Consider the following 60,948-nt stretch of genomic DNA (forward strand, 5'->3'; position numbering starts at 1 on the left):
TTTACATTTCTGCCATGAGTGCTCAGGGGTTCTAGTTTCCCTACATCCTTGCCAGCACTTGTTCATTGCTTTATTTTTTTTTTCAGTACTATCCGTCCTTATGGATGTGGGGTGATATCTTGGGTTTTGCTGATAGCTCAGTTGGTTAAGAATCCGCCTGCAAAGCAGGATAACCCAGTTCGACTCCTGGGTCAGGAAGATCCGCTGGACAAAGGATAGGCTACCCACTCCAGTATTTTTGGCCTTCCCTTGTGCCTCAGCTGGTAAATAATCCGCCTGCATCGGGAGACCGGGGTTCAATCCCTGGGTTGGGAAGATCCCCTGGAGAAATAAAGGCTACTCAGTCCAGTATTCTGACCTGGAGAATTCCCTGGACTGTGTTAGCCCAAGAGGTCACAAAGAGTCAGACGCGACTGAGCAGCTTTCCCTTTCCCTGACAAGCAGTGACGCTGAGCATCCTTTCACAGGCTTATTGGGTGTTTGTCCACCTTTAGAGAAATGCAAGCCCTTTCCCATTCTTTCTTAATTTTTTTATTTTTAATTTTTTCATCTTTTAAATTATTAAAGTATAATAATACATTTACAGGAGACTTTGAAAATACAGAACAAAGTTACATATAGTTCCACTGTATATTACAATTTTTTAAGTAGATAAACTATGATTTTCAGTCAGAGTTTCAATATCAAACTCTCAAAAATTAATAGAATAAATAGACAGAAAAGTAGAGGGATATAATACAGCTGACAAGCACTATGAACCAGTTCAACACAATTAAGACTTATACAATTTTCACACAACAGCAGGGTACAAATTCTATTCAAGTTCCCATAGACTATAAACCTTTGTCCATTTTTCAATCTGGCTATTTTTTTGTTGTTGAGTTTTAGGAGTTCTCTATGTAGTCTAGATACTAATCTTTCATCAGATACATGATTTGCAAATATGTTCTTCCATTCTGGGGTTTCCTTTTTACTCTGTGGATAGTGTGATTTGATGCACAAAATTCTAAAAAATGTTCATGAGGTTCCAATTTTTCTACTTTTCCTTCTGTTACCTGATAGCCGAGAAATCACTTTTAGGTCCAACATTGTGAAGCTTTTTGTCCTGTATTTTCTTCTAAAGGTTGTATTGTTTCAGATCTTACGTTTAGGTCCTTCCTTCATTTTGAGTTGATCTTTGCATATGGTGTGAGGTGAGGTCCAGCTTCATCCTCTCCCACGTGGATACTCGGTTTTTCCTGGCACCGCTTGTTGGAAAGACTGTCCTCTCTCCCATGGATGGTGCTGGCACCCTTGTCAAAAGTGGTTTGAACATGTGTTCGAGCTCTCTGTCCTGTTTCTGGGCTCTCTGTTCTATTCCATTGTTGTATGTGTCTCTCTTTAATGCACATGCTTATTTTTAAAAACAGAAGCATGATCATACTGTATACACTTTTCACAGCCGGCTTTTAACACACTTAGCAGCGTGTTGTTTCAGTGCAGAGCCTCAAGCCGTGCTGCGTGGCGCCGCCGCATCGTGGCCCATGTCCATCCGTGATTCATGTAAATCACCTGTCGTTGGACTTTCAGGAAGATCCGCTGGAGGAGGAAATGGCACCCACTCCAGTATTCTTGCCTAGAGAATTCCATGGACAGAGGAGGCTGGCGGGCTACAGTCCACAGGGTCACAAAGAGTCAGATACAACTCAGCGACTGGGCACAGACATTCAGGAGGCTTCCGTTGAGGTTTCTCTGGTGTGTTACGGGCAATGTTGTCATAATCATCCCTAATTGTGTTCTATTTAAAGTGCCTGGCACCGGCTAAGTTCTGTGAAAGTATTTGTTAAATAAAATCTGTACAAGCACCATTATCATTTCCTCAGGATGCATTCTTCGAAGTCCCATTTCCCAGTTAAAGCACGTGTGGTCTGCCTCCCACCTGGATGGACGCTGCCCTGAGCTGGGCCTGAGCAGACCCCACAGAGTGGGCGATCCTGTGTCCAGACCCCGTGTGCCCCTCAGCAGGCGTGGGGTCTGGATCTTGGCCCCCAGGGCCGCCCTCCTCTCTCCACGCCCACCTTGGATCATGGCCCCAGCACTTGCCAGCGGGGTGACCTGGGCAAATTACCTGAGTTCTTGGTGCCTTGGTTTCCCACCTGGACTCCAGAGTGGCTGCAGGGTCTTTCCTGCAGGGCAGGGTGTGAGGCCCCCGGCAGCCCAGTCCTGTCTCCTTGATCAGTCAGAGCAGCTGGACTCCGAGTGCCCTGAAGCTCGGACAGCCCTGAGGCCCTGCCTGTCCTAGAGCACCACCTTGCTTCCGTCGGGTTCCTGACGGAACGCAGCCAGGCTGAGAGAGGGCAAGCCCGCGTGCTCATCCGTTGCACGGGTGGACCTGGCTGCATTGGACTCATCTGTGTTTTCATTCTGCAGAGCTTAACGGATCCTAATCCCTCCTATCACCTCACCATGAGCACCCTCAAGCTGGAAGTTCATTCATATAGTGTTGTTATTGTTTGGTTGCTAAGTTGTGTCCAACTCTCGTGACCCCACGGACTGCAGTCTTCCAGGCTCCTCTGTCTGTGGGATTTCCCCGGCAAGAATACTGGAGTGGGTGCCATTTCCTTCTCCATTCATGTTACTGACCTTCCAGCTGCATGGAATCTAGGGGGGTTTCTCTAAAGGTAAGGGGGCGGGCGCTGTCCCGGAGCGCTGGACGCGGAGGGGAGCACTGTGGCAGGAGCTGTCCAGTGTCACCGTCTGTTCCCGGGAGGATGTGGCCAGACCTGCCGAGTCTAGGGTTCCGGCTGCGTGAACACAGAGAAGCCGCCGGCGGGGAGGCCAGGCAGCGCTTGCCCACCGCCTCCTCCCCGCAGCCTCTGAATGGAGCGCCGTTTGCCTGTAGCACCTCCGAGCTGCTCCGGAGAGCTCGCGATCCTGCTTGGAAACGACAGGAGCTGGTCCCTCCCCCTGGATGTAGTCAGCGTGGTAAATTCCATCTGAAAAGAGGAGCCGCGTTTTGCTGAGTCACAGAACCCGGGGAGCTGATTGCACAGGCGGCAGAGAGCGTCCCGGGGTCAGAGGAAGGCGGAGGAGAGGCCGCAGACCGGAGGGGCTCGGGTGTAAGTGCTTCGCTTTGAGCCCTGCGGGGGCTTTGCGTGTTCAGGTGGGGCTGAGGGCTTTCTGCACGGGTTTCCCGTGTGGGCTGGCTCCTGTGTTCAGCGTGCACACGGATGTAGCTGGAAAGTTCCCGGGGTTGGGGAGGGGGGGGCGGCGGCAGGGGCCAGATAGTCGTCTTACGTGTGCAAAGGGCATCACAGAGGACGAGGGCCCCACCCGCCCTCTGCTCCTGCGGCATCTGGGGGAGGGCTGGGCCTGGGGAGCAGGCTGGCGGATCCCTGCTCGAAGCCGAAGCCGGAGCCGGTCTCCGGGCAGCCATGGGGGTGGGGGTGGGGTGGGGGGCTGTGCGTCTCCATGCTGGGTGTGGCGAGCACCCGGCTCCCTCCTCCTGGGGGTGGGGTGGTCTGAGGCGGGGCTCCTGGGCCAGGTTTTGTTTTTTGTTTTTGTTTTTGTTTTTTTAATAACAGGCATGTTTATGGCTCCCTCCTTGCCATCTGTCTGCCCTGTGGAGGGATGGGGTCTTCTCTTTAAAACTTAATCAAGAATCACAGTCTATCCATCGACATCCTTTCTCCTGCAAGGGACTCAACGTGTTTGGGGCCGACAGCAGCTTATTACCTGATTTCCAGCACTTTTCCTAGAAAGAAGCGGGTGTTGTTGAGCGTGCCTCGGTCTCCCCAGTGCAGAGAACGTCAGCAGTTGAGTGGAGCTGGTCGGGCTCAGTGGAAAGACCGTCACAGGCCAAACATAAATGATTCTGACACGTGTTGGATTGTGAGTGGGCTCGCTGTGAAGCTGTGTACTTGGACAGCAGCTGCAGACACTGCTGCCTTTGACTCTGCCGTTGGTGCAAAGCCCAGGTCTGAGCTGCAGTTTTGAGGATGCTCGTGGTGGCTCTGGGCCTTTGCCCGGCTGTTCTCAGTGCTCCCCGAGTTCCGGCGGGGAGTAGCACAGCAGAGAGTAAAGCCAGCCACAGTGAGACTTCAGTTCATCTTGACGGCACCACCGACCCGGGGTCAGCCTCTGAGCTGCCCTGGGGTTTCAGAAAGTCGGTAACATCTGCCTGGTAGAGGTCAAGGGCCACGTGGGCCGGCGCAGGCGTGTCCGAGCCGTCCATCCTCGGCTCTGGGAGTACTTGAGGGCTCGCTTATGAAATCCAAATGCCGCACACATCAGACTGGGTCCTGTTCCCATGCAGACAGTGCTGGGCAGACCCACCACCTGGAGACCTTGCCTGACAACATGGGACCATCGGCCGTGGCCCTGTGGCTGGGGAGCTGGTTGGGGGCAGGAGGGAGGGGATAGGATGAGCTCTGCATCAGCCCCATACCAGGGACCTGTGCCCTGAGACAAGCAGAGAGCCCACACATGCCCTCGCTGCTGATCGGACTGTGGGCTTCCATTCAGGGCAGTCCCACCCCTTGTGGGTTTTCACTGCTCTTTAGACTTCCCAGGTGATGCTGGTGGTAAAGGAGCCACCTGCCAATGCAGGAGACATTAGAGACTCGGGTTCAGTTCCTGGGTCCGGAAGATCCCCTGGAGGAGGGCATGGCAACCCACTCCAGTGTTCCTGCCTGGAGAATCCCATGGACTGAGGAGCCTGGTGGGCTACAGTCCCTGGGGTCGCGAGGAGTCAGACACAACTGAGTGACTGAGCACACAGCACTGTTCATTAGTTTCCAGATGATCAAGCCGGACATAGAGTAGGTGGTGATGTTAATTCTCCACTCAGACCCCAAAGTGGCCCTCTCCAGTAAGGGACTGAAAAGCCCGGACTCAGGTCACAGCGACGGGATGCCGCTGCTTAGAGGATGTCACCCTGTCTTCCTCCCTGAGCCTGGCGGGCGCGGTTCCTGGCTCAGAGGCACTGGCTGTGGTCCCCAGCCCATGACGAGCTGTGCTCCAGAGCCGGGGCCCAGGGCTGCCCTGCACCGCCCTCCCAAGGCCTGGGGTGCTGGGCTGGCGCTTGCTGTCCCTTTGACACCTCAGGAGGAGGCCACCTCTGGTGGTGCAGCTAACAGGTGGGGAGAGGGCCGTGGGGACCCACACCAGGGGCAGCAAGCAGGGGGTCGAGGACGGGGTCGAAGGCAGCCTGGCCTCAGAGTGGAGCCAGGCCCACGCCTGGGGAGGGAAGGCATTCCACGCTGGGGACTCTGTCCCAGGCAGCCTGGAGGCTGGACTCGGCTGGAAGGTCCTGAAGGCTCGAGGCCAAGCGACCCTGTGGGTCCCAGGGACCCCGTGCTCCGCGGCTGGCGGCTCTGACATTGGAGCTGTACCCCTGCTCCCTTCTGGGTGAATGCGGCCCCCAGGTCAGGTGTCTCTGCCCTCTGCCAGGACTCTGCCGGCAGGTGCTGGGCTGGCCCAGTGTGGCTTTGGCTTCAAAGAGCTGCCTGGGTCTTCCTGCATGTGGAGAGCTCTGTGAGAGCCCAGCGGTGGTGGGGCTGAGGGGATGTGGCCTGGGAGGAGTCTGTGCAGCGCCCCAGAAGAATCTCCTGCAGGTGCCCCCACCATCCACTGCTGGAGGTCGCCCGAGCTCCCACGCCCTCTTGGGTTATGGGGTGGCTGGGAACAGGAAGGACCTCAGAACCCATCGTGTCTACCCTGAGGTCCCCCAGACTGACCTTTCTGTGGCTCCTACGTCTTTTGGAGATGGACTGTGTGCAGGAAGGGTTGCACTATTCCTAAAGCACCAAGGGGCGTTTGTCAGGGTCTCGCATGTTTAGTCTGAGGTTCGTCTGAGGGCAGGCCCAGCGTGGCAGCTGATACACACATCTCAGAGTTTTATTAAATAGCAGGCTTGACTGTGTCCTTCTCTGGTCTCAGGGTGGGACAGAGGCAAAACCCAAGGCTGGAAGGACCTTCCGAGGCGTTTAGCAGATGTGGGGCTGGGAAGCGAGGGTGGAGTCTGGGGGCTCTGCCGAGCCCATTGCTGCCGCTTCTCCACGCGGCAAGTGCTCCCTGAGACCCTCACACTCGGGTGTCGGTGGAGTCAGGCCCAGCGGGACTCGGGGGGGGGGGGGCGGTCCCCGCCCGTCTGACCCAGCTGCAAAGCCCAGAGTGGCTGAGCCCTTGTGCATGCCCGCCGGCACCTGCGGGAGGCCCCGGCTCCATCACCCGCCGCTCCGTGGGGGCAGGCATGCAGTGCTGGCCCTCACCTGCGAGTCCCTGAGGAGAGGAGGCCCATGTCGTCTTAAGTACTTATTTGCCATCTGTTCACTCGCTTTGGTGAAAGTGAAAAGTGAAAGTCGCTCAGTCGTGTCTGACTCTTTGTGACACCATGGACAATACAGTCCATGGAATTCTCCAGGCCAGAATACTGGAGTGGGTAGCCTTTCCCATCTCCAGGGGATCTTTCCAACCCAGGGATTGAACCCAGGTCTCCTGCATTGCAGGTGGATTCTTTACCAGCTGAGCCACAAGGGAAGCCCAAGAATACTGGAGTGGGTAGCCTATCCCTTCTCCAGGGGATCTTCCCAACCCAGGAATCCAGCCTGGGTCTCCTGCATTGGAGGTGGATTCTTTACCAACGGAGCTTTCAGGGAAGCACTTTGGTGACAGATGTTTAAAATATTTTGCTAGTTTTTAAATTGGATTAGTTGTCTTCTTCTTCTTAATGAATTTTGAGACATAAAATATATATATATATATATTCTGGAAACAAGACTTTTATCAGATGTGTATTTTGTAAATATGTTCTTCCAGCCTTGGCTTGTCTTCATTTTCTTAACCATACCTTTCAAAGGCAAATTTTACATTTTTATGAAGTCTAATTTTTCAACATTTTGTTATATGATATTTGTGCCTTTTTTTTTTTTTTTTTTGCTAAGAATGTTTTTTTCTAATCCAAGATCCTGGAAATTTTTATCTATTTTCATCTGGAAATTGTATAGTTTTAGTTTCACATTAGTTCCATGATTTATTTCTACTAGATTTCCAAACATGAACTTAGCTGTGGGGTTGTGGTTTTTCTTTTTTTTTTCTTTTCCTTTTTTGTTTGTTTTGGCATATAGATGCATAACTGTTACAGCACCATTTGTTCAAAAGACTGTCTTTTCTCCACTGAATATTCTTGTGCCTTTTGTCAAATATTAATTGGCCAGATACTACAAGGGGCTCTTTTTTGCTTCTGCTTCACTAATCTGTGCGTCTTTGCATCATGCATTACTCATACATTACATCATTTCATATTATATGTGTACATATGTATGTATAGGGGGCCTCCCAGGTGGCTCTAAGGGTAAAGAACCTGCCTGCCAATGCAGCAGACACAGGAGACTCGGGTTCGATCCCTGGGTCAGGAAGGTCCCCTGGAGGAGGGTGTGGTGACCCACTCCAGTGTTCTTGCCTGGAGAGTCCCATGCACAGAGGAGCCTTTCGGGCTACAGCACAAAGCGCTGCAAAGGACAGAAGCAGCACACAACGTACCCACATGTGTGACATCACGTTATACACGCATTACCGCAGCTGTACCCACATGTGTGACATCACCTTATACACGCATTACCGCAGCTTTACCCACATGTGTGACATCACATTATACACGCATTACCGCAGCTTTACCCACATGTGTGACATCACATATTATACACGCATTACCGCAGCTTTACCCACATGTGTGACATCACGTTATACACGCATTACCGCAGCTGTACCCACATGTGTGACATCACATATTATACACGCATTACCGCAGCTGTACCCACATGTGTGACATCACGTTATACACGCATTACCGCAGCTGTACCCACATGTGTGACATCACACATTATACACGCATTACCGCAGCTGTACCCACATGTGTGACATCACGTATTATACACGCATTACCGCAGCTGTACCCACATGTGTGACATCACATTATACACGCATTACCGCAGCTTTACCCACATGTGTGACATCACACATTATACACGCATTACCGCAGCTTTACCCACATGTGTGACATCACGTATTATACACGCATTACCGCAGCTTTACCCACATGTGTGACATCACACATTATACACGCATTACCGCAGCTTTACCCACATGTGTGACATCACACATTATACACGCATTACCGCAGCTTTACCCACATGTGTGACATCACGTATTATACACGCATTACCGCAGCTTTACCCACATGTGTGACATCACGTATTATACACGCATTACCGCAGCTTTACCCACATGTGTGACATCACACATTATACACGCATTACCGCAGCTTTACCCACATGTGTGACATCACGTATTATACACGCATTACCGCAGCTTTACCCACATGTGTGACATCACATATTATACACGCATTACCGCAGCTTTACCCACATGTATGACATCACATATTATACACGCATTACCGCAGCTTTAACCTGGAAGTCCCGGTGATAATTTCCAACTCCAAATCTGTTATTTTCCAAAATTACCCGCTAGATTTTCCCAAACTGCAAATGTAGATCGTTTACTTTTTCCATATCTGTTTTAGAAACAGCGTTTTAGTGTTTACAAACAAAGTCCATTGTAATTTTGAGGTTGCGTTTGACGTCTATTTCAATTTGGGGGAAATTAACATCATAACAATATTAAGTTTTGTGATCCACAAACTAGAGTGTAGCTCTCCATTTAGATCTTTAACTTTCTCTCATGAATGTCTTGGGGCTTTAAGTGTACAAATATTGTAACTATTTCTTCTGATTCCTGAGTTTTCTGTCTGATAGTTGCAACAATGTAGCACCTCTGAATCTAGTTCTGATTGCTGTGTTTGTTGACAATGGATTGTTTTGCTTGCTTTTTTCTGAGTCTCATAATTTCTTGTTGAATGTCAGGCATTGTCTGTGGAAAAACAGTGGAGACTGAGGGAACGTATATGCCAGAAATGGGCACCTGTCTTCGTGGGTTAGTGTGTGGGTTTGAGGGACCCCGGCAGCAGGGAAGTGGGTCAGGGTGCGTTACCCCCCAGCCATGCTGGCCTCGAGCTGCCGTGCAGCATGGTACCCGGGGCCAGGAGGGGTAGTTACTGTGTGTTCCTGCTCCGCCCTTGGTGTCTGACGCTGTGCCTACTGGCATCTTGAAAGAGCCTCTCTCTGAAGCGGGGCTCCTTGCCCAGCCCTGGATTGCTGCTGCTTGTACCTGTGCAGGCTCATTTGGGGGAGGGGGACTCATTCTTCTGGTCCAGGCTTAGGAGTTAAGGCCTGTGTGCCTGGGGGTTCTTCTCAGCCTTCCCGCCCCTTCCCCATCCCCCAGCTCTGCTTGCATCCCTGCAGGATCCCGACCCCCAGGGCCTCCGTCTCCCTCCCCAGGGCCCTCCACTCCTACCCCAGGGCAGGAGGAAGCAGGGGTTTCCTCCCACCCTGTCCCCGAAACCCTGAGGACTAGAGGGCTTGCTGGTCTTCTCCCAGTGCCTGTGAGAAGGGGCTGGAGGTGGGGCATCCATCCTGCCCTTCACCTGCCTCGCATCCGGGTCCAGTGACTCCAGGCTGGTTGCAGGCCCTCATCCAGCCCACAGAGACGAGCTGCAGTTGGAGCTGAGTTCTTCCCCTGAGCTCTGCCCACGGTGAGCCAGCTCAGGTACCCGGGTCCCCTGGGACCGGCTTGTCACCCTTTGGTTCTCTCGGGACCCGACTCTTCCTGGGCCCAAAGAAACATATGATTTGGCAGATTATGTGGCCCTTTGTCATTTTTCAAGACAGGAGGGACATTTTCTCATGACTTTCCACATCTTAAGCGGAGGCAATTTTCTCCTATGTTTTAAAAATCACTCTTCGTTCCTTTTTTGGCCAGTTATGTCTTTTGATAGTTACCTGTTTATCTTGTGAGATCTTAGTGTTACTGTTGAGTTTCACAATCTATTAATATAGTAAAGACACTAGCTTTGTTGTTGAATTTATTGCAAATGATGTTTCCACTTGTTTTTAGCTTCTTAACTGCATCTCACTGGTGATAAAGCGAGGTGAGGATTTTTGTGTGGTGGAATCTATTGATCTTGCCTCCTGTGGGTTCCTTTTATCTCCTTTAAGCCTAAAAAATCCTCTCTCCAGAGACTTCAGAAATGCTCCTTTCTGCATCTCCCCAATAGTTTTAGTGATTTGGTTTTTTGCCTTTAATTCTCTTAATCCATTTAGAATTTCATGTCAGAAAGGCAGTGTTCCACAGGTTTATTTCTCCTTCACGATTGGCCAGTTAATCACCCCGGTGCTTGTGAGTGGTCCTCTCCCCTTGCTGGTGACTATGATGCTTTCTATCCTTAGATGTAACACGGGGCCTCTTTCTGAGCTGTGTGATGTTTTTCACTCGTCTGGCCATTAATGAGGCTGGGTGTTTCCTGCTTAGTAAAACTGTGTAATTTAGACTAAAGAGACTGTTTTCCCATTAGAGAAGTATTTGCCTCATCCCTCCCAGGCCCATTTCAAGCTGGTCCGGGGCAGATCAGTCAGAACCGTCAGCACGCAGTGGCGGGATCCGTCCCTCGCTCCAGGATCCGTGCAACCTCTGCGGGGCCTCGGTGGAGGCAAGCGCAGAACGTGGCCAGGCCTCTGCCCTGGGGCCTGAGCCAGGTGTCGTCCGGCAGGTCCTCCCAGAGCCTCTTCTTCCTTGCAGCCCCTGCTCCCCTCTAGGGCCCAGGCCCTCCCCTCCTGGGCAGCCTGTCCTGGGCTTTCGGAAACTCTGGGTGCCCTTCCTGGGACCGTCCAGGATCAGCACCCAGGGCAGTGTCAGGACAGGAGGCCCTCGGCAGGCCCGGGTGCCGTGATGCCCCCGTGATGCCCACAGGCCCGCTGGTTTGGTTGTGCATCGGGGGGGACGGTGGTCTTCGAGCAGTGACCGCTGCAGCAACTGTGCACACTTAGAAGGCTTTCTGGGGTGGGGGCTGCCCACAGCCCCCTCCTCACCTCCTGGCCCCTGCAAAGCAAGGCAGGCCCCGCCTTCCGCAAGTGGAGAGCTCTGGGGCACCAAACCCAGGGAGGAGAGGAAGTTTAACTAAAGCACTCAGATCGCCAGCCCCTTCAGCTTATTCAGAGATGTATTTCTCATACAATTTTACTTCTTAATAATTTATCAGAATTTGTAATATATTTGTACTATTTGAACCAGTATAGAGCAATAATAATTGCAATGATAACTCAATCTGGAAGACATTTTTATAACCTCAGCGCTGAAGATCACAGTGAAAACTGTAAATTTCCGTTTACATGCATTTTCTTGTCCTGTAAAGATGTGATAGGGTGATCAGTGGAAGCCTTCAATAAAAAAAAAAAAGTATCCTAATGGGGGTGATATATAACCTTAATCTGTGTGGTTGGTAGAATTTCAAAGGGAAGAGGAATAATGTGAAGATTTTACTAAAGAAGTGGTTGTTGGCGTATTTTTGAAACAAATGGCGGTGGGTCTCCAATCACTGTTCTAGTTCAGACGATGTCTGGTGCTACATTTAAAGTTTAGAACCTCTCGTTTGGGATGGACAATTCTGCTGTTAATACCACACACTGTATTTTTTGGTCTCAGACATGGTATTTTAACCTCTATATTATTGATGTGGGTCTTTGGAATTTATTCTCTGTCTCTTCTTGACAGGCTGCTGTTTCCCCTGTGTTGTGGGAATTGTGGCTTTATGAGCTCTGGCTGTGCTTATATCCTGGTCTGCTAACCCCTGCGTGTGCCTCGTGCCTGCATTTCTTTCCACTGCTCGGTGTTCTTTTCCTCTCATTAGGGCGCCCGTTTCCCTACTTCTTTTCAGGTCTGGAAACATTTGATTGAATGCCAGACATTGTGATTTTATATTGTTGGGCTGAATTCTTTGTATTCCTTTAAATGTATTTGAGCACCGTTCTGGGCACCGTTCAAGAACACCATTCTTGAGGTGTTCCTTTGAGCTTCCCGAGTCAGAAACACAGAGTGACTTTCAGGCTGGGCCTGTTTGGCTCAGTCCAGAGGTCGCCCTCTGGAATCTCTCCTGCTGCCTCCAATCACAAGCCCCTGAGGGGACCCCACCAGCCTACGTGGTGCCGCCTGCCGTGGGCGGAGGGGTGGGGTAGGTCTGGAGCCGGCTCTCCTCGGGGGACACGCCCCCTCCAGACCCCGGTTTCCTCATCTGAATAACCGGGGCTTTGGCTGGTGATCCCAAGAGTCTCTCTTGGAAATCTGGTTGTTAGACGTCTCCATTTTTAAACGCTGACTGGCCAGGTGACGGGTTTGGCAGAAGCAAAGCTATGCATAAACTTACTTCTGTTCTTTTCAAAACTCTGGTGCTGACACCTGAGGAAGCTCTGGTTCACTTTGCAAAGGCATAGCTGCTGCAGCCCCTGTGTCTCAGGAGGGGCGTCCTCCCAGGACTGAGTCGGAGAGGCTCACACACCACGCATCTCCCAGAGCCGCTCACTTGAGGGCAGTGCTGGGGACCCTTTGCTCAAATAGGTGGGTGGTGTCTGCCACCATTCATTTATTCATTTAAATCTGGCCACTCAGTACATGGTTTGCAGGATCTTAGTCCTCCAACCAGGGACTGAACCTGGGCCCTTAGCAGTGAAACCAGAGTCCCAACCACTGGACCTGCAGGGAATTCCCTACAATCATTTAGTATGTCTGTCTTTGATCCTGAGACTTGAGCCAGCAAGTTTTAAATCACGCTTATGATTTAAATTCTAACTGAAATAGTAGGTAATACAAGTCTAAGATTTTTTTTTCTTTGATCATAAAGTTGTGGCCTTCTGCCTCCAGAAGACAGAGCAGACATACTTTTCCCTGTTCCTCCAGTTAGTACAATAAAATCTCTGGACACTGGTCTAAAACAAATATAAAGAGACTGAAAGGTGGAGTGAAGAAGGTAGGGCAACTACGGACCTCAAGACCCAGGAAGAAACAGCGGTGAGCTCCCTGGGTTTTCTCCTGGGGTTGGAGTTGAAGAGGCCAGCAAGTCAGATGGATGGACGGGCACAGACAGAAGCAGCCCCAAGAAGAGCCCGCCCCCTCTGGCTGGAGGGTCAGCAGCAGACAGCTCGCTGGGGGCGCACAGATGGCAGACAAGCACAGGACAGTGGCTGCCGGCGGTGGGGAGGGAAATGCAGATTAAAGCCACAGCAAGGCATAAATCGCACCAATGTTTTCCTAGGTCAGTCTCCCAAGGCAGTGGAAATAAAAACAAAAATAAACTAGTGGGACCTTAGCAAATTTACAAGCTTTTGCACTGCAAACGAAACCATAAACAAAGGAAATATTGGCAAACAATGCAACCAACAAAAGCTTAATTTCCAAAATATCAAACAGCTCATACAGCTCAACAAAACAGCAAAAAATAAGCAACCCAACCAAACTATGGGCAGAAGACTTAAATAGACATTTCTCCTAAGACATACAGATGGCCAATAGGCACATGAAAAGATGCTCAGTAGAGAAATGCAAGTCAAAACTACAATGAGCTATCACCTCACACTGATCAGAATGGCCGTCATCAAAAAGTCTACAAACAATAAATGCTAAAGAGAGTGTTGAGCAAAGGCAGCCCTCCTACACTGCCGGGAGATGAAAATTAGTGCAGCCACAATGGACAACGGTGTAAAGATTCATCAGAAAACTAAAAATAGAATTACCATATGATCCAACAATCCCACTCCTGGGCGTACATCTGGACAAAGCTATAATTCAAAAGATATACGCACCCCAGTGTCCATAGCAGGACTATTCACAGTAGTCAAGACGTGGACTCTGCCTAAGTGTCCATCAGCAGATGAATAGATAAAGAAAATGTGGTGCATATATACACTGGAACATTACTCAACCACAAAACAGCAGGAAATCGTGCCATTTGCAGCAAATAGATGGGCTGAGAGATTATCATGGTAAATGAAGTAAATTAGAAAATGACAAAAAGCAATGTGATATCTCTTATATGTGGAATATAAAATATGGCTCAAACGAACATATCTAAGGAACAGAAACAGAGAGAAAAGGAGAGGAGGGACAGACAGGGAGTCTGGGATTAGCAAACGCAAACTATTCCATGTAGGATGGATAAATAACAAAGTCCTACTACAGAGCACAGGGAACTACATTCAATACCCTGTGATAAACCATGATGGAAAAGAATATGAAAAAGAACGCATCTATGTATTTTAAAATATATATATATAAAAAACTGAGTCACTTTGCTTACAGCAGAAATTAACACAACATTGTAAATCAACTATACTTCAGTTTAAAAAGTTAAAAGAAATAAAACCGCAATGAGATACCACGTATCAGAATGGCTAAAATAAAAAAAAGCAGCAACACCAAATGCTGGCAAGGATGCTGAGAAACGGGATCCCTCACACGCTGGTGGTGGGAGGGTCATATGGTGCAGCCTCTCTGGAAAGCAGTTTGCCATTTCTTAAATAACTACACGTTCAACTGTGCCTGACCAGAAATTGCACTTCTAGGCATTTGTGTCAGAGAAATGAAGACCTAGGTTCACACAACAACCTGGACATGAACATTTACAGCAGCGTGATCTGTGATAACCACCCAGTTGTCCTCAGAGGGTGAGTGGATGACGTGTCCATACTGTGAGCACTATACCCACAGCAGTGGACACGAATGAGCATGAACTCTGCGCACACAACCTGGATGGATCTCCAGAACCGCACTGAGTGAGGAATACTGGTTCCAAAAGGTCCTGCTGTATGACTTCATTTCTATAACATTCTTGAAATGACAAGGTTACAGAAATGGAGGGCAGATTTGTGGTTGCCAGGGGCTGAGGCGGGGATGAAGGTAGGGGCGGAGATGGAGTCAGGACAGTCTCTTTGCTGACGTTCTGGAAGCCAGCGTCTTGGTCATGATTCCTAGTGTCTCAAGATGCTTCTCCTGTGGGAACTGCATGGGGGTACACCAGGATCTCCCTGTACCAGCTCACAAGGCTGCGTCTAAATCGACACATGGATCTGCAGCCTACCAGGCTCCTCCGTCCATGGGAGTTTCCAGGCAAGAGTACTGGAGTAGGGTGCCATCGCCTTCTCCAATCTTGAAGTTTATTTGAGAATAAATCACAGCACCTCTAGGAAACTTCAGACTTTAACTCATTCACAGGTGAGTCAGAGCTGCAGCCTGAATCACACACGTCTCCCTTCAACACAGAGGGACTGTGGGGTGGATTCAGTTCTGTAGACTAGGAGTGATGACTCACAGCCAACTTGATGGATCAAAATATGATAGTGTTGAAGTCATGGCAGAGGTCTTGTGGACGAGAACCGCGGGTGTCATGAGAAGCCCTGGTGTCTTCTCCATCAGAGGATCTTCACTGTCTGGTGTGATGGTCACCGTGGGCGGACGTCCCATCCTGGAGAAGTCCCCGCTCTCAGGCTCAGATGGGCTGACTGTCTCACTGGGCCTGCGGTCGCCCACCTGGAGCCCCCATCCGGCTCTTCCTCTCCCATGACCTCTGACCCCACATGGGACATTTGGGGTGAGGGGGGCTCCTTCCCCAGAGCTCCTCCCCTGGAGCTGGATCCCCTCCCTGCTGATGACCAGGAGCAGGGTCTCGGCCCGCCAGGTGGACCCCTGGGCCTTCTTCCTCCTGGAGAGCCTGGATCTGTTTAATAGGCTTTCTTGCATGAGGCTCATGCTTTGGGGGCTTGAGAACAACCTTCTAGAAACCGCTGGGAGGTCGTGTGCCTGGCAAGTGGACAGAGAAAAGGGACCACCCTCCCGCAAGCAGGCCGCACCCGGCTCCTCCTGCTCTCCACTGCCGCTCTCGCCAGAACCCGGAGAGCGAACTGGAAAGTCCCCCTTTCCTTCCCTTCCTGTCAAAGGCTGCCACCCCATTTTCTTCAACTCTACTTCCAATCGGGGTGTGCACAAGATCAGCACATGTGTGACTTCTTTGAGAACGCTGTGGTTAGAAATAGAGGTCACAGCCCAAACCCTCAAGAATTCTAATCTCTCTCCAGAGACTCATTAAAACACCACATGTGTTTCAAAGTGTCAGGTCAGCCTAGCGCACTCAAACGAGCCTGTTCCGCACCTGTTTCATCGGATTTGCAGCGAGAGTCTTGCCGTTACCAGTGAGGGCCTCGCCGCAGGAGTGCACCAGCCCTAACGGGCCGTGTCCAGTAGGACGTGTGTTCCTCTGGGCAGATGCTCCGTGCTGTGAGTTTCCTGAAAGACTGTGCTCCAGAACTAGTGTGTCTGAAGTTGGGAGGAAGAGGTGCCTTGGAACCACCTCCACCCGGGTCTGAGCTCCCCACAGCCTATAGCCCACATGACTGCCCACTGCCGTCACGGCTGGACCTTCCCCCTCCTCTGGGCATTTGTCCGATGGCCTGTACTTAAGGGGTCCCTGTGGGATATGACAGGGAGCGTTCCCCCCCCCCACCATGGCCTTGGGTTTGCACAAAACTGACCAGACCAGAAGCATCAGACGCATCCTTTGCTGGCTGTGGGTCAGCCTCTTAACCCAGAGAGCATCTGGGCAAACATGACCAGCTCTGCAAGGTCGAAGCCCCTTTGTGACCCTGCTCACTCACCCCTTGCTGGGGCGTCACCCTGGTGATACCTGTGTGTTGGCGGCTTCCTTCTACCTGCATGCTGGGGGCAGTGCACCAGCCCGTGGGCTCCACGTGGAGAAAACTGGATGGAGGCCAGCAGGACTGAGGTGGGGCGAGGTGTCCAGACCAGCCTCCAAGGTGACCCAACCGTGGTGCCAACATGCCCTGGGCCGCAAGCTGTGTCTCGCTCTAAACCCTCCGAACACAAAACAACTCACTCAGAGACCCGAGGGGCACTCTTCTGCTTGCTTTATTACCTCCTTGGAGACCCTGAGATGGGAGTGGGCAGACTGCACCATCGACCTGATCATTTAAGGACTTCCGACCAAAGCGGGGCACACACGGTTGGCTGGGGCCTCATGTGGGTGCCGGTCTGGCGCGGGGAGAGTGAGAGGACCCAGCAAGACGCCCACCCTCCTCCTGTCCCTGGGCTTCCTGCGCAGAGGTCACGCTGGCTGCGGAGGGTCTGATTCAACCTCAGGACCAAGGCGCCGGCACAGCGAGGCAAGCTCTCACCACAAACGGCGTGCGGAGGTGCTCAGGTGCGTCCTCATCGGGGGGCTGCCTCCGGGTCGTGCCCCACAGCCCCTTCCCACCAGCACCTCAACCCCCGACCTCCAGCCTCATGAGCAGGCCGCCGGAGGCCTGACTTGAGTCTGTTCTGCATTGAGGTTCAGACTGCGTGGGCGGTGGCTCCAAGTGGAAGGTCGGCTCCGTCCACCTGGCGCGGCCCGATCTGACTCAGCCCTGCTCCCAGGGAACCGGGCCTTCCCCGGAGACCGAGGGCCTGCCGTGCGCTGGGCCCCTAGGTCAGCGGGGCCTCCTGGGAGTTAGTGAGGCCAGCCAGAGGGGGGTCAAGCCAGGGAGGCGCGTGCAGGGCTGCACAGGAGAAGGGGTGGGTGCTGGGAGGGCGGTGCGAGCGTGGCCCCGGTGGTGGGGAGGTGGTGGAGGCGGGAGGCGGGGAGCCCCTGTGCTCGTGAACCACAGGTCACAAGCTGCTGCTGCACCCCCGCCCCTACCCTGACCACTCAGCGCTGGGGCTCTGTGCCCTGCCGTCCCCGCAGGATCCGTGAGGGGCCGTCCGGGATGGGCGGCGTGGGCTTCAGAGGCGGGCCAGAGGGTCTCGGCCACAGGAGACCCTCGGGAAAGCGGAGGGGCCGACCCCGCTGGCTCCAGCCCCCGCGCTGACCCGGGTGACCCCGGGAGTGGTCCCGAGGGCCCTGTCCAGCAGAGCCCCACCCCCACCCGGGATCCTGCTCAGGCCTGAACCCCACTGGCCAAGCTCGGGGCTCTTCAGAGAGTGTGCCACAGCCCTGGGCACCACCCAGGTTGCCGCGCGGGAGCCAGAGCTCCTGGCATCCCCAAGGGGGAGGCTCCGTGGTGCCCGCTGGGACCTCGCGCTCCCAAGGCCTCTGTCTGCCCTCCGCCCACCCCGTCCATCTCCCGGGTAACAGGAAGGACGTGGGAGCGTCACGGCGTCCGGGAGACGAGGTGACCGTGGCAGCTGGCACTTCACCGGGTGTGGGTGTGTGAGCGCCAGGCCGCGGGTGCAGAGGAACACGTGACGTGGGCCAGGGGCCCCGGAGCCCCCAGGCACAAGCAGCCTCCTAGTCACTGGTGTGGGCGCTGTCTGCTGGGATGTGGGCGAGCCGGGGCGGCGCTCCAGCCAAAGGCTCAGCGCACGCGCTCAGTGCAAGTAGGGCGTGGGGAGGGGCGACCCCCACACTGCTCTCTGGGAATCATCCCATCAAGCTCCCCCGGGGGCACAGCCAGGGGTAGGCCGGGCCCTGGAGTCCCTGCCCCGGGGTGGACGTCTGGGACACCCCGCACGCTCCCAGCGGGCTCTGGGGAGAGTTCGTCTGTCCACACTCATTCCCATAAATAGTGACTTCAACACACTTGCTGTTTGTGCCCAAATGCATGCTGGGAAAGGCAGGATCTCGCCTTTAGGGGGCTGCCGGGCCAGGGGCTCGAGGCCTGTTATTTTATCGAATGAAAGCTATCGGTGCCGGGAGGCCAGGGCCTGGGTAGAGGCTGCTCAGCGCCCCAGGGTCCAGGCGGCAGGCAGGGGTACCAGGCAGCCCGATCCATGCTGTCCGTTTGAGCCTGTGGGAGGAAATGCGGGCGGACTGTGGACAAGCCAGCGGATGGGTGGGCCGGGCTGGCTGGGGGGGCGGGGAGCGGGGAGCACCCCTCTGCTGCCGGCCAGTGTGGGCACAGCCCCGGGCCTCTCGCTTATTTCACCCTGCCCTTCCTCTCCTCTCAGATGGTCGGTGAGGCTGCCTCTCTGTCCAGGAAAGGCCTACGGAGTTTCATTTTAAAATAAGTAAAACATAACACGCCTGTTTTCAGAAAACATTGAGGAAATGCTAGCTGGGGTGGACGGCAGCCAGCCAGTTGCACAGGGGCTCGGAATTCCCTGTGATCTGAGGCGGACACACGGCGGCGGGGGTTTCTGGGGCTGGGGAGGGGGTCTGGTCACTGTTGCTTAAAGGCAGCTGCAGAGAACAGACCAGATTTGGCCACAGGGGTCCTAGGGAGGGTGGCCAGGCAGCTGAGGATGCTGCAGGGCAACTGTGGGCCAGGCCCCTGCTCACAGAGGGCTGAGGACTGGGGCCGCCAAGCCCCTCACCCGAAGTTCCAGGAGGCCAGTAGGAACCCATGGTCCTGCAGGGCTCCCAGACCTGGCCTGGAAGAACCTCAGCAGTGCACCGGGCAGGTGTCTAAGCACAGGATGGAGGCCTTGGGGGCACCTTGGGACACTCTTGTGTCTCTGTGCCAGTGAGGAGACAGGCGGGGGGAGGGGGCCAGGCAGCAGGGGAGCAGAACCCGGGACCCCTCTGCCTTTTAATCCAGGCAAAGCTCGTGGACTCTCCCAGTCTCACACTGGGTGCTGGGCACTGGGATACAGGAGGAGTGGGGGCTGCCCCAGGCCTGGGCCAACGGATTCAGGCGTCCAGGTGGGGTGACAGGTGAACAAGCCAGGGTGGAGCCCGGAGCCCAGGTGGTCCAGGGTGTGCACACGCCCACCAAGACTCGGTCTCCTGGGCTGAGGGTGCAACCCCTTCCAAGCTGGTTCATGGGCCCCAGGGGTCCCAGACACCCCTCCGTTCATGTCAGAGAAGCTCGTGTTTCACACCCGCTCCTGCCATCCATCTGCCACACACCCTGTGAGAAGTTGGGCCCTAACTTTGTTTCCCAGAGTCTTATTCCAAAGGGGCAAAGAATAAACATGTACTGAAGAAAGTAGGGAAAACCACTAGACCATTCAGATATGACCTAAATCAAATCCCTTATGATTATCCAGTGGAAGTGAGAAATAGATTTAAGGGCCTAGATCTGATAGACAGAGTGCCTGATGAACTATGGAATGAGGTTCGTGACATTGTACAGGAGACAGGGATCAAGACCATCCCCATGGAAAAGAAAAGCAAAAAAGCAAAATGGCTGGCTGGGGAGGCCTTACAAATAGCTGTGAAAAGAAGAGAAATGAAAAGCAAAGGAGAAAAGGAAAGATATAAACATCTGAATGCAGAGTTCCAAAGAATAGCAAGAAGAGATAAGAAAGCCTTCTTCAGCGATCAATGCAAAGAAATAGAGAAAAACAACAGAATGGGAAAGACTAGGGATCTCTTCAAGAAAATCAGAGATACCAAAGGAACATTTCATGCAAAGATGGGCTCGATAAAGGACAGAAATGGTATGGACCTAACAGAAGCAGAAGATATTAAGAAGAGATGGCAAGAATACACAGAAGAACTGTACAAAAAAAGATCTTCACGACCCAGATAATCATGATGGTGTGATCACTGACCTAGAGCCAGACATCCTGGAAGGTGAAGTCAAGTGGGCCTTAGAAAGCATCACTACAAACAAAGCTAGTGGAGGTGATAGAATTCCAGTTGAGCTATTCCAAATCCTGAAAGATGATGCTGTGAACGTGCTGCACTCAATATGCCAGCACATTTGGAAAACTCAGCAGTGGCCACAGGACTGGAAAAGGTCAGTTTTCATTCCAATCCCAAAGAAAGGCAATGCCAAAGAATGCTCAAACTACCGCACAATTGCACTCATCTCACACACTAGTAAAGTAATGCTCAAAATTCTCCAAGCCAGGCTTCAGCAATATGTGAACCGTGAACTTCCTGATGTTCAAGCTGGTTTTAGAAAAGGCAGAGGAACCAGAGATCAAATTGCCAACATCCACTGGATCATGGAAAAAGCAAGAGAGTTCCAGAAAAGCATCTATTTCTGCTTTATTGACTATGCCAAAGCCTTGGACTGTGTGGATCACACTAAACTGTGGAAAATTCTGAAAGAGATGGGAATACCAGACCACCTGACCTGCCTCTTGAGAAATCTGTATGCAGGTCAGGAAGCAACAGTTAGAACTGGCCATGGAACAACAGTCTGGTTCCAAATAGGAAAAGGAGTTCGTCAAGGCTGTTTATTGTCACCCTGTTTATTTAACTTATATGCAGAGTACATCATGAGAAACGCTGGACTGGAAGAAACACAAGCTGGAATCAAGATTGCTGGGAGAAATATCAATAACCTCAGATATGCAGATGACACCACCCTTATGGCAGAAAGTGAAGAGGAACTAAAAAGCCTCTTGATGAAAGTGAAAGTGGAGAGTGAAAAAGTTGGCTTAAAGCTCAACATTTAGAAAACGAAGATCATGGCATCTGGTCCCATCACTTCATGGGAAATAGATGGGGAAACAGTGGAAACAGTGTCAGACTTTATTTTTCTGGGCTCCAAAATCACTACAGATGGTGACTGCAGCCATGAAATTAAAAGATGCTTACTCCTTGGAAGGAAAGTTATGACCAACCTAGATAGCATATTCAAAAGCAGAGACATTACTTTGCCAACAAAGGTTCGTCTAGTCAAGGCTATGGTTTTTCCAGTGGTCATGTATGGATGTGAGAGTTGGACTATGAAGAAAACTGAGCGCCAAAGAATTGATGCTTTTGAACTGTGGTGTTGGAGAAGACTCTTGAGAGTCCCTTGGACTGCAAGGAGATCCAACCAGTCCATTCTGAAGGAGATCAGCCCTGGGATTTCTTTGGAAGGAATGATACTAAAGCTGAAACTCCAGTCCTTTGGCCACCTCATGCGAAGAGTTGACTCATTGGAAAAGACTCTGATGCTGGGAGGGAATGGGGGCAAGAGGAGAAGGGGACGACAGGGGATGAGATGGCTGGATGGCATCACGGACTCGATGGACGTGAGTCTCAGTGAACTCTGGGAGTTGGTGATGGACAGGGAGGCCTACCGTGCTGCGATGCATGGGGTCGCAAAGAGTTGGACACGACTGAGCGACTGATCTGATCTGATCGTCTGTTATCCGAGAGGCAAGAGAAATGTGCTTCCAGGGAGAGGGTTCCATCCGGGGTGTGGGTGGAGGGCAGGCGGCCCCTGCCGTCTGTGACATGGTGGGCAGCCCGGCCGAAGACTCGGGCCAGCAGATGTATCCCCGCGCACCCCTCTCGTGGGTCCCCCAAGGCCCCGTGTGGTCTGCTCACAGCGCGCTTTCCCTCAGGTGAGTGAGAAGATGTAGAGGAGCCACAGGCAGGCGATCGGCCCAGACGCGCGGCTGCCCCTCGGGCCACCCTCACCATGTCCAAGAAGGGCGCAGGCGGCCGGAGCAAGGGGGACAAGGCGGAGGTCCTCGCCGCCCTGCAGGCTGCCAACGAGGACCTGCGGGCCAAGCTCACTGAGATCCAGATCGAGCTGCAGCAGGAAAAGAGCAAGGTGGGCCCCCCAACCCCACCCCCACACCCAGCCCCCGCCCCGCCCCGCTCCCACCCCGCCTGCGTTGGTTTCTCCCTTTGCTGAGAGTGTCTTAGAAGGTAAGTGAGACTTCCCTCGTTTGGGCTCAAGCCGTCCGGGGGGGCAGGAGCCCCCACCCCCTGCCCCCCACGGCCTTGGCCCCTCCTTGGCGGATTAGTTTGAGAGGTGCTGGTTTCAGCCTCCTGAGCACGCAGGTTTCCGGACACCCGTGCGTCTGCCCTCTTGCTTCCAGGGTTGGCGCCTACTGGGTGCATAGTATCACGCTGCCCACCCACGAGGCTTGACTGTTTTCAACCCGTGTTTTAACGAGACCTTCCCTAATAGATGGTAGCTCCCAACTCTGCAAGAACACACAGCCTTTCCGAACGCTGCGCTCGGGCGTCGCGGCAGTCTGGCTCCGGGCCGACCGTGTCTCGCTGTGCCGCAGGTCGGCCGTGTGGAGAGGGAGAAGAACCAGGAGCTCAGGCAGGCGCGGGAGCACGAACAGCACAAGAGCGCCGTTCTGCTCACCGAGCTCAGGACCAAGCTGCACGAGGAGAAGATGAAGGAGCTGCAGGCGCTGCGGGAGGCGCTGCTGCGGCAACACGAGGCCGAGCTGCTGCGCGTCATCAGGACCAAGGACAGCGAGAACCAGCGGCTGCAGGCGCTGCTGCACGCCGTGCGCGACGGCGGCCCGGACAGGGCGCGCACCGTGCTGCTGTCTGAGGCCAAGGAGGAGGCCAAGAAGGGATTCGAGGTGGAGAAGGTGAAGATGCAGCAGGAGATCTCGGAGCTGAAGGGCGCCAAGAGGCAGGTGGAGGAGGCGCTGACCCTGGTCATCCGCGCCGACAAGATCAAGGCCGCCGAGATCAGGAGCGTGTACCACCTGCACCAGGAGGAGATCTCCCGCATCAAGAAGGAGTGCGAGCGCGAGATCCGCCGGCTGGTACGTGCGCGCGGCCGGGGCGGGGGCGCGGGGCGGGGCGGGGCTGGTAAGGGGGGCTCAGAGGACGGGGCTCAGGGCGGGGCGGGGCGGGGCGGGGCTGGGGCGGGACTGGGAAGGGGCGGGGCGGGAGGGAAGGGGCGGGGAGGGGAGGGGCGGGGAGGGGCGGGGCGGGGCTGGGGAAGGGACGCATGGCGGCCGGGCAGGCGGGGCAGCGCTTTGTCTTTGCTCTCAGGCGGGTTGCGCCCGCACAGGGGCCCAGGGCGCCTCGCACCTCTGCTCTTGGTTTGAGGACTCCAGAGAGGCCAGGCTGCTGAAAACAGCAGGATGCGGTTCAGAACTCACCAGTCAGTGGCCCAGGGCCCAGGAAGCCGCAGTCCTCCCCGCTCCACCCCACCCAGCTTTCCTTCCCATTTCCAGCTTGGTCAGAACCAGACGCCCACGAGGGGGCCTCCCCCGTCCCCCAAAAGAGGGTTTATGAAAGGTCCCCCGTCTTGCAGCCCCAGGTTAAGCTCAAGGCATGCAGGGGCCAGTTGGATGACATAAGCTCCGGGTCCATAACCAGGAGGGTCTGCAGTTAGTGAGCTCCCTGGACCCAGAGAGGGGAGATCAGAGGCCTACAGGCAAGGGTCCCGCCCAGGGCCATCCCAGCGTTCCTGAGCTGTGCAGTCTGGGAAGGAGTGGGTCTTCGCAGGTCAGGAACTCTGTGCATCCCCTGGCTCCCAAGAGCAGCTTCCTGATGCTCCCGAGCCCCTGTGAGGAGAGGCTGTGGAGAGCGCTCAAAGGTTGTGGGGGGTTCCACTCGATTCTCCTCATTCCTTGGAGCCTGGACCTCCTTGGCGACTGGGGGGAAATAAGCCCGTCAGTCCTGCCAGGCACTTCATCAGGACGCAGCTGGCTTTGCAGCTGGCCACACTGGGGACCCCTGGATACCCCTTGGAGGGGTGCAGGCAGCTTTCCTCCAGCACGGCCGTGCACCCAGGCCCTCTCCCAGCCTCCTGGGCTTTTGGGTTCCAAAGACCACCGTATTGATTTCCCAGAAGCGTTGCGGTCACTCTGGACGCAGGGCACAGAACTGGGGGCTGTGGACAAGCACAGGCTGTCACGCTGTGCGTGCGGGGCCCAGACACCACCCCCCCCCCCGGTGGCCCCCTCCCCCTTTCCGGAATGTCTCCTGTTCCACACTCTCCCTTTCAACTCTGCATTCATCTCTGGGCCGTGTGTTGGCACCAGGTCAGCACCCACTGCCCAAATCCACACTCTCTCCATCACCTCGATTGGCCTCGGTGTTCATCGTGGAGGCTCATGGCCCGATTTCCTTAAGCACAGGGTCATGACAGAACCGACCGTAGTCCTCAACCTTGACCTGGGCTCCCCAGAGGGACCCACTTGCAGTTCTAGCTGATTCTTCCGAGTTTTATTCCAAACCCTCAGTATGTGCCTGCACCTCCCCTTCTTGATTCTCAGGTTTAGCTCTTCCTCTGTTTCCCCATTAGCCCCCCGCCCACCAAGTCCCATTCTCAGCAGGACACACAGCACACCCCAGACAGGGAGGGCAGCTTTGCGGGGCCCCAGGGACCCCGGTGGGCCCGGCTGTGGCCCCAGGGAAGGGGCCAGGGCAGGTGCTGCCCCTGTGGGCGAGGGCCTCGGACGAGAGGGTGGCTCTGGGGGCACTCGGCCCAGTAGAGGAGCAGAGGGAGCAGGTGCCCAGACGCCCACTCCCCGGGCCCTTCCTGCTCTGGTTCCTGTGCCTGGGAGGTGGAGCACGAGCCAGGGAGAAGGCTGTCGGGACAGGCTTGCTGCTCCGTCGGGGCTGAAATGAACATTTACTGTTCGTGTTACACTTGCTCTGTGAACGTTCATGAAAGACTCACCGTGGCCCACAACCTCTCTTGTACACACTTTTGTTTTCCATCAAATTAATTTTTTCCATTTGCTTAATTTTCAAGTGAACGGGTGTTAAGTTGCTTTAATCGAGTCGAACTTTTTGCGACACCCCTGAATTTCTGGAGGAAGGAATCCCTGGTCAATACAGTAAAGCATTAGGAATCCTGCCCATGTCTGTGTTCTGAGACATCCTTCCTGGAGCGCTCGTTCTTCACATCTCCCCTGGACAGACTGGTTTCCTAAAGCAGCCCGAATCCTGAATTCCCTTTGTCACCAACCTGGGAAACCATCCCTCCCTCCTGTGTTAGACCCCTCCCTTACCTTCCTCTTTCTTGGATGAATGTTTCTCAACTGGGGGAAAGTATATTCTCGAATCGCTTTCTGGAGACAGAAGGAGGGAAATGTATTTTGTGAGACTTTGTGTGCATGGAGTTTTTAGTCTAATCACACTCGCAGTGGATGTTGTAATTCAGTGTGGTATTAGAGGTTGGAAAATTTTATTAGAATTTGAAGGGATTTCTGCATTGTCTTCTGACTCTGAGTGTTGGTCTTAAGAAACTATATGGTATTCTGATTCCTGGTCCTTCCTCATCCTTCCCCAGAAGTTATGGAACGCTGTCCCTGTGCTCGGAGCTTCACTGATTTAGGTTGATGTGTCTTTAGTGTAAGTATTGGTTCACCCAGCTTACCAGGCAGTCAGGAACACTTTCTAACTGGAAACTCATGTCTCTCGGCTCAGGAAAGCTTTGTTCTTCTGTCTGCTTCCTCTCCTTCTCCCTCTCTTCCTTCCAGAAACCCCATTAGCCAGACGTTGGGACATGGACTTGATACGCTGCTTCTCTTCTTTTTCTCTCCAGCCTTGGCTTTCAGTTCTACTTTCTAAGAAATGCCCTTGACTTTCTGATCTAACTTTTCTGCTTAATATTTTTGTTTCTGCCTTCATAATTTAATCCTCCAAATGTTTGTTCTCTGAAAGTTTGGTCATTCCCCTGTTACTCATAGATGTAACATCATCTTATTTCCCTGAGAATAGTATAATACTTACATTTCTTATATAAGAAACGCAGCACTTACATTTATCTTACAGCTTTGTCTCTGTCCCTTCTTTGTCTGTCTACTTCAGAGCCTCTTTTGCCTCGTTTCATCCCAGCTGCTGTCTCTCATGTTGGAGGGTGTCCTTGAGTGACAAGGGCTTTACCTTAAGGTGAACTGGAAGAGATGCTGCCATTTTCTTGGGGACATTTTTCCTTTCATCTTTTTTTTTTTTTTTTTTTTTTTTGCCTTTTTCCACTGAGGAATTCAAGTCAGGGCACTAAGGCCAAAGAAAGAAATTTTAAAACATCAGATTGGAACGGAAGAAATAAAACTGTCTTCAGTGGGTGACATGACTTTGTAGGTAGAACACGCTAAGGAATTCCCCCAAATGAACTGTTTAATGAGTTCAGCAAGATTTCAAAATACAGAAACAACATGCGAAACTCAGTCGTATTTTATATACAAGCAACAGTCCAAAATGAAACTTTTAAAAATTCCACTCATAATGGCATAAAAAATACAATAAAAGATTTGGGAACAAGTTTAAAAAAGGCGTGCAAGGCTTGTACACTGAAAATGTGGGCACACAACACGGCTGAGAGCGACTGAGGATGAGCCAAGTGGAGAGGAGCTCCCTGTCCGTGGACGGGAGAACCAGGGTCCCTGCGGGGGCACTTCTCCCCAGATCAGCATGAAGAGTCACGCAGGGTCTGTGAGAGCCCGGAAGGCTGCTCTGCAGGCAGGGACGAGCTGCCTCTAACGTTTACACTAAAATGTGACTAAGTGTCTCCCCTCCTCCACGGGCTTTCTGTGTCCTCAGTGATGGTGCCTTGTGAGCTGAAGGTTTAGATTCTAGAACAGTCTGATTTATTAGGCTTTTTCTTTAGGGTTGGTGCTCATTGTGTCTTGTTTAAGAAATTCTTTTATTCTGAAGCATGAAGATTTATGTTTTTCAAAGTGTATAGTTTCATCTTCATGTACAAGTCAGCCCTGCTGCATCATGTGTGTGTGTGTCTGTGAGTGTGTGTGTATGAGTGTGTGTGTGTGAGATATGTAAGGCAGAGGCCCGCTTATATTTTTTTCCATATGGACATACAGTTGTTCTGGCAACTCTTTTTAAATTTTTTTGGCCATGGAGCATGGTGTGGAGAATCTTAGTTCCCACCCACTAACCCCCAATATAGGACCAAACCCATGCCTCCTACAGTGGAAGCTCTGAGTTGTAACCACTGGACAGCCAGGAATGTCACATAACAGCTCTTAAAAAGACAATTTGCCCCCCAGTCCTCTGCCATGCATTAACTATTCTTAAATGAGAGGGTGTTTTTCCATCATCTGTCCCATTTCAAGCCTATTTTATAGGAAACACTCCAGTCTTATCATCAGCTGAATTTCTGAGTAGCAAGTCCTCCCACTGTGTTCTTCTTGAAGATTCAGTCCTTCAGGCTTCCATGGAAACCTCAGAACCATTTTTCCTAAAAAAACATTGAAATTTTTATTGGAATCATAGCTAACTGTTAGAGGACAAATTGTAACAGAGGGTATAATCATGATGGTTGTAAAAATATGCACTGAATACATGTCAAAAATTTTATTTAAATCAGTGACTTACGAGAAACAAGTAAATGCTACAACTGATTCGAACAAGGATTTGGTCAGAATTGGTTTCTGTTCCCTACCTGGCAAAGATCCTTTGCAAGGCCACAAACATCCGCTGGATCGTGGAAAAAGCAAGAGAGTTCCAGAAAAACATCTATTTCTGCTTTATTGACTATGCCAAAGCCTTGGACTGTGTGGATCACACTAAACTGTGGAAAATTCTGAAAGAGATGGGAATACCAGACCACCTGACCTGCCTCTTGAGAAATCTGTACTCAGGTCAGGAAGCAACATTTAGAACCGGACATGGAACAACAGACTGGTTCCAAATAGGAAAAGGAGTACGTCAAGGCTGTATATTATCACCCTGCTTATTTAACTTATATGCAGAGTACATCATGAGAAACGCTGGACTGGAAGAAGCACAAGCTGGAATCAAGATTGCCAGGAGAAATATCAATAACCTCAGATACGCAGATGACACCACCCTTATGGCAGAAAGTGAAGAAGAACTAAAGAGCCTCTTGATGAAAGTGAAAGAGGAGAGTGAAAAAGTTGGCTTAAAGCTCAACATTGAGAAAACGAAGATCATGGCATCTGGTCCCATCACTATGGTAAATAGATGGGCAAACAGTGGAAACAGTGTCAGACTTTATTTTTTGGGCTTCAAAATCACTGCAGATTGTGATTGCATCCATGAAATTAAAAGATGCTTACTCCTTGGAAGGAAAGTTATGACCAACTTAGACAGCATATTCAAAAGCAGACACATTGCTTTACCAACAAAGGTCCGTCTAGTCAAGGCTATGGTTTTTCCAGTGGTCATGTATGGATGTGAGAGTTGGACTATAAGGAAAGCTGAGCACCGAAGAATTGATGCTTATGAACTGTGTTGTTGGAGCAGACTCTTGAGAGGCCCTTGGACTGCAAGGAGATCCAACCAGCCCATCCTAAAGGAGATCACTCCTGGGTGTTCATTGTAAGGACTGATGCTGAAGCTGAAACTCCAGTACTTTGGCCACCTGATGCGAAGAGCTGACTCATTGGAAAAAACCCTGATGCTGGGAAAGATTGAGGGCAAGAGGAGAAGGGAACGACTGCCGGGGTCCAGCCCCGGTGGATCCAGGAAATTCGAAAGGGAGACGGCATCGGCGATCAGGAAACAATTGCTTAATTAAACGTTAATTAAGGATATAAACAGTGGTTAAATAAGGATAGCTCAGTGAGGAAATTCAGTGGAGAAAAGAGGCTGAATAATTCAGCCAGAAGGTGAGAGAAAGAACGACATGGGGAGACCAAGTTTCAGTGAACAAGGCCCGCACTTTATTTTCCAAAGTAGTTTTTATACCTTAAGTTATGCATAGAGGATAATGGAGGAAGGGGTAGTCATGCAGTAAGCCAGGCTTTCTTCCTGCAAACTTATCATATACAAAAGTTTAGGTGATTTGCATCATCTTCTGGCCTGGAGGCCTGTTAACATTTTAAGACCCTTTCTTCAGAAAACTTATTTTTCTCTAAAGGTGATTAGTCAAGCGCCACCCTCCAAAAGCATTAGATAAAGTTGCATTCCTATAGGGCAAAGGTGTGGTGGGCTATAACAAGAAAAAGAATTAACTCAAGGGTCCCAGGTTACAAACATTAAAGCTACCACTTACACCAATCATATTAATCAATACACTGCCAGGGACACAGCAGGTAAGGGATATGGAGACTTAGCAGCAAACATTGGCCCAACAAGTGAAAAACCCTTCACCAATACAATTTCTAATCAATCTTTTAACTGCTCAAAAGAATCTGTATTTAAACAGTTTAGAACATCTCATGCCTCTCACAGTTGGGAGGCTCTGAGCAATCACATGTGGCCGGAAAAACCTATTCAGGCAGGCTAGAGGACTTCCAAAGGAGTTTGTAGGTTGAAACACCATCACACCCAGGAACTTTATTAACTGGAGCTGTAAGTTAATTCTTTTTTCAGAGAGAGGTAGTGGGGGACAGCCCCCCATAAATACGCCTTTGCGTATGCCGAGTCTCCTTCCTCATGACCTTTGTCATGGGTGGAGCTCCTGCTCCCAGCAGACAACAGAGGATGAGATGGTTGATTGGCATCACTGACTCAATGGACTTGAGTTTGAGTAAACTCCGGGAGTTGGGGATGGACAGGGAGGCCTGGCGTGTTGCAGTCCATGGGGCCACAAAGAGTTGGGCATGACTGAGCAACTGAACTGAACTGACCTGGAGGAAGCGTTTGCATTGCTAACAGTTTTCTCCAGGTAAACACCGGGAGAAAACACTCTCCTCAGAGTCATAGGATGGCCTAGTCACAGACGAAGGCAAGCACCTCTGTGGGATCAGGCAGCTTTCCAAGGCTCCAGCACTCCTAGAAAAGGAACTAATTTTGTGTTTTGCTTAGAGTCTTTTGCAGTTATTCCCTTTAGAATCCATAATCCTTGTGGGGAATCTCCTTTAGTTTCATGTATATGTGTGTATATGTATATGTGTATATATTCACACACACACACACACGTACACATATGAGCTTCCCTGGTGGCTCAGATGGTAAAGAATCCACGTGCCAGTACAGGAGACCCAGGTTCAATCCCTGGGTTGGGAAGATCCCCTGGAGAAGGAAATGGCAAGCCACTCCCGTATTCCTGCCTGGAAAATCCCATGGACAGAGGAGCGTGGCAGGCGACAGTCCATGGGGTCACAAAAGAGTTGGATACAACTGAGTGGCTAAGCGCACACACACACACACACACACACACACATATTATACATGTATCACTGATGATATACATGCCTGACAGCAAGAAGACTAGTGCTTCTTTTCTGAGAGGCCCACCCCTGCCCGAGGCCCACAGCTCCGCCTCCCTCTTAGTCCAGTGGGCAGGGAACCGGGTGTAGCTCCCATTCCACCCACTGCACTTCCCGCCCCTTCCACCAGGCGTCGCTGTTGGAGGCCGGTCCTTGAGACGCTGCCCAGACAGGTATCAGGACCCAGCGTCCCCGGCCCCACCTCCGTCCACCTCAGCCACTGTTCCCAAAGCCCAGTCATGTCACAGAATACACACGGTAATTTTTCCAGCTTTTCTGGGATATACTTGACAAAGTTACATCGCTGTGTAGGTGTAAAGTGTACAGCATGGAGTCTGACTAACCCGTGCGGAAGTGACCACCTCCGTGAGTTTAGTTAGTATCCACCACCTCACGTACAGGCAACAAGAGGAAAAGCCAAAATAAAATTTAAAAAATTTTTCCTTGTGATAAGAACTCTTAACATCTACTCTGCTAACAGCTTTCATATATATCAATATAAATCAGTGCTGTGTTTTTGTGCAATGTCAGCAAATTTGGAAAACTCAGCTGTGTCCACAGGACTGGAAAAGGTCAATCTTCTTTCCAATCTCAAAGAAGGGCGATGCCAAAGAATGTTCAAACTGCCGCACAACTGTGCTCATTTCACATGCTAGCAAGGTTATGCTCAAAATCCTCCAAGCTAGGCTTCAGCAGTACATGACCGAGAATTTCCAGATGGACCAGCTGGGTTTAAAAAAAGCAGTGGAAGCAGAGATCAAATTGCCAACCTTCAATGAATCAAAAAGAAAGCAAAGGGATTCCAGAAAAGCATCTGCTTCTGCTTCATTCACTATGCTAAAGCCTTTGACTGTGGATCACAAAGAACTGTGGAAAATTCTTCAAGAGATGGGAATACCAGACCACCTTACCTGCCTCCTAAGAAACCTGTATATGGGTCAAGAAGCAACAGTTAGAACCAGATAAGGAAAAACAGACTGGTTCAAAATTGGGAAAAGAATATGACAAAGCTATATATTGTTACCCTGTTTATTTAACTCACATGCAGAGTACATCATGCGAAATGCCGGGCTGGCTGAATCACAGCTGGAATCAAGATTGCCGGGAGAAACATCAACAACCTCAGATATTCAGATGACACCACCCTTATGGCAGAAAGTGAAGAAGAACTAAAGAGCCTCTTGATGAAAGTGAAAGAGGAGAGTGAAAAAGCTGGCTTAAAGCTCAACATTCGAAAAACTAAAATTATGTCCTCTGGTCCCATCACTTCATGATGAATAGATGGGGAAAAAGTGAAGTAACTGGTTTTATTTTCTTGGGCTCCAAAATCACTGTGGATGGTGACTAAAGCCATGAAATTAAAAGGCGCTTGCTCCTTAGAAGAAGAGCTATGACCAACCTAGAAAGCATATTAAAAAGCAGAGACATCACTTTGCCAACAAAAAGTCTGTCTAGTCAAAGCTATGGTTTTTCCGGTAGTCATGTATGGATGTGAGAGTTGGACCATAAGGAAAGCTGAGTGCTGAATAACTGATGCTTTTGAACTGTGGTGTTGGAGAAGACTCTTGAGAGTCCCTTGGACTGCAAGGAGATCCAACCAGTCCATCCTAAAGGAAATCAGCCCTGAATATTCATTGGAAGGACTGATGCTGAAGCTGAAGCTCCAATACTTTGGCCACCTGATGCGAAGAACTGACTCATTGGAAAAGACCCTGATGCTGGGAAAGATTGAAGGCAGGAGGAGAAGGGGACGACAGAGGATGAGATGGTTGGATGGCATCACCGACACAGTGGACATGGGTCTGAGAAGCTCCGGGAGATGGTGGAGGACAGGGAGGCCTCGTGTGCTGCGGTTCATGGGGTCACAGAGTGGGAAGTGACAGCGACAGAAGAACAAGCAGTTTCATCCATCAGCTGGTGTAAAGACAACAAAAAGAAAAAAAAAATTTTTAAGAATTTTCCTTATGATGTGAACTCTTAGGAGCTACTCTGTTAACAGCTTCCTTATATATCAGTATAAATCAATGCTCTGTTTCTGTGCCATGTCAGCAAATAATGAAAAACACATGTGAAGTCTCAGCCGCAGGCCCAGCACACAGGAGGAGCTCGGAGAATGGGGGCCACAGCGAGTGCCAGTTCCCGCCTCCCGTGAGCCCCCTCCTCTCAGCCGATGGAGGCCCAGCACCTGCTCAGCCTTCCCGTTCAGGCTCCTGCTGGTGGGAGCGTCCTGGCCCTGGACCTGGCAGTGAATTCAGGTTGACACCCGGCCCCACCGTGTGAACACATCTGGGGTGACTTTGGGGAGATGGGACGGTCTCGGCTGGAGTTGGGGTGCTGGGGGATTTTCAGAAGGGAGGTTGGAAAGGGGGGAGTGGAGGCAAAAGTGGCAGATGGAGGACGTGGTCCAGAGGCCGGCCGGGGTCAGGCGTGGCCTGGAGGGGGAGCGGGCTGTGCGGGGCCAGTGGGGGTCAGGGGGCTTAGGGCCAGAGGAGGGGCATGGGCCCAGAGCCGAGAACGACGGCTGCACGGTGAGGTCCACTGACTCCTCGCTGGGGGTGACCGTGCTGACAGGGGTCTCAGGGCCCCCCCGTGGAGAGACCTGGCTGTGACCACCTCGGACGATGTTTGATAATCGCAGTTCCTTACAGCCATCAAGCCAAGCATTGGTATCTCCCAGGCTATGGCACGGGCCCTCCCGGGGGGTGGTGACAATTTCCCTGGACCTGGGAGGAGGGTCCGTGGCTCTGAGAGGTCAGGGGTCAACTGGTGCTCCATGGAGCAGTGGCCTGTGGGACACGCCGTCCCCTCCTCCCCATCCCTGGCACTGCCCAGCGCTGGACTCAGAACCCGGCGTGTGAGGGCACTTGCAGCCAGGAGCAGCTGTGCAGCAGCCAGTGCGCACACAGGGCTGCAGCCGAGTAAGGGGGAGCCCGGGAGCCCAGCTGTGGCCCAGCCCAAGGACGGAGCATGGTGGTCGGGGGCCGCCTGAACGGGAAGCCAAGGAGCATGAAGGGAGGTCTGGGCCTCCATGTCCACGAGCTGCCGGCACCCCGAGCACAGGGGCTCTGCTCAGCATGATGCTGGTGTGTTTGCGTTTGGCCAACCTGGGGCTGAATTCCTGCACGTGGGAGCAGGGACCCGGCCTGGACAGCTGTGCAGGCAGCTGGCCCGGTAGGGAGGGGTCCAGAGAGAGTGGACCTCAACACACAGCAGCCACTTTGTGAAGAACGTGACAACCCCCAAGTGGCCAAAAGCAAGAGGATCTCAGGCAGCAGCGTGTCCACTGTGGCTGGCCTTTCGGGCTGGGTCCCACCTGCTAATCCGAGCCGCTCTGACCCTCACCCTGGGGCTCTGGCCTGTTTGGGGTCTTCTGAGGTGCAGCTCACAGGGTCCAAAGGGGAGGCTGTGGTCATCTGTGGCCACGTCACAGAGCCAGCAGACAGTGGGCTGGCCCTGGTGAGGTTGAGGCTGAGCCCCTGCAGGACCAGGCGTGGGCAGGAGCGGGATGACTGGGCGGAGCCAGGCCAGCTGTGGACAATTAGGTCCCTGTTTTGACCCCAGGACGCTGGGTGCTGGCCAGAGGTGAGGGCACAGAAGTCTCAGACAGAAGATGCGTGGAGGGTGGGAACAGGCAGCCGGCCGGTACATCCAGACAGAACCCGGGAGGCCAGCTGGGCTGCAAGCTGGCCCCTCCTGAGGAAGGGACTCCCTGGGGCTTCTCCCTGAGGGCTCACATCAGAGCATCTGTGGGACCTTAGGAGGTGACACCCCAAGTGAGGCCACGCCCGCTGTTCTTGCGGCCCCCACAGCTCTGCGGCCTAGCTCCCTGGACTTTATAGAAGGGGGTCTGGACCCTCAGGTGGCCCTGGACAGCTGCATGGTGTCCCAGGAGAGCTCAGTCTGGGGTGGGGGGTGGCTCCTATCAAAGTGGAAGCCAAGCAGCCGTCCACTCTGACATCCTCGCCGAGCTCAGGCACGTGCCCTGCATCCCACCCACACTGGGCTGCTGACCCGCTCTGAGGACCGGGCTGCCTGCTGCAGGCGGGGAGGGGGTGGACTCAGCCCAGGAGCAGCTTCGGGCACCTTCGAGCTGTGCCGTTCTGGAATCAGGAGGGGATGTCTGTCGGGCACTCACTAAATTACCAGCTCAGACGGCTACTAACAATCCTATAAACCCAAAAAGGACGGGCAAAACCAGGCGCTGCCTCACACTCCGCTGTTTGTTCACTCTCTGGGGAGCGGGCCTCCCGGGGCAGGCATGAGCTCACCTGTCCAGAGCGGGGAGGGAGGGTCCCCGGGGGCGGCTGCCGTTCTGGGCTTGATGGTGACCCCTGATGGGCGTCGTGAGGCATAGGAGCTGGAGGGGGCCTCAGCTCAGGGGACGGTGGTTAGGCCATGCCAGTGCGCCTCACGCCACCCAGCGCTGCTAAGCGTGAGTCCCAGGCCCCCCTGCTTCTGTGCACCCACTCTGAGCCTGCTCCGTGCTGGGGGTGGGGTGATGGTCTGAGAAGGGCGCCCTCTCCCCCAGGCAGGAGCAGTGCTCCTGCCTCAGCGTCCTCCTGTGCCCCCTTCTCTCGGGACCCATTGTCCCAGGGACCCCCGGGTTTTCATACCCATGCAACAGGGAGTGGGGCTGGGGGAGGCGGGCAGCCCCTGTGGAAGCGGGCAGCCTCCAGCAAGCACTCTGAATCTTGCTCTTGGTATCCGGGGATGCATGGGAGTGGCGAGATCTGATTCCCTGGCTGTGTTGCGGGGCCGGGGATGGGGGCACGAGTAGACATGGGAGGCCAGCTGGAAGCCGCTGCTGCGGTCCGGGTGAGGGCAGGTGGCTGGGGCCGACTGACTTGTCCTGATCGACTCCGTGTCAGCTTTGAAAGCCCCCGTCCTGGGCTCCAGGGAGGACAGGGTCCACTGGGTATGGACGTGGGTGTGGCTGGCAAAACAGGCAGAGATGGGGCATGACCCCCGCTCTCTGCAGCCCAGCCCTCCAGGAGGGTCAAGGCGTGACCCCCGCTCTCTGCAGCCCGGCCCTCCAGGAGGGTCAAGACATGACCCCCGCTCTCTGCAGCCCGGCCCTCCAGGAGGGTCAAGGCGTGACCCCCGCTCTCTGCAGCCCAGCCCTCCAGGACCCCATGGCCCCGACTGGGCACAGCAGGAAGACCTGCAGGAAGGGGGCCATGTGTGCAGGGTTGCAGCCCCCAGAGGCAGGGCTGCCCGCTGAGCCATCCCTGGCTGTCCCGTTACCTAGGTTTGAATTTGTGCCCCTAGCTGGAAGCAGCCTCCAGAGTGAGGTGGGGGGCCTCTCGTGGCAAAGGGCGTCCCCCCCTCAGCTGTCCGACCCCACCACGCACCCACCCGAGCCTCCTCCACAGACAGGCCTCTGAGTCCAAACAGCAGGACCAAGAGATGCGGGAACGTGCCCCAGGTTGAGACCCTCGGCATTCAGGCACTAAGAGGCGCTGAGCACGAGGCCCCTGCGGACACTGATCTCAGAGGCGTTTTCATCCTCAGAGATCCAGCCCCGCCCTCGGCGGAAGCCGGCGCACATCCCACTGGGGCGGATCCCGAAGCTCCACGTCTGGCTTGACCATGCTACGTGGCGCGTGTGATGACTTCTTCTGGAAGTCAGCTTTCTGGTCTAAACCGTCTGCTGAAATCACTGATTTGAGAGGGACTGTGTGTGGAGACCCTTGCTTTCATGCTTCCTGATGAAGGAACAGAGATGTTTCCAAGGTGTCTGTGCAAGGGGCTAAATGTGAGACCAGCCGCGTATTAACGGGGCTGTGTTTTCACCAGCCTGTTGGTTTCTGCTAACTGACCGGGCTTCCTCTCTCCACTTTGCCCTGTGCTCCGGGCAATGGGGGTTTAGCGACTTAAGGTTTCTTTTCCTCTGCTCAGCACATCGCTTGCCCGTGAATTCTGTGATCTGGGCTAATTAGATATGGCGACTCTTTGTTCCAAGCTGACTTCAGCAGATGGCTGATTTATTAACTTATTCAAACCCAGCACAGCAAGCAAAGCAGCAGTGCAGCCTGCCCTGCTCTGCTGTGTGGAGTGTGTCTTAAATCGAGTCCTCTTGTGAATCTGGTGCTGTTTGGACATCCCCAGCACCAGGGCCTGTCTCTCTGAAGAACAGGTGGCGTGGGGGCCGTTCTGCCTGCTCCTCCTCCAGGGTCCCAGCCTGACCTTTGCTCAGGGACACCCCTGTGGCCTCTGGGAGGGGCCTGGAGGCAGGGGCAGCTGTGTCTGGAAGGGCCAGACGCTGTCAGGAGCTTGAGCATGTTAGGGAGAGTAGACGGGGCTATGGACCCCCCACTACCACCCCGGTCCCCTGCCAGTCTGGATCCTGCTGGTTCAGGGACCATCCCCCAACCCAAGGCTTAGCTTAGAGGAAGCTGAATTTAAAATGTAGCTCTGCCTGCAGTCGGGCAGAACCCTGCCTTCCGTCCACACCTCCGAGCCAGGAGAGGCCAGTGCAGGAGGCCGTGTGTATTGGCCCCAGGCACCATTCAGCCTTCCCGGGCCAGGTGTCCGCAGAGTGGAGAGACAGAGGCCACGAGGGCTTTGGGGCCCACAGCTCCTTTTCCTCCACGTCCACAGTTGCCTGTTTTAACACGAACTTCGCTCATCCTGTTGATGGGGTAACGGGGAACCCGGGGTGGCTCTGCTCTGCCCAACGCTCAGCAGAAGGTGGGAGGTAGAGGTGGCCTTTGTGGACCCCGCTGGCTGATGAGCCCCTGCAGGCCAGCTGGGAGAGGGGAGTCCTGCCAGGAGCCCAGGAGACTGGGCAGGCTGTGCGGTGTGCAGGAAGGCGGCCTCAGCCGGCCCTGCCTGGTCAGAGCCGCGGAGTCGTGAGCGGCCTGGACGGGGGCATGCGGCTCTCAGTCCAGGCTTTGCTTCAGGTTCTCAGAGCCCGAGAAGCTGGCAGGGCTGCTCAGCAGGGGTCCCTCCTGATGCTTGTGCTCAAGTCACTCTGCCTGTCTCTATAGTAACTGCATCTTACCTGCCTGCGTGTGTGATTGTGTTCTGTTCTCCTTGTAGATGGAGGAGATAAAATTTAAAGACAGAGCAGTCTTCGTGCTGGAGAGAGAGTTAGGGGTTCAAGCCGGGCATGCCCAGAGACTCCAGCTCCAAAAAGAGGCTCTAGACGAGCAGCTGTCCCAGGTCAAAGAGACCGACCGGCACCCGGGCAGCCCCAGGCGGGAGCTTCCTCACGCAAGCGGTGCAGGAGACGCCTCAGACCACTCGGGAAGCCCTGTAAGCACCTCCCACGCTCGCCCGGCCGACCCAGAGCCCAGACTGCCCCGCACGCGGCTCGTGGTCCCGTGGGCAGCTCCCTGGGGAGTCCCGAGCCCAAGCCTTGGGGACTCTGCCCGTGTCTGCAGCCCACAGGCCAAAGGGACCCTCGGCTTCTCCAAGGCTGAAAGAGCCCAGAGACTTCTCTCTCTTCCCTCCTTGCTGCTGCAGCGTAGCACTGGCCTTGCCCTCCCCTGGCCCTTCCCATGGGCCTCGAGCTTCAGGCTTCCAGCTGTGCCCGCCTCCACGGCCAGCCCCAGGTTGCTAAGGGGCCCTCCTTTGCTGCTGGGGGAGGTGGCCCGGCAGCTCCATCACCACACACAGGCTCTGCCCTCCGCTAGCCCTGACCCTCCCGCCGTGGTTTCTGTGCTCGTGACCAGCTGCCCGGCACCTGCTTTCCTTGTGACCATGCCACTGTCCGCGCCTCGGGCTGTGTGACCACGCGGGGCTGTGACCCCACCCATCTCCTCTCACCACTCCTCATTCAGAGCCCTCTGCGGGGTCCCAGGAGTCTGGAAAGGGTCTACATTCCACGGACCCTCCACACAGTCCTTCCGGGTCGGCCCCCGCCTCTCCTGCACCTGCTGAATGAGGGACTGTCCCCCGGTCCTTCCCGGACTTGCGTCTGTTTGCTTTGAGGACAGAGCTGCGTTTGAGCCGAGCCAGCCCTAGGGCAGTGATTGTTCAAGAACGGAGCATGACATTTTACAATCTTGTTATATAAATGGCTTAACTGGGTTAAAACCAGCTCTGGCACCCGACAGATCCCATTAACTCCAGAGATTCTGAAACCAGATCAAAATGTTTCACTGATTTTTTTAGTAAGTTCCAGTGGCTCCCGAAGTGATCTTTTAGAAACTCAATTTGAGGGACCACTCTTCCTGGGAATCCCACTTTTGAAAGTCAAGCTGAACATCATTTCCTGGGCTCACATTATAATTCAAGGAAAGTGAGGCCCCCGCTACAGTGCAGGGCAGCCCTCCCCCACCTTGAAACCTGCAGCCGGCAGCGGCCTCGTGAAGCATGGTGCTGCTTCTGGGGTTTTCTCAGCGTCTTGCCCACCTGCGGCATCTGTGTCCGCACACCCTCGCCCCCACATCTGCACTCTGAACAGTTCTGCTCCTGCACTCTGTCCCCAGCGTGCAGCCCGCAGTGCCCCCAGCCATTAAAATCATGGGCCATCGTGACACAGAAGTGCCTTGGTTTCCGTGGTGTGTTGGGACTTGCCGTGGTTTTTGTGTCTGTGTCTACGAACAGTTATTTGCAGTTGATTTTTGTTTTAGGAACAGCAGTTGGATGAAAAGGATGCTCGGCGTTTCCAACTTAAGATTGCGGAGCTGAGCGCGATCATCCGGAAACTCGAGGACCGCAATGCCCTGCTGTCGGAGGAACGGAACGAGCTGGTGGGTGGCCTCGGGCCTCTGAATTCTGTGGGCCTATGCCTGCCGTGAAGGGGGAGCTGGGGCATCCACTTCCAAAGATTGCCATGGAAAAGAAGAGTGATGGTGACAGGGCGTTTCCAATAACAACACCAGGTAGGGGACCAGATAGGGGCTGAGGCGCTGGTTGGCTGCTTCCGGCCCTGGGTCACTGGGGCATGTGTCTCTGTTCTGGGTGTCCTCTGAGACATGTGACGACCTCGCCTGCTAGTGGCGTCAGTCCTTATGGCCACAGATGTTCGCCAGTGACCTGGCTGCTGGGACATGAGCTCTCCCCAGTGGCGGAAGGCTCACGGACTGGGCTGTTTCCCCATAGCTCTTTCGAGCAGAACAGAGTGCAGTGCCAGACCGCTGACCTCCATGGAACACAAGGCTTGTTCTGCTTGCTTTAACACCTCTGTTTGGAGGCTGCTGGTTCTCTGTGATGCTTTTAAACATCGTAATATATACTTAATCTCGTCTTTCAGTTAAAGCGTGTAAGGGAAGCTGAAAGTCAGTACAAGCCATTGCTGGACAAAAACAAACGCCTTACTCGGAAGAACGAAGATCTGTCCCACAGTTTACGTCGGATGGAAAACAAGTTAAAATTTGTCACCCAGGAGAACATAGAGATGGTAAGGAGCCCACTTTTGTGTAACTAGCCTCTTCTACGCGAGGTCTGATAGCAAGATCAAGGCTTTCGTCTCATGGGCGTCTGTGGGGCTGGGAGCTCGCTGGCAGGGAGGCCCGGGGGTGACCAGTGACAGGGCTTCTGAGGTACAGGCAGGCGGGGTGAGGAGACCCCAGCTGCCCTTCAGTGGTCGGGCACCTCACTCCACATGTTGTGTGGTCTGTCTGGTTTTCAGAGGCAGAGAGCAGGGATCATACGGAGACCCAGCTCCCTGAACGACCTGGATCAGAGTCAGGACGAGCGGGACGTGGACTTCCTGAAGTTGCAGATTGTCGAGCAGCAGCACCTCATAGATGAGCTCTCCAAGGTGACCGCTGGGCGCCACCCACCCGCTGGCCCCGCTCTCAGACCCGCCCCGCTCTGATGCCCACAGTGCACCCGGCACCCACAACGTGGGCCAAGTCTCTCCCCAGGGGTTGGCTCCTGCCCCTCCAAATCCCTCCCCTTCCTCACCTTCAGGACTGGGGCTCTCAGAGCAGCAACACCACCTGTGTCCACCCCAGGCCTCTCACAGCGTTGGAGGCAGGATCCAGAGTCAGGGTGGGGTAGGGCCGGGCTCCCGCCAGGGGTGCTGAGAAGGACAGAAAGCTTCCGATGGCCGCCAACCAAGTTCCTTTGATCTCAGCCATCTTCCCAGCCCCCTCCCCTTCTCTGGGCACCGCCCATCCCCACCCAGGATGGTCTCCTCTCAAGATCCATAACCTAGCCAGATTGCATAGACCCCATTTCCAAACAAGGCCACAGCCCCAGGTCTGGGGATGGGGTGTGGGCATGTCTTTCTGGGGACCCAATCTCCATCTACATCCCCCTCTCCCTGCACCCCCCACTCCCAGCACAGCTTTTCCACTAGTCCTTCCTCAGACCCCCATCCAGTTACCCTCATTAGGGCACCTCCTAGTCTGTGGGACCCAGACCGACTCCAAGGTCAGACCAGTTCAGAACCAGTTGCTTGGGTCGTTCTGTGCCCTTGGTGGTGGCGGGGGTGGTGGGGTGGGGGCTGAAGAGAGGACAGCAGAGGAGCTCTCTGTCACTTCCCGCCCAGTGGTCAGGATGGGCTCCGGCCACCCAGCCTTCCGGCGGGGCCTGAGGTCAGTGCTCTGGTCCCTTCAGTGGCCAGTGACCGTCCATCCCCTCAATAATAGGAATACACGAGGGGAAGAGGAAAACGAAAGCACCCTGGCTACAAATGCACTCCCACCCCTGCCTCTGAAGGCTCTCCCCCTGTGGCGTCAGCCTAGGGAGGAAGGACCAAGCCCAGGAAAGGAAGGGTCTGAGGAGAGCCACGGGAATCTGCATAGGGAAGCGGAGAGACTGGGGGCCGGCGGGACCCTGGGGCTTGCGCGGGCAAGGTCTGTCACCCTAAGTCTCCAAGGTCCCTCCTCTCTTCCAGACCCTGGAGACCGCTGGCTACGTGAAGAGCGTGTTAGTAAGTGCCCTCAGCATCTCACCTACATCCCTCCCACTGCCCTCACCAGCCGCTCCTACAGCCCCTCAACTTCCCTCAGTGTCCCCGCCTACCGCCCCTCCCACTCCCTCACCGGCCCCGCCTACGGCCCCTCCCACTCCTCACCGTCGCCGCCTACAGTCCCTCCCACTGCCCCACGTCCCATCCTACGGCCCCTCCCACTCATTCACCCTCCCCTCCTACGGCCCCTCCCACTCCCTCACCGTCCCCACCTACAGCCCCTCCTCCTCCCTCACCGTCCCCGCCTACAACCCCTCCCACCCCGTGTCCCCGCCTACAGCCCCTCCCACTCCCCCACGTCCCCTCCTACAGCCCCTCCCACTGCCTCACCGTCCCCTCCTACAGGCCCTCCCACCCCCTCACCCTCCCCTCCTACGGCCCCTCCCACCCCCTCACCCTCCCCTCCTACGGCCCCTCCCACCCCCTCACCCTCCCCTCCTACAGGCCCTCCCACCCCCTCACCCTCCCCTCCTACGGCCCCTCCCACCCCCTCACCCTCCCCTCCTACGGCCCCTCCCACCCCCTCACCCTCCCCTCCTACAGGCCCTCCCACTCCCCCACGTCCCCTCCTACAGCCCCTCCCACTGCCTCAGCGTCCCCTCCTACAGGCCCTCCCACTCCCTCAGCGTCCCCTCCTACGGCCCCTCAACTTCCCTCAGCGTCCCCGCCTACAGCCCCTCCCACTTCCTGGAGCCCCTGCGCCTATGGTTCCTCCTGGTGCAGCTGGAAGCAGCCGCACACTCGGGCGAGGGTGGTTCCGTGGTCCCAGTGCTGCCTGCCCAGAAACTTTGCCGTGGTAACCGAGAGGGCCCACCCGTTAGGGTTGCACAGATGCCAGGGAAAACGGCCAGTGTCCCAGTTGGTATTTATGGATCAGAACTGGGTCCCCCTCCCACCCCAGGGCACTCAGCCCCCATGGCCTGGCTGGCTCCTGCTGCTGCTGCTGCTGCTGCTAAGTCGCTTCAGTCGTGTCCGACTCTGTGCGACCCCATAGTCGGCTCCTACATGGTCCCAAAAACGCAGCCTAGCGCTCTGGAGAGAACAGGCCTGGCTCCACCGTGTGGACGTCACCCTGTAGAGGTCCACTCCGGGCGAGTGGAGAGGGTTGGGCCCTCCATCCTTCTTAAATTTCCATTTCAGTGTGTGCCCCTCAACCCCCTGCCCCACAGGGTCCCCACCGCAGATGGGGAGGAAGCCCAAGACAGTGAGCTCAGAGACACCCAGGACTCGGTTCCTGTTCCTAGCCAGGCTGGGAAGATGCACCATCCAAACTCTCAGAGCAAACTGCCCTGAACTGGTGAACACCGTGGACCACCAGGTGGTCCTGAGACCACCCCGTCTGCTCAGATGATGACCTGGAAATACTAACCTGTGCATTTAAACCTGGCAGAGCCCTTCAATGACTCAAAAAATCTCAACTGGTTTTTGCAGGAACGTGATAAGCTTTTAAGATATCGGAAACAAAGAAAGAAAATGGCGAAACTCCCCAAGGTAAACGAGTACATGAAATGTGTATTTTTAAAAAGTCGTTTAACAGGAAAGAACCTCTTCCTTCAGAGGTGAAGAGAAAATGGTTTCCTTACTTCTAAAAATTGTTATTATGAAGTAACCAAAACATGACCCAGAGCGAGTACTCTATACTTTAAATTAAAAAACCCAACCTGGTTTCCTTTAAATTTCCAAGAGGAGATGTGGGTTCACGACAGTAATGACGAGGAGGAGGAGTTAGCCAGGGGCCTGGCCCTCCCGCCGCTGGCGCCCGCATCCAGCCAGAATGCAGGCAGCCTCCCTGTGTCCTTCCCCAGCAGACCCGCACCCCTTGGGAACTTGATAGACCTGGGGTGTTTCTTTGAGGCACAGTCCTTTTTGATAAACCTGTGATTTTTATTAAATGAGATTTGGGAAACATTCCCAGAATATTCCCAAAGGATCTAACTTGCTTTTTACAAAATACGTTTTTTGGTTTGGTTTTGGAACAAGCAACAGTGATCCTCATACAGGCCGGTAGATACTCTTAGGCACAAATACAGGTTTGTCTGGCCCCTAGAAAGGCCATTAGGAGGACCATGTTCCACTCTGCTCTCTACCAGCCCAGATAAGATAGTGGAGGCCTTGGTCGAGGTTGGTGGCCTGAGCAGCGCCCGGGGGCAGTCCAGGATAGACACCCGAGTGCGCTGGGGGGCAGCCAGGCATCTGACCCCACAGCTGGGCAGCAGAGGAGGCCCCTACAGAGCTGGCAGCTCGGCCAGCCAGTGGTCTGGGTTTGGATTAACACGGTCCCTTTTGGTCAGAAGCCGGTTGTCGTGGAGACCTTCTTTGGATATGATGAAGAGGCTTCTCTGGAGTCCGACGGTTCTTCCATCTCTTACCAAACAGACAGGACAGACCAAACCCCGTGCACCCCAGACGACGACCTGGAGGAGGTAACCTCTCACAGGGCTTCAGGACAGGCCTGCCTGGCTGTTCCTGTCCCACCTTCACACACACGCCCATCTGCTTCACATCACTGTACCGGGTCCCCTCTGCAGAGTGGTACAGAGTGCTCCCACCCTCTCAAGGGGGCAGTCTGAACCACCCAGCAGTGGGTGGGCACCAGAAACAGGGTGCAGGGTCAGGACCATGGCAGGTGGGCCCCAGCTGAGTCCCTGGCCCCAGCTGCTGGCCCAAGAGGCTCACCCGAGCAGCTAGCTTGGCCATTCACCTCAGGGGTCAGGGCCTGTCTCCCGGGTGGTTCCCGGGCAGAGGCGTGGCTGACGCAGTGTCTCCGTGCGCCTCTCCAGGGCATGGCCAAGGAGGAGACAGAGCTGCGGTTCCGCCAGCTGACCATGGAGTACCAGGCCCTGCAGAGGGCCTACGCGTTGCTGCAGGAGCAGGTCGGAGGGACGCTGGACGCAGAGCGAGAAGTTAAGGTCTAACTGACTTCCACTCCACGACGTTCCGGCTTCTGCCGGGCTCCCCGCTTGCCCCCTGGCCTCAGCAGGGACACATGCGCCTTCCAGGCTGGGCCCTCCCCTCCTGCGATCACGGTCAGGCCCCGGGGATGCCGCTCTGGCCATCACTTGGCAGCGGGTGGGCCCAGGCCAAGGAGGGCTGCCCTGCCCTCCCGAGTTGAGGCATCTCACTGCTCTCGTCCATTTGCCCTGAAAGCCATTCCCAGGGAGCCAGGGCACCCATCGAGATGAAGTGCCCTGCAGCCCGGCCCCTGTGACAGCAGGTGAACTCCAGGGAGGGCGAAGCCCATAGAAGACAGGCTGGGCAGAAAACGTTCATGCAACAGGGAGCCCGGGGCTTCTAAAGGAGGATGGGCTCTGGGGAAGAAAGGGAAAGCGAAGTCCGGAAAAGGAGGTGAACCTAGGGCAGCCAGAGGCTCCAGAAGGGAAGGGAGGTGCCTGGGGGCTGTGCTGGGCAGGTCGCTCAGCCACCCGGCTGTATGTGTCCTGGTCTTTGTCGTCCCCGGGACTAAGCCAACCCCCTCCGGCCAGCACCCAGCCGCTCAAGCCTCCTCCATCATCCTGTAAATGAGGATTTCCCCAAATAATCCCCCAAATGAACCCACAGATTATCCCCTGTAATCTAAGCGAAGTTGCTAAGCCTCCAAGTTCTCCCTTTATTCCAGAGCACGCGTTGCTGGCAGGCAGTGTCCTGGAGGTCAGGTCTGAGGGGGCCGCCCAGCTCTTAGGGAAAGTTTGATGTATGTCTCCTCCCATCCTACAGACCCGTGAGCAGCTGCAGGCGGACGCGCAGCGGGCGCAGGCGCGCATCGAGGACCTGCAGAAGGCCCTGGCGGAGCAGGGGCAGGTGAGTGCACGGGCCTGGGCCCCAGGGCCCCCGGGCTGCCATGCTCCCATGAGGGCGGCGGCCTTCGGGTGTGTACGTGGTGAGGATCTTCATCTGCACGCTGAAGACGGGCTCCCCAGCTCCCTCTGCTGTGTTTATATCACACCTCAGTAAAAGACTTAAAAGCGGAAGCAACGTGTATTTGGAAGAATTCCACAGTAAGCCCGGGACGAGGGACGAATTCCCCTGACCAAGCCTCTCTGGGCTTGACCAGAGGTCCCATCTGCCTCCTCACTCAGGGCCGGGAGCCCAGGTCCCAGGCTTTGTTACCACTCACCTCAGTCCCTGGGACTGCCAGCACCTCTGGGCTCCTCAGATCCCAGGGAAGGGCCTCCGTCAGCGTTCTCTGAGCAGCCCCCAACCTGTGGATGGTCCAGACGCAGGACGATGCCGGGGGATGTCTATGGGGGCTGGGAGGGTGCAGGTGAGAGATCACCCGGCTCACAGCCGAGTGCAGTGCAGACCCACAGAGGCCCTGGGGTGTCAACTGCCCGGTGCATGGCTGGATGGACAGCCAGGGCAAGAACCTGAGTGACTGCCCCGCCTCACTGCCACAGCCTCGCCGGAGTGCCCAAGGCCTCAAATCCAGTGCAGAGACCCCCGCGATCACCCAGGCACTGCACCTGTTCTCTCCACACCAGCTCAACCCCCTGGCTCCCGCTGGCTACGTGTTGGGGTCCCCTGGACCTGTGACGTCCATGCGGGCACCTGGCCTTGGCTCACACGAGCCTGGGTGCCGTCCACCTCTATCCGAGACCCTCCAAGAAAACGGGTGAACCTGGGTTTTCATCAGCCACGGGACAGGTGCTCCACTCTCGGTTACTTCAGAAGCTGGGTGTGGTCCTTTCGTCACATCCTCTGTCCTGCTGAACCGTGATGTACATCAGAGCTGTATCCTTCAGTGCATTTATTTCTCGACTTCAATTTCCTTTTCAAGGATATGAAGTGGATTGAAGAGAAGCAAGCGCTGTTTCGGAGAAATCAGGAGCTTGTGGAAAAGGTACAGCCGCCCCACCCCGTCTGTTTGAGAGGCCCGCTGCTTTCCCCGAAAGACAGGAATCCCCACCTGCCTACCTGCTGCCCAGGGCTGGGGAACCACCTGGGCAGCACCTCTGCCATAAGGCCCTGTGTGGACTCACCCTGGAGGGAGGGTTCCGGACGGGGGGCCTGGGCCAGTCAGCTGTCCCTACAATGCCAGCAGCTGTCAGGGGAGCCAGGGTTGGCCTCCGGTGGCCTCCAGGATGCCTCCTGTTTTTTGTTTTATAGATTAAACAAATGGAGACAGAAGAGGCTCGGTTAAAACATGAAGTGCAGGATGCGAAGGACCAAAACGAGCTGCTGGAGTTCCGGATCCTGGAGCTGGAGGTGTGGGGCTTTGGGGGGCAGGGGATGGGGTGGGGGGGCAGGTGTGGGGGGCAGAGGCAGGAGTGGGGGGCAGGGGCAGGGGTGGGGGGCAGGGGTGAGGAGACAGGGGATGGGGTGGGGGGGCAGGGGTGGGGGGCAGGGGCAGGGGTGGGGGCAGGGGATGGGGTGGGCGTGGCAGGGGCAAAGGTGGGGGCAGGGGATGGGGTGGGGGGCAATGGTGGGGGGCAGGGGTGAGGAGACAGGGGCAGGGGTGGCAGGGGCAGGGGATGGAGTTGGAGGCAGGGGCAGGGGTGGGGAGGCGGGGGCAGGGGTGGGGGGCAGGGGTGGGGGGCAGGGGCAGCGGTGGGCGTGGCAGGGAGCTGTCCCGAGCCGTGCCACCCAGGCTGTGAGTCCTGCCGTGTCACTTGGAGGAAAACACAAAGCAGAGCGGGAGCGTCCACACACAGCTCCCGGCCCTCCCTTTGTCCCCGTCCCTCGGGGCATCAGACGACAGGACTCCCGGGCGGGAGCCAGTCCCCAGGGGCCATCTGGGCTCGGAGGTCTCCACTTGCTCCCGTCAGCGTCCACTCAGGCTCCCCTGGGCAGGTCCGAAGGGCGTGACCACTGCTACGGCAGCCAGGGTCTCATTTTCACAAAGACCACGTTAAGTGTGTTCAGTGGACTTCGTATTCTCACGGTGTCCCCGGGGGGGGGCCCGCATTGCCCTCCCAGGAGGGAGGGGACCCCCGTGTGCCCAGCCTTCTGCTGTCTGTCTTAGGAGAGGGAGAGGAAGTCGCCCGCCATCACCTTCCACCACACGCCCTTCGTGGACGGGAAGAGCCCCCTGCAGGCGTACTGCGAGGCGGAAGGCGTGACGGTAACGCCCTGGCCCCGCCCCCCCGCCTGCCTCGCCCCGCCCCGCCCCGCCCCGGCGCCTGGCCCAGCACCGTTGTCTCTCTGCTTCTAGGACATCCTGGTCTCGGAGCTGATGAAGAAGCTGGACCTGCTGGGGGACAACGCCGTAAGTGTAGGTCGCTCTCCTGACTTGTGCATGCCTCCCCGTGCGCCGCCCTGCACGGCCCAGGGCCCCTGTGAGTCCCGCGGTGCCCGACCCCTGCCCCGTGCATTCCCGCCTCCAGAGCTGCTGACCAGCCCTCTGGCGTTTAGGAGAAACTCCGTTCTTTCTCACAGTGCGCCCGATTCCTCCAGCAGAGACGCTTCTGGCCCCGTGTTCTCAGTTTCTGAATCCCTCTCGGTCTTGAAGTTGTTCCACATCCTTGGTGGGGCGGAGGCCTGGGGGTCCTTAAGGTGTCTTCAATTCAGTTCAGTCCCTCAGCGCTCAGTCGTGTCCAACTTAGACTGCTCCAACTCAGGGCTTCCCACCTAGTTTTGGCTGAGGGGCAGAGCCTATGAATACTCTCCGAATCTCACTTAGGGCAGAGTCCCAATCTCTACAGCAAATTCCTCGAAAGAATGCGAATTGCTGAATGAGTGACTGCACCCCTCCATCCACCCTCCGCCCATCGTCCCTGCATCCATGCTCCGCCACCCTTTCATCTGTTCTCTGTTCACCCCCACGGCCCCTCCTGTCCTTGTTAAGCCCCCGCCCGATGGTGAGGGGGGACCTTCTGTGCTGGCAGAGGCCTCAGTGCACACCCCAGAATGTCCCCTCACAAGGTCCCCTCACGAGTACACAAGTCTCCTTGTGAAGCGCCCTGGGCTCCACATCCTGCTCGCCGTGCTCAAGAGAGATCAAAGCACAGGACGGGGGCACTTCACGTGAGAGACAGAGGGAAAACGCGTGCAAGCACACACACACTCTCACACACTCGCGCATGTGTACCAAAACCCAGGCGCCTGTGCACACCCTCAGGGCAGTGCTCCCAGCAGCTGCACGTGTTCAGGGCCCTGCTGATAGGGCCTCCTCCCTGCCCCCCGCCCCGCCCTTTAGGTGGGAAGCAGGAAGGGGGAAGGGAGGGCCGGCTTCCACAGGGAGGCCCTCCTGGCCTACCTGCCGCGCCCCCGACCCCTGGTCGGACCCCTCGCTCCACCTTGGCTGCGGGCAGCGGAGGCAGTGGGCCACAGTAGGATGGCCGTCCTCACCGTGTGCTCCGGGCTCAGCCCGAGTACCAGCCCCGCCAAGGGCTCCGGGGAGCCTTTCAGTTCACAGCTGGAGAGACTGAGGCCCCAGAGGGCACCACCCAGGGGCACAGAGCTGCCGTGTTGGCCAGCGAGGACAAGCTCAGGCCTGCCCAGCCCCGCAGCTGCCCTCCCGGGAGTGCCAAGGTCACGTGCCCTGGAGCCATCATGCGGCCTCAGAGACGGGGGCAGAGGACGCACTGCCAGTTTCATGTGCCAGCGATCCCAGCGGCTCCTGAAGGAGCCAGGGATCACTCAACTCAGCGATCCTGGCAGGCTCCTGGCCACCTGTCTCTGCTCTCCGCGACCCCCCGGCAGCCCCCAGCTGGGCCCAGCAGTGGGGACAGCCCAGCTCACCCCCTCCAGCCCCTGGTGCTCATGCAGGTGGGACCTCCTCTGAGGAGGTCCGCCAGCCCAAGGCCAGGGTCACCTTCCCAGAAGGACCACCCCGGTGGGCCCACTGGGATGAGGCATGAATAAAACACACAGGGAGAAGGCAAAGCAACAGGGATGTTGATCTTTGCTTCACATTTGTAAGCGGTGCTTTAATAATTCAGGCCGCACGTGAGGAGAGCTGGCTTTGAGTAAGAATCCGGACACAATGCGGAAGCCTGGCTGCTCTTTCTGCCACCCACTGTCCCATCCTGCTCCCTGGCCACATAGGCATGGTCGCCTGCAGTGAGAGGGCCAGAGGGGCAAGCCGGAGGCTCAGTGGGAGTCAGCAAGGCCAAGAGCAAAGGGGGTCAGAGCCTCCCAGAAGGGCCTGTCAGTGACAGAAGCAGGAATCTCAGTGGGTGTCAGCAAGGCTGAGAGCGCAGGGGGTCAGAGCCTCCCAGAAGGGCCTGTGACTGACAGTGACATTTAGCTGTGACCCCATCTTCCCCATGCCCACCGAACACTGGTCACCCACCCCCACCCAGCACCTGTCACCCACCCACCCAGCACCTATCACCCAGCCGCCCCGCCCAGCGCCCATCACCCACCCCCTCACCCACCCAGCACCGGTCACTCACCGCCCCCACTGAGCACCCAGCACCCACCCACTCAGCACCTATCACCCAGCCACCCAACCACCCACCCAGCGCCCGTCACCCACCCCACCACCCACCCAGCGCCGGTCACTCACGCCTGAACTGAGCACCCATCACCCACCCGACCCAGTGCCCATTACCCACCCAACCCACCGCCCATCACCCACCCCCACCCCAGAAGGCACTCCCCCTGACCATATGAGAATTCTGCTCTTGAATGCAGAATCTGACCAATGAGGAGCAAGTGGTCGTCATACAAGCCAGGACAGTCCTGACCTTGGCCGAGAAGGTAACAGTAGATGCGCTCGGGGGAGGGCCGGGTCCTTTCTGGCTCAGTTCAGAGGAGATGCTCTCCCTGGAAGGGGGAGGGGGGCCCAGGGGGTGGGATGGAAGCTGGCGGGGGGCAGGGTCCACTAAGCCTGGCTGCTCGGGAGGCCTGGCACACACATGGGTCAGACAGCACCTACCAGGCATGTCTCCCCAAGGCCAGCTCTGCCCTGATTTCCCCAGAGGCCAGAGTCAGGGTGGGTCTGTTAGAGAAATTCAGAGAGTGAGCCCACGCTGGTCACACCGGGCGCAGGCCCTTCTCAGGCAGGCCTGAGTCCACGTGGCCCCTGAGGCACCACGCAGGCCATGGAACACCTTCCCCGTTTCTGCCCAAACCCCGCACGGCTGGGCGTTCCAGCGGCCTTGCTGCTGTCGCCTGGTCTGCCTGTTTGCCCTGCCGGGACCCTCCTCTGGGGGTCGCCCACCCGGGCTCCCGCCCTCCAGCTTCCCTGCTCCTGGGACCACCCTCCTGCCCCTAGTCCCCCCTGCCCCCGCCCCACGTGTGGCCAGAACCCGCTGGTAGGCCTGCAGCGAGCACCCCTGTCCTACAGGCCTCCAGCAGGGCGTGGAGGGCTGTGCTCATAAGTAGGAGCTCAGAGGCCAGCTCCTGGGAGCACAGGCCTTCTGACACCCCTCCTTTCCTGGGGGGTGTGAGGGCAGGCTCCCTGGACGCCAGGTGAGGCTGAGAGGTGGGGCCCAGGCCTGGCCTGCACGCTGGGCACACGGAGCCCATGACGCCCGCCCAGCTCTGACTCCCGCAGGGGCTGAGCCCTCCCTCCCCAAGGAAGAGTGGGAAGGATGGGGCATGCCCCCAGGCCGTGTCCCCGGGGCTGGGGAGGTGGGCTCTGCTGACCGAGTGGTGACCTGGGGACTCACGGCCGCCGGGGCCTTCTGTCTGTGCCCAGTGGCTCCAGCAGATAGAGGAGACGGAGTCGGCCCTGCAGCGGAAGATGGTGGACCTAGAGAGCGAGAAGGTGGGTGCGCGCCCGGCCGGGCAGCCCCGCGCCACCACGCACCCTACACGAGGCCCAGACGCGGGTCCCCTTGTGTTCCAGGAGCTGTTCAGTAAGCAGAAGGGCTACCTGGATGAGGAGCTCGACTACCGGAAGCAGTGCTTGGACCAGGCTCACAAGGTGAGAGCAGCCCGGCCGCGTGGGGTTTGGGCAGAAATGGGGAAGGTGTCCCACGGCCAGTATGCGTCTCAGGGGCCACGTGGACCCAGGCCTGCCTGGGTAGGGCCTGTGCCCCGTGTGACCAGCTCACTCTCTGACCCAGCGAGTTCCGAGGACGCCTTTCTGCCCCTTTGGCCACCCTTGGCCCCAGGAGTGCAGGCAAGTGAGCCGAGGTCAAGTGGGTATTTAAATTGAGCTGAGAAAACAGGATTTATTGAAACGATGCATTTATGAATGAAAGGAGCCTAGCTGAGTGTCTATCCATCATCTCTGCCTGTCCACCGGCATCACGAGCTGCTCACCTGCCTACTCTGCAGGAGACCTGTCCTCAGACAAACCTGAAGGCAGGCCCCATGTGGGGTCGACCCCGAGAGCCCACTTCTCTCCAGTGCTGCCAGTGAGCCCTCACAGAAGTGAGCTGGAGGACGTGGCAAGAAACTTCATCTGCACCTCAGGCAGCCTTTCTGTTTCAAGGTGGCCCCTGAATCAATGTCACACTTAGCTCCTCAGACTGGGCTCAACAGAGGTGCTTTCTGCAGGAGCGGGACCCACGCTTCCTCTGCAACAGTAAGCCACACCTGTAGGTCAGTGTCACGGGCAGGATGGTCCTTCCAGGCGGCGTGGGCCTCTGTCCCCTGCCCGTGGAGTACGCTGTGAGCCGGGTGCTGTCCCGTGGCCCATGGAGGTGGCTGGGAGCAGAAAGTGTCACCCTGGGACGGCAGGTGGGGGCTCCGTCACACAGCCCCGAGGGACGCCGTGGGGCTGCGGAGATGCTGGGCCCACCTCGTGGGATGACTGTCGGGGCTGCTCCCCGTGTGCCGTCGTCTGGGGCCCCCCTCTCTCTAGTGTTGGCAGGTAGGCTGCACGCTGTGCTGTCCACCCTGGTTTTCTCTTTCTTTTCTCTTGTGGCCCCACTGGGTCCTCCTGCGGCACACGGGCTCCCCATGTTGCTGCTGGAAGGCTTCTCTCATCACCCCACAACATGTGGGATCTTAGTTCCCTGACCAGGGATTGAACCTGCATCCTCTGAATTGGAAGACGGATGCTTAACCTCTGGACCACCAAGGAAGTCCCCAACCCTGGTTCCCTTGATGCTGAGTTAAGCCTACACTTCCTGCTGGACAATTAGCCATTTTATCTGCCACTCACAGAACCCCGTGCAGGAGGGGGCACCTAGGCACCTTGGGATGCCTTGGCAGGGGGCCCTTCAGCTTCCACACCCTCCCTGTCAGAGCACTGGAACCACACCTGGGATTTCAGGGGGAAGGGCGGGCCTCACCCTGGGGCAGCCCCTGGGCACAGAGTTAGCTTCTGGGCATCTGGGTGGCCGTGGCTCAAGCTGCTGCATCAATCGCGTGAGCAGGGTCAGACCATCTCCGCCCACAGGCTTGGGGTGAAGTCACTGTGATGTGCATGCTAAGCCCCACACTCAGCTGCCTTTATCTGAAAGCTGGAGCTTATCTTAAATGCACTAAGCTCTTTTGCCCTAAGAAGTGGCAGCTGATGTGTGGTGTGAGCTGGCTGTGACAGCTGACGGGGGACAGTTGACTTTGCGGCTGTCAAGAACAATAACATGGACAAAGGGCTCTTTCCCCCCATTTCCTAAAATGTCTACTCAGCCAAAAGGACGTCCAGTAGTCACTTTGCTTGAAGAGGAAACATTCATTTGTGAGGAGCGTCGACCTGAAAACCAGTCACAGCCTAAAAGTTAACAGTTATGTTTTTTTCAGTGGAGATTTTTAGGATTTAAGCCCAGGAGGCAGCATCTCAAGTGACTCTGAGAGAACAGCTCAGAGGAGGCGAGTGAAAGTCACTCAGTCGTGTCCAACTCTTTGTGACCGCATGGACTGTACAGTCCATGGAATTCTTTAGGCCAAAATACTGGAGTGGGTAGCCTGTCCCTTTCCAGGGGACCTTCCCAACCTGGGGATCAAACCCAGGTCTCCCACATGGCAGGCAGATTCAGTTTTGCAAAAAAGAGAGGTAGTCTGAACATCAAAAGATTGTTGTGCATTAAAGAAAACAAGATAACCTAAGTTAAGGAATTTAGTGCCTTTCTGTGTATGGGAAGATGCGAGAGTCTGGGCTCACTGCAACCGTTCCTTTCATACGCACCTCAGCCGTCCCGGGCCGCTGTCCTGCGCTTTTCACTTCCTGAGCTTCCTTCGGGTTCAGCGTGGGGAGCGGCTGCGGGCTGGCGGCTGCTGGATGGCAGGCGTTCTTTCCTCCCCGAGCTGCCTCGGGGCTCATGGGCTCACGCTGGGGGGCTGCAGGCACTGATGACTCTGCCATCCTTGTTTACTGGTATGACGGGAAATACTCTGTTTCTCGGGAGGGTACATTTTTGATGGGAAGAATTTGGCTGTTTCAAGATTGTAGCTGTGAAACTTCCTGAGGAACAAGCTTTGAAAGTGCTCCAGATCGAACTGCTGAGTCCTCACCATTTGTGACGAGGTTTGTGTTTTGGCGCCTGGGGCAGCGGGGCTGGTACTGCAGGAGTTTGCGCAAGCTCTGGGCGATGATGAAGGACAGGGATGCCCAGCAGGCTGCAGCCCACGGAGTCGCAAAGAGGTGGACATGACCAAGTGACTGAACTGGGGATGGGCAACATTTCAGGTTCTCTGTGAAGGAGCCCCGGTGGGTGCGAGGGCTGGGCTGGAATCCCCAGTGTCCCTCCCTCAGCAGGCCTTGTGCAGGTGGTCCGCCCAGGGGTCTCTGCAGCCCACCTCAGCATCCTCACCATGAGCCAGGGCTGACAAGAGTGCCTGCTGCCTGGAAGTGGGGGCTGGAGGCCCTCGTGCAATGAAGCCTAGGCCAGTGTGGCACACACAGGCACTGCGGGCAGGGCGTCGTGTACCATGGACAGAGGAGGAGAGGAAGCTGTGAGGTGGGCAGAGGCTGGGCACCTGGGGGCTTGACGTGAAGGTGAGGCCATGTGTGCAGGCAGCAGGGAGACAGACAGACAGACAGAAGGGAGGAGATGTGGGGCAGGTGTGTGCACCATAGTCTGAAGGCCCGAAGCCTGACCCCAAGGTGCTGGCCGGGCCACACTCCGTCAGAGGACTCAGGGGAGGCCCGCCTGCCTGTTCCAGCTCCTGGGGCCTTGGGTGTTCTGGGCTTGTGGCCGCGCCACCCCAGTCTCGGCCTCTGTCGTCACTTGGCTTCCCCTCATCTTCCGTGACTGTCACCAGTCCCCTCTTATTCTAAGGTCACGAGGCAGTGGGGGGAGGCCCCTAACCCAGTCTGGCCTCAGGTGCGCTGGCTGACATCTGCTGAGACCCTGTTTCCAGATGACCCGTGTTCACAGATTCCAGGGGTTAGGACTTGACGCTGCTTTAGGGGCACGAGTCACCCGCACAGGCGGCAGTGGGGCCACAGAGCCGACAGCCTGGCCCCTCGGCGTTACTGCAGACAAACCCATGGGGACCATCCTTCCTCCTTTTTAGCGACTCAGAAGCCCAGGGTTTGGCAAAGTTGTGAGCAAAGGAAGAAGCCTTTGTTGTCTTTCCTCAAGGGACACCTGCCCAGACCACCGCCCGTTTGGCCAACCTCCTACTCCAGTTTTGAATTCTGCTGACCCCAACGTCCCTAATGTTTCATTGCACCTTAAACATCGCATGGAAGGGATGCTCCTGACATCAGTACTCCTGGACTGGCTCCACCCTCCAGACCATCATTTAACTGGTCCAGGAGGCAGCAGTCCCCTCTTTGGGCTGGTCTGGAGGTGTCCTGGCTCCCAGGCGGGCTGCCTCGTCCCCGGGAAGAAGGCGAGGCCTGACATGTCCCCTCCCACCCCCAGCGCATCTTGGAGCTGGAAGCAATGCTGTACGATGCCCTGCAGCAGGAGGCCGGGGCCAAAGTGGCCGAGCTGCTATCGGAGGAGGAGCGCGAGAAGCTCGGGGTGGCGGTAGAGCAGTGGAAGCGCCAGGTCATGAGCGAGCTGCGCGAGCGGGACGCCCAGATCCTGCGGGAGCGCATGGAGCTCTTGCAACTGGCGCAACAGGTGCGGGAGGGGCGTGGTGCCACGGGGGTGGGGCCTACGGGAGGGGCGTGGTGCCTCGGGGGTGGGGCCTACGGGAGGGGCGTGGTGCCACGGGGGAGGGGCCTACGGGAGGGGCGTGGGGCCTACGGGAGGGGCGTGGTGCCACGGGGGTGGGGCCTACGGGAGGGGCGTGGTGCCACGGGGGAGGGGCCTACAGGAGGGGCGTGGGGCCTACGGGAGGGGCGTGGTGCCACGGGGGTGGGGCCTACGGGAGGGGCGTGGTGCCTCGGGGGTGGGGCCTACGGGAGGGGCGTGGTGCCACGGGGGTGGGGCCTACGGGAGGGGCGTGGTGCCACGGGGGAGGGGCCTACGGGAGGGGCGTGGGGCCTACGGGAGGGGCGTGGTGCCACGGGGGTGGGGCCTACGGGAGGGGCGTGGTGCCTCGGGGGTGGGGCCTACGGGAGGGGCGTGGTGCCACGGGGGTGGGGCCTACGGGAGGGGCGTGGTGCCACGGGGGTGGGGCCTACGGGAGGGGCATGGTGCCACGGGGGTGGGGCCTACGGGAGGGGCGTGGTGCCACGGGGGTGGGGCCTACGGGAGGGGCGTGGTGCCTCGGGGGTGGGGCCTACGGGAGGGGTGTGGTGCCACGGGGGTGGGGCCTACGGGAGGGGCGTGGGGCCTACGGGAGGGGCGTGGTGCCACGGGGGTGGGGCCTACGGGAGGGGCGTGGTGCCACGGGGGTGGGGCCTACGGGAGGGGCGTGGGGCCTACGGGAGGGGCGTGGTGCCACGGGGGTGGGGCCTACGGGAGGGGCGTGGTGCCACGGGGGTGGGGCCTACGGGAGGGGCGTGGGGCCACGGGGGTGGGGCCTACGGGAGGGGCGTGGTGCCTCGGGGGTGGGGCCTACGGGAGGGGCGTGGTGCCTCGGGGTGGGGCACCGCGGGGTGGGGCCTACGGGAGGGGCGGGGCATCGCAGGGCCAGGGGTGACCAGCTGGGGCAGTCCTTCTCGTGGCCTCGCCTTCTGATGGCCATGCCTCCAAGGACCATATCTTCCTGGCCAGGGCCTTCCACTGGCTGAGCCCTCCCAGCTGCCCTTGTAATGGACACACCCAGTGGCCATCCTCTCCACTAGCCTTGCCCATGGGGGGCCCTCCCAGACTGCCTGTTCCAGACCAGCCTGTTGGGCCATGCTGCCCAGGCTTCTGGGTGGTACATCCCCCTTCTGGGGCCCCTAATGCCAGTCTCTTCCCTGACTCCTCCCTCAATGGTAAGATCTGGAGAAGGTGTTGTCTGGGGGACAGCGAGCAGTCCCTGGGCCTGGGACTTGGGGACATTCTCCCGACCTTCAGGCACTTGGTCTTGGGCCAGTCTGGCCAGTCCATTTTTCTGGCCAGTTCATTTCTAAGGGAGGATGAGGGACCCTGGCAGACTAGCAGCCTTGGTGTGTGAGACCTGCCTCAGTCCCCTGCGTGGGCAGCGTGGCCTGGAAGAAGCCTCGTGGCTGCGCTCTGTGTTCGGATAAACTGGTGAGCCCGGGGGTCCTATGAGTGTCAGGGATGGCGTCTCACCAGAGGACTGTTGGCTACCAGGACCCTCGCTGTCAGATCCAAGGTGGTCAGTGTGAGGACCCCTCACTCCCTTCAGATGGGCAGTGTCAGAGCCCAGGTTCATCCAGGGTCCAGGCCAGGCATCCAGGTCAGGCATGGATACACGCGTCCATCTGACCGACTCTGCACCACAGTGAAAACTAGGCTTTCCAACTGTGCGGTCAACCATACCAGCAAAGTCCTCCCCATGACTGGCTCTGCGACCCTTCAGGCTGCTCCTTGGGCTGCTGTAGTGATGTCTGGGAAGGACCATGAATCGGGCCCTTACCGTTTGCTTGGGCTCTAGCATAGTGATTTGTGATCTGAAGGTGCAGGAGGTGGGAGTGTGGCCGGGGCTGGCGGGGGCAGGTGCCCGCTCTTTTGTTGGAGCAAAGAACAGACTCAGAGAGGCTGTGTCAGAGAAACTGAGGCAGGCACGTTTCAGCCGAAGCCCCAGAAGTCGGGGGGGAGGGCAGCCAAGGCCAGACCCTCTCCCGCGGACGCTCTGGCAGCTGCTCTGTGGGATGTGCCCACCGAGTGCATGGGTGAAAATCCTGAAAGACCTTTCCCTACTTGGTTTCCCAAATATTCTGATTATTAAGGATTTTCCTCCTTTGAACATTGCAGAGAATTAAAGAATTAGAAGAAAGAATAGAAGCCCAGAAGAGACAAATAAAGGAACTGGAGGAAAAGGTAAGTAAAGTCAGTGTGAACTTGGGGCTGACACATGGAGAAGGGCGGCAGCTCCCAGTTTCCCACGGCACTGGTCTGGGCAGAAAGAGGCTCCGAACCAGGGGCTGGAGCACGGGGTCTGGGAACACCCTGGCCTCGATGACCCAGCCACGCCACCCCCAGAACCGTGCCTCTCGCGGCCTCAGTGTCCCAGCTTCGGGGGTACCTCTGGGCCAGTGGCCAGGGCCCTTTCATGAGAGCCCTTTACTGTGGCTCCTGAGTTGGCAAGCTCTGGGTGCTGGGGCACAGCTGGTTTGGGGCCATGTGACTCGGGGTCAGGGAGGCCCGTCCAGCTCTTCCCCCAACCCCTGGCTCTTTGAGTCCCAACAAGGTGGATGGAGCGCCTGTGGGGACAATCCTGGCTCTTCCTGTGAGGCTCCCTGAGTTCTAGGACAGTTAGATGTTTTATTTTTAATTTAAATTTTGTTTTCTGTGATTTAGGATGTTTCAATGGCTTCTGGTGGGCTTTCCTGGTGGCTCAGCAGTAGAGAACCTGCCTGCAATGCAGGAGACGTGGGTTCAATCCCTAGGTTGGGGAGATCCCCTGGAGAAGGAAATGGCAACCCACTCCATATTCTGGCCTGGGAAACCCCGTGCACAGAGGAGCCTAGCGGGCTACAGTCCAAGGGGTCGCAGAGAGTCGGACGCGACTGAGCGACCAGCACGAGTACAAAGGGCCACCCCCGCCCGGTAGCCCCTGGAGCTGGTCCCCCCCATGCCCCCTCCCTGCCCACCCTCCTGTGGACAAAACCGGCCCATTCCGTGGGCGCTCTACCGCCATCTGCCGAACAGTCTTGGTGGTAACTTGCAAATCCGGAGCCCGCGACAGGCCCCTGGAGCCCTAGGGGCGGGGCACGACTTGCCAGGCAGAGAGGAGCCTGGGAGCCAAGACGCGCCTGCCCCCTGGGTGGGTGCAGACAGGCACCAGGCTCGCGCGGCGCTGGGGAGGAGAGGCGAGCGCACAGCCTCGCGGTGGTGCCGTCCCTGCCTCCTTTTCCATCTTAAAGTGAGAGCATTTGTTTGCATTAAATGCTCGAATTTTTTAAATTGGGTGTTTACTCTTAATCTAGCTGAAGGGGCTCCGCTTTTCCAAGCAGCTGTACCACGGCCAGATTTTCTCTTGTGTCTAAATTGGCTGGGCCCCTCCCCCAACACCCGCGGCCAGATTTTCTCTTGTGTCTAAATTGGCCGGGCCCCTCCCCCAACCCAAAAGGAGGGTTTCTGAGTGTGAAATCTATTCAGCGTGTTGGCTGTGCTTTATCACTTATAATGGGACTGAGACTAAAATATTGTCCCGGAGTGCTGGTGTTTGCCTGGCACTTGGCACATCTTTCCATCCGTAAGACTTCCATCATCATTATAGCCAGTTAGCACCCTCAGCATCAGCCCGGCGACAGGTCCAGATGGGCGGGTCCCCACTCCCCCCAGCCCAGAGGCAAGGTGACCGGCAGAGGCTCCCTCCTGACTGTCGCCTTCAGCCCGTCCTCTGGACGGTGTGGGGCCCCAGAGCACAGTCCCCAGGGACAGACAGCGTGGTCACTTCAGACGCAGGTGTCCCCATGGCCCCTCGCAGCTCAGCCCTTAACCCGCTGGACACAGCGCGCCAGGACCTGCTCCTGACCCCCGGCTGGCTGCTCCGTGTCGCTCTGTCTGTGGTCACACGTTCGTTCTTGCCAGAAACTCTACAAACTCTCTTTTCTTTCTTTCCTTCCATGTCTCCGCCCTCCCCTTTCCTTTTCAGTTTCTATTTTTGTTCTTGTTTTTCTCCTTAGCTTTCATTCTGTGGTCATAGCTCGCCTGGGCACTCTGGCGTGGTGAGTATTTTTTGTCCACGTCCCGGGGACCAGCAGAGCCCCCACTTTCCGTAAGCAGGAGGGGCTTCCTGGAGGCAACACCCAGGGCCCGCACAGGTCCTAGAGGGGAGGGTCTGCCATCATCAGAGGGGAAGGGGTGCTCGCCTTCCTGGAGAAGGTCCCCGAGGGACCTCCCAGGGCAGAGATGTGTGCACACGCTCCCTGTTCTCTGCTCCGGGCAGCTCGGCAGGAGCCAGCGCTGGGGGGTTGGTGACTTTTCTCCTTTGTGTATCAAGTTCGATCTGGGGTGACGCTGGGAGATTTGGCCAGGACCCCCGCCTTCCCGACAAGCTGGGCTCACTCAGGACGTCACCGTCCTCCTAGGCTGTGACGCTGTGCCTGCGACTTTCAGCCCGAGGCGCACGTGAACGCTTGGCCACTGTCCCCTTCCCAAACAAGACCTCATCATCCGTCTCTGTCTGTGGGCGCCCCCCGCCCCCGCCAGAGGGCCTTTCCTCTGCAGCAGAGCCATCCTTCCCGGCGCCCTGTCCCTCCAGCCCCTTCCCTCTCGCCCTGCCACCTTCCTGACCTGTGTCCTGCGTCTCTCCCTCCAGCCCCCCTTTCCTCCAGCTTTACCGGAGAGCGGCGGGTGCCCGTCCCTGAAGACTCGGGGGGAGCCGGCCTCTGCAGACCCCCTGCTGTCGAGGAGGAGGGAGAGAGGGGGTCTCTGAGCACCTCCGAGGGGACTGTTCACTTTGATGAGCCGGAATTAGAACTCGTTTTCCGACTGGGCTTCTCTGAAGAGGCCTGGTCTTGGCTGCGGACCCCAGGTCCTTGCTTGGGACACAGCCCCCGGCCCCACTTACAGGGACACGCGGGGCCCCTGCTGGCGGGTGCCCAGGCCACTTCGGTGCAGGAGCCCCGGCCCCTGCCTCCCCTGGTTCCCTCAGTGACCGCAACAGGAGTCGGAAGAGAGGGCGGACTCCCAGAAACAACGCAGGTGGCCCGCAGCACGCCGCGGCGGGGCTGCTGCCACGACGGGGACCTCGTCCAGGGCACCTGGGCGGCTCATGGAGCATCTCCAGTGTGGTTCCCCGGGTCTCCCGGGCCAGCTGTGAAGACACTGCAACTCGCTCGCCGGGGTCCTGGGCACTTGCCAACCGACGCACGCGGCCACCCTGCTGTGTTAAACGCTGTTGCCAGTGGGAATAGAACCGTGGATGCCACGGTGCCACTGGACCCCGCCCTGAGCTGCGCCGAGGGACTGGTCAGAGCGAGAACTGAGGAGCTGATGGAGGGAGCTGGGACGAGAAGGGCGGGGTGGCTGGACAGGGCAGGGCCTCACTGGAGATGCAGGGGCCAGAGGCTGTCTCGGGCGGCACAGACCCGGGCACCGCAGAGACAGGCCCAGTGCAGCCGAAGCCACCCGGTCCAGAGCTGCAGCCTTCATGCTCCAGGGGCAGTGCCCGGCAAGGACCACAGTGCC

The 60,948-nt window shown here is 56.3% G+C and overlaps 1 protein-coding gene across 1 annotated transcript; it reads left to right on the top strand.

Moving 5' to 3' along the window:
- Positions 1-2,992: 2,992 nt before the first annotated feature.
- Positions 2,993-60,209, top strand: JAKMIP3 (Janus kinase and microtubule interacting protein 3). Its single transcript, XM_055560122.1, has 21 exons — positions 2,993-3,098; positions 22,141-22,352; positions 22,819-23,316; positions 37,690-37,905; positions 39,228-39,347; positions 39,851-39,997; positions 40,229-40,360; positions 41,444-41,479; positions 42,950-43,009; positions 43,813-43,941; positions 44,299-44,427; positions 45,233-45,316; positions 46,293-46,355; positions 46,622-46,720; positions 47,478-47,576; positions 47,667-47,726; positions 50,093-50,158; positions 51,102-51,329; positions 55,168-55,371; positions 57,565-57,630; positions 60,077-60,209. Exons 2-21 carry the CDS (start codon positions 22,218-22,220, stop codon positions 60,191-60,193), a joined length of 2,688 nt encoding a protein of 895 aa, XP_055416097.1. The 5' UTR covers positions 2,993-3,098; positions 22,141-22,217; the 3' UTR covers positions 60,194-60,209.
- The last annotated feature ends 739 nt before the right edge of the window (positions 60,210-60,948 follow it).

This window comes from Bubalus kerabau, chromosome 22 (genome assembly GCF_029407905.1).
Source record: "Bubalus kerabau isolate K-KA32 ecotype Philippines breed swamp buffalo chromosome 22, PCC_UOA_SB_1v2, whole genome shotgun sequence".
NCBI lineage: Eukaryota > Metazoa > Chordata > Mammalia > Artiodactyla > Bovidae > Bubalus > Bubalus kerabau.

Bases quoted from the DNA above. Each gene is read 5' to 3' on its own strand.
- JAKMIP3 (XM_055560122.1), top strand. From the start codon at position 22,218: ATGTCCAAGAAGGGCGCAGGCGGCCGGAGCAAGGGGGACAAGGCGGAG. The intron at 45,317-46,292 runs GTGAGTGCACGG...TTCCTTTTCAAG, and splicing joins CCCTGGCGGAGCAGGGGCAG to GATATGAAGTGGATTGAAGA. The intron at 47,577-47,666 runs GTAACGCCCTGG...CTCTGCTTCTAG, and splicing joins GCGAGGCGGAAGGCGTGACG to GACATCCTGGTCTCGGAGCT.